The sequence below is a fragment of the Anser cygnoides genome, chromosome 1 (assembly GCF_040182565.1).
Source record: "Anser cygnoides isolate HZ-2024a breed goose chromosome 1, Taihu_goose_T2T_genome, whole genome shotgun sequence".
Taxonomy (NCBI): Eukaryota; Metazoa; Chordata; class Aves; order Anseriformes; family Anatidae; genus Anser; species Anser cygnoides.
In genome coordinates this window covers 11,778,723-11,850,811 of record NC_089873.1, presented here as the reverse complement: position 1 = coordinate 11,850,811, position 72,089 = coordinate 11,778,723, and the positions used below count along the sequence as shown (strand labels likewise).

At 38.0% G+C, this 72,089-nt stretch overlaps 1 protein-coding gene and 1 long non-coding RNA gene across 4 annotated transcripts; both read left to right on the top strand.

Annotated features, from left to right (window-relative positions):
- Positions 1 to 31,308: 31,308 nt before the first annotated feature.
- On the top strand, positions 31,309 to 68,853 carry GNAI1 (G protein subunit alpha i1). Of its 3 annotated transcripts, none has more exons than XM_048068551.2 (8): positions 31,309 to 31,896; positions 53,500 to 53,542; positions 53,622 to 53,763; positions 57,764 to 57,921; positions 58,897 to 59,025; positions 64,286 to 64,415; positions 65,693 to 65,846; positions 66,729 to 68,853. In XM_048068551.2, the coding sequence occupies exons 1-8, from the start codon at positions 31,779 to 31,781 to the stop codon at positions 66,917 to 66,919; spliced, it is 1,065 nt and encodes a 354-aa protein (XP_047924508.1). In that variant the 5' UTR covers positions 31,309 to 31,778; the 3' UTR covers positions 66,920 to 68,853. The 3 variants fall into 3 exon arrangements, with proteins under 3 accessions (XP_047924508.1, XP_013035893.1, XP_066840470.1); XM_013180439.3 differs by lacking the exon at positions 31,309 to 31,896 and adding an exon at positions 32,283 to 32,303; XM_066984369.1 differs by lacking the exon at positions 31,309 to 31,896 and adding an exon at positions 32,290 to 32,308.
- On the top strand, positions 32,315 to 50,040 carry LOC125183320 (uncharacterized). Its single transcript, XR_007165148.2, has 2 exons — positions 32,315 to 40,791; positions 40,829 to 50,040. It is a non-coding gene; the product is annotated as an uncharacterized lncRNA (long non-coding RNA).
- Positions 68,854 to 72,089: the final 3,236 nt, after the last annotated feature.

The window sequence follows — 72,089 nt, the reverse complement described above, 5'->3', positions numbered from 1 at the left end:
TTGTACACGTCTCATTTAATTTTACTTTAGTTGCTTCGCTTTCTCTTGAAACAATGAAAATACAAGATTGCCACACTGCATGTTATGCTAGCCCCATGTTGGTATATGTTATAAAATTTGTATAATAAGGGAACAGAGGTAATAACAGTACTGTAGCTAGCTTCTCCATGACAGTCTGTGGAGGAATGCCCTTTCTATCCTAAGCCATGGAGATATAATATTTAACTTTGTCACAGCTTAGAATTTTCATTGGCCAAATAAACCCTTGGTCCTCTGACTGCTTTTCATTATGTTGCATAATCCAGTCTTTCTTAATATTCTCTGCTGCTCAGCATTTTAAGTTGGCTTTTCATAAAGCTTGCATATTAAGAATTCATAGGCAATTCTACTCATGAAAAATTATTCTTTTTAAAGCACAGAGGGCAAAAGCAGCTTTTTCCAAGGTTGCTGGCTGTTAGAAAGATGACCATTAAAATAAAGCAATCCTGCTGTAAGACTATTTTTTGAATGAAAACTAATTCTTTAAAACTACTAGTTTTACCAGAATTGTGAGTTTGGTGACTGAGACCTTAGATAGGAAAAAAAAAAGGATAATGAGAGCTTAGGAAAAAAAAAAAGGGGGGGGGGGAGGATACTAAAATATATATATATAAAATATAAAAAGGAAGGGTAATCAGAGACTGCAGTCTATGCAGTGCAGAGTGATAAGAGACAGCAGAGACAGAGGGTGATTAATGGAAGAACCAATGAGCAGACCTAAACATCTTTTTCACCTTCATATTTTACTACAGTTGAAGACATTTACATTAGTTAGATCACCAGGCCATAAAGCTGAGTGAGCTGAGACAGATAATTTCATACATGGAAAGTCTAAGCCTGAGCTGTGCCTGAGTAAGCAGCCTAAAATTACCCAGGATTTGGAGGGTGCAGTCTCCAGGGTAGCTCCGGAGAGGCTGGTAATAGAGGGGTAGTGAGCTGTAGGTGACTGAACCCCAGGACTCGCTACCTGAGTAAATGGATATATGAGAGAAGCCTCAGTTTATTGCCAACAACCTTAGGAGTTCCTCACCTAAAAGAAGAGGACATTATTGTTTCTGAATTTTGGGCTGTAGTAGTTCTAGAACAAGTGTGGTCCTTTCTGCACTGGAGGGAAAGCAAATTTTTCCTGGTTGCTTGCAAAGGCTTCTCTAAGTCCTCTCACAATCATGCAGGTTGTTTCTTTCACTGATCCTTCCTCTCTTTAAACATGCACTTCTCATCTCCATTCAGACAGATTTGATAGGTTCAACTGGTTACTGCTCTTCTGAAGATCACGAAGCACAAAGTTTTTAGGAAAAATTTTAGGAAACAAAAAAATTGGGAGCTTTATCCACCTGTGATTGCTGGCTGGATCAAAATGTATTTTTGCATGCAGTGATGAGATTGTAGATGCAATATGTTCTTCCTTATTCCTCATGCCCTGTATCTCTTATACCCAACACATCCTGAAATAAAATGAGTATTTTACAGAAGAATGTGTATTTTGTTCTCTGCTAAGATACCCTTGCTGGTTTGCTAACTTTTTGCCATATGGTTTCTAAGCTTACAACCTACAAAGATAAATGTTCACTTTGTAACTCTGAATTTCTAAAAAATATTCTGTATAAATCCTGAAACACAAAAACATCTGCATATTTCAGAACATAATGCATAAGAAAATGATGGAAATAACACAAAATATGAAGTATAATGTTTCATTCAGGGCTGTCTAATCAAGTGGCATTTTATAGCTGAAATTACATTCTGTTTGTGCAAACAATGAATGTTTGTGAAATCTTTGCTAGGCTTGACAATGTGGCCATTCTAACAGTGGAGGTAATTAGAGAAAAGAATTAAAACACTGAGAACAAATACTGTTGTAAAAAAAAGCCCACTCACTACTGGAGTTAATAGGAAGCTAAGATACTACTAAATGGTACTGCAGAGGTGTTGTGAAATCATGGAATTAATTTGCAACAAATTATTCCCGCTGGAGACTGTATTTTAAGACAAAAAACACAAAGTGTTAAGTCAGGAGGAGTTCAGGATTCCTTTGAGAACTATTTTGCATTGCATGCTGAGGTTCAAGATCCAAGATCTGAAATGTAAGCTACAATGGAAACATTTAATTTCCCTTTTGAATGGCCTTCACCATGGCAGACAATTTTTCCTAGATTGTTGAATGAAAGGTATTTCAGCAACAGAGAAGTCATTTTTTATTAAAAGCACAATCAATTTTCTCTACTACATGACAACAAAATCAGGAGACAGCATGCTACAAACAAATACAGACTGTTCCAGTCTATAACCTACAAGGACAGCTGAAATATTATTCCTATTTATAAAATCCACAAGAAAATGGAGTTTATCAAGAATTACTAGTGACAAAACATGCACTTGGTGATCTAAGTCTAAAGGCTGTATATGATTTGACCTACTTAAAAGTAATTGATTTTCCAAGGTTCAGTATTTGATAAAATTTGGATAGAAAATATGGAAAATTATTTAAAGTCCTAAAATTCTAATAATCTCATATTTTGTAATTCTGAGAATGTCAGACTCGAGCTATATTTCAAAGATAAAGTTCTAATTTCAGCAATGGTCAGGTAATGACTACATGGCTTCAGGCATGGGTGTAAAAGGCATGGGGACCCAGATGATCTTTCCTTGGTCCTACTGGTGAAGAGAAAATGCTTGAGAAGGAGAAGGGATTCCTGCAAATCAACACCTGGCTGTGCAAGTAGTCTCTTCAATATGGAGTCAGCTTTAAAAATCACTGTATCCTTTCTGAGGATTGAGGAATGCTAGCGAGAGAATGGATCCACCTGAAGAAGTGGGTCAACAGGGGCTCGTCAACAAGCTGGATAACCTGGGGAGTTTTTAAACTAGAAATGACAAGGCAGGGAAATAATGTTGTGGTTAAGAGAGGTAGCAGTGGACAGGGTTGGAAAGCAAAGGGGGTAGGGTGACGAGGACAAGAGAGACCTCAGAATAAGTAAAACAGGGTAAAGAGGCATCCACATAAGAGTATACAAATCCTGCAGCCCAGCAAAGGAGAAGGAGGAACCAGAGCTCAGCATGTGGTCACAAAACCACAACATCGTTGGAATAACTGGGATGCTTTAGGACAGCTTCCACAACTGGAGTGAGCAACAGATGGATACAAGCTCTTCACGAACAACAGACAGGGAAGACAAGGAGAAGGGGTTGCCCTCTGTGGGTTAAATATATGGAGTTCTCCTACAGATGGATGGTGGAGAGCCTGTGGGTCAGGATCAAAGGAGAGACCAGTGGGGGAGGCTTGTGGTGGGTTGCTGTCACAGACTCTCCAGGCAGGGTGGCAGAAGATTCTTTAAAAAACTCTAATATCTTTCTGGTCACCGACTCTGGTTCTCATGGGGGACTTTAACCCTCTTGACATCTTCTGAAAGGGCAACACTTCAGAACACAGTGAATGAAATTTCTGATTTCTCTCAGGAATAAATTCTCAATCCAGGTACTGGATGGAAACACCAGGGATGAGGCACAGCTGGATCTGCTAGTCACAGGAAGAACTGCTTAGGGATTAACCGAACATCTCTAGATAACCTTTGGCAGCCTTGTTTGTAGCAAACATGAAATTAGGGAGCTCAAGGTCCTGTGGGAAGACAGGTAAGACAGTAGCAGCGGGCTACTGGAGGTGAAGAAACTTTGGCTTATCCAGGAAACTGGTGGGTGAGATCCCACGGCAAGCAGACCCAAGGTGTAGAGGAGCCCAGGAAACTGGCAGGTCTTTAAGGATCCTCCACCCCAATACTCAGGAAAACAAATATGCATATCATGAGGCTGGTTTGTCTGACCAGGGATACTTGTGGTGGTGCTTCAGTGAAAAAAGGCAGCCTATGGAGCTGCAAGAAACATAGTCCAGGCGGGTGTGTGTGGTGTTGGAAAAGCCAAAGCCAAGATGGAATTGAGATTTGCAAAGGACATCAAGAGCAACAAGGAAGGGTTTCTACCACTCCATGAATAATAAAATGCTGAGCAGGCCTCTACGCTCAGGCAAAAGATTCAAGGAGGACCATCAAGCAATAAAACATACTGAACAGAGAATGTGTTTCAATCTATAATCTGGGAGGCTTCTAAGACCCTAACTGGATAAAGCCCTGAGCAACCTGGTCTGAACCCAGAGCTGACTCTGTTTGGAGCCAGAGGTTAAATTACAGACTTCCCAAGGTCTCTACCGATTTGAATTATCATATGATCCTATAATTTGTTGCAAAACACTTGCACAGATTGATCGTTAAAGTCAGTTCAGAAATACACTGGTTCACTCAGCCAAACCAAATACCATCTGTTTCCCAAAGAGGTGAAACTGATTAAATAACAGCCATGGTTTTGGTTTTCTATGCCACCTGCCTCAAATCCACATTAAAACTCACTGATCGACTGCTATTTGACTTGCCATATGTACAAGAAAAAAATATATATATACTGTTTAACAGTTTACAGATGTCATAAAAGAATTCAGTTGAAAAACCAGAGAATAAACATCATTATTTGCAACTTTTACAAATCTTCATTACTCTTACCAAAGTTAAAACATTAATGAGCTAAAGGAGTGAGTTTTGAATGAGGTCTGCTTTTAATAAAGTCAGGCCTAAACTTTGGTTTTATTTATTTAGAAATCATAGAATCACAGAATCACAGAGTGGTTTGGGTTGGAAGGGACCTTAAAAATCACCCAGTTCCAACCCCCTGCCAAGGGCAGGGACACCTCCCATCAGCCCAGGTTGCCCAAAGCCCCATCCAGCCTGGCCTTGAACACCTCCAGGGATGGGGCAGCCACAGCTTCTCTGGGAAACCTGTGCCAGTGCCTCACCACCCTCAGAGTAAAGAATTTCTTAATAATAAATAATAAATTCTTTCTAATTGCATTTTTTTTTTAATTTTGGGGAGAGGAGAGAGATGACAAAAGTTGAAGAATAAACCCTCCTTATGATTCAAGCTTGTCAATGAGAGTTAGAATAGTTTTATGAGGATCTTTTTGATATCGTACTTTGAAATATGTTCAGAATATTGGTAAAATACACTGTGGCCTTTGTCAATTCTATCTCTTCTTGTCTTCTTAATTTTGAGAAAACTTTGTCACTTTAGATGGATTTTTATGGTAGCTGATGATCTTTCATTTCCAAATCGCAAACTCAGTTTGTCTTTAAAGCAATATGCACAACTGGGAATGAATAACCACAACAAAAATGATTGCTGAATACTTGTGTGTTATTTCTGTCACTGCTCACTAGATGGCCTCGACATCACTAAGTTCACCTTTGCTTAGGCTGCTATTAGCCTCTCCCTAAAGAACTTGCTGTGATAGTGCACAAAGGGTCCTTCACTAATACTGTCTTTGCATAATACTTGCTGACTTCTTGTCAGTTCACACACAGGGATGCCAGCGACTGGAAGAAAAAAAAAAAAAAAAAAGAAAGAAAAAAAAAGGAAAAAAAAAAAGCTTTTCTTGGGAAGAAGTGTACATAATTACTGTATACTCAGGTACAAACCAAATTAACGAAATTAAGTCTTGCATGTTTTTCCTTTCTGATTTTTTCTTTGTTTAGCTGGCAATATGATGTTCTTGGGAAAGAAAAGTTTCACTATCAATACTTAGCTAGCCCTCTACAGTAGGACAAGAGCCATTATAGTAAAGGAAAGGTCACTGGTGTTTTGGGTTGGAGGTCATCACCATTACAGATGTAATTCAGGGGTTTAAACAAAGTAGCATGTTTGGCAAAACACTTAGGAATAGTATTCATTCTAAGCTACTCCACAAGCAGAAAACATAAAAATAAAACTAGATAGACCAAAATAATACACTTTTTTTTTTTTTCCCCCTCTTAGTTTCATTCTCTGGCTTAAGGACAAAACACAGCTGTTTCTGAGATGCTAAACAAAAGACAGCTTTGTTATAACTAAATATATCCCAAATGCAAGTGTTTGCATGCTCAAAGTCGCACACTTGATGCATGGATTTTAAAGGCCAATATCTCCTTTAGAGAGAGCTATTTCAGCAGGGTTTATCACTGGGCTGTACAGCAGTTCCCTACGTGCCCCCAGGTCAGATGCAATGCAGCAGTGTAGCCACACACTTGCTCCTGCAGCCTGGTGAGTCTCAGCAAGCTGGGCATGACGGGGGGCTCTGCTGGGCTGTGTGGCAGCATCAAGCCCTCTACCTACTCTGAAAATCACAACTGACTAAAACTTTGGAATACACTTTGCATTTAAAATGGAGCTAAGAGAATATTTATTTTAATCTCAAAAAAAATTGTATAAATCCTGAATATTAAGAAACTTTCCAAATCAGACAATAGTTAAACTAGCTGGCTTGTTCATCACATGAAACCTTAGTTTCACAGTGAACACTTAGCTATTTTTCAAAAAAAAAAAAAATACTATATGCCTTCTAGGAAGAACTGTCTGCCTGAAAAACATACAGCTCACAGTGTTGTAGGAAGATGCAAATTTGAGAAGTAAAAACGCATAAAGACAGAATCCACCACGAGGGGGCAAAATGGTGTTTCCAATGTCCTAACATTGAAGGCGAGGTTCACTGACTCTGTCTTTAAAAATGTTGTTTGCTGGAACGGGGATGTTTAGAAGTAAATAACGCATTGTAACGTTGCAGTGTGTTTCCATTTACTGGAAAACCACCAGACCATGGGTCTGTTGCCTTATTTCACGCTGTAACTGAAAGGAGTTCTCATACCGTGTCCTGTGACGCTGGTCTTCGGCAGAAGTTAGTAGACAATATCTCTCATTTGCACAGCTTTCCAGCTTTATTTCCAGCTGACATAGGAAGCTCTGTGAGACAGCTGGTACTAATCACTTACAAACCAAGGCTTGCAGGCTACAAAGTTTCTTACATTTTGTAGCAGGTCACAGAGTATAAAATATGAACCAGTCTGAACTCAGCATGACTACACAAGTATGAAGCAGGTGAGATGTATGAGACAGATTACTTGCACAGGTAATATTTTGAAGATGCCATGAAACAAAATATAAAAAGTTTTGGTACTACCAGGTAGGTAACATAGATTTCCTCTATAAAATCGGGTGGGATCGAGTGTTTTGAGCTGCTGAGCAGCCTCACCTCCATGAGCTCTGAAGTATCGAGCACTGTGCAGAGACAGGCCTGCAAGGTGCAACCAGTGCAAACATCACGCTGCAGGAAAGTGGTAAAACAACTGTAGTTAATATCTGATCTGAATCTCAAACAAACGAAAAAAAGCATTGCGGGCATCCTTGATTACTTTTAAGGACACGGGACTTACTCTTTCCTCTCAGCTTTTAGCTGCTGTGACAAAGGAGTGACCTCTCTGCTGAATTTGTCCTGCCAACACCAGCATGTTCCCACCTTTCCAGCCTGCTCTGTCTTCTTCATGTTTCTATGTTCTCTTCTTCTCACTTTGTAGCAGTCTTGGATCTCTCTTTCGTCTGTTCCATGCTCTAAATTTGCCCTTATAAACTGGCCTTCAGCTACAGAACACCTGCATACTTGATCCTATGACTTTAGTCTTTGGGGCAAATTCACTTTCTATGTACAACACAAGATTATATCAGTTGTGGACTGGGGAGTGCCTGAGGCTGTATACTCTGTTACTGACCAGTAGGTATGAGTTGATATGTTGTCCCTATTTTAATTTGAGGTAAATCCTCATAACAGACCATTTTGAACAAAACATTAATGCCGAAGAGCATACTCAACATTTTTTTTTTCTTATATTTCTGGACTTAATTCCAAAGCTTAAATATACATTTATATAACAAAGAAGCAAGACACAGAAGAAAAATTCAAGTCAGAGGACATGACGTATATTAGTAACACTCAGTTTCTGTCTTGATAAATGCACATCATTTCTGCAGAAATAAATGCAATGTTATAGAGCTTGTGGTTCAAATTCAATGTACTTCTACAATTATTTCTGAGAAGACAAACAGTCTACACGATTGTGTCACGGTAGGCAAAATATTTTCAGCATATTTTCCACACTTGCCAGTATATTTCTGCCAGCATGTTTCTAAGAAACAAACGAGAAAACAACCAAAACACCGATAAAACTTAACTATCCCTGGGCAGGCTGCATCCCAGGAACAGAGGAATTGATGTTATTTGTGGAGTACTTACATTACAGAAAATCAAAGCAGCGAGGGCGCAGTAAAGACTGCACTGACAAATACAGAGTTAAATGGGTCAATATTATTGTACATAGTTGTGCAAAAAAGTCACATAATCTAGTAGAATCCTCCTAATTAGGACATGCTAATGCTCCATTGAGTCAGCATACTGAAAAAGCGATTACTCTTTAAAATGTCCGTAAGATGAAAATGTTAATGCAATAGAGTACTGACCTGCCTAAAAGTAATATTCACAGCATTATGACTTAGACTGATATTCTGCTGTTTCTTCAAATCCCAGTCAGGCAATATCATTATAAAGGCTGCAGAATGAAAATGCAGGTTCCATTCCTATTTGGCATCTAGCCTAACACCGTCTGACCTCTTGGCACCAGCGGAACACACGTGCATTAAACTGAAATTATGTTAACAATACAGAACAGTGCCTGTGATATACTTGGCAGTTCACTGCCTGATACAATGCATCATGGATATCATTAGGTGGTATGTGTAGAAGTTGACTGAGTTTTAGCCCTCTGACATAGCAGGTTTACAGAGCCCAGCCACAACTAAACTGCTGGTGCTTGTCTGAGCCTCGGAGGTGATGAGGTTCCAGCTCTTGCTGCCAAAACTGGAGCTGTCAGCCTGAAAGAAACTATAGATGGTTTTGAGCAGAATCAATTAGTACAGAAAGATTAAGAAAGACTCCTGAAGTCACAAATCCATTGAACAACAGAGCTGAGACCCAGCAGCCTAAAAGCTTCCCCTTTAGCTGCACTGCATTTTGCGTGTGCCATGATGCATCACCCTTTGGCACAGTAGTGCACAACTTGGTTGCTCCTCTAATAGCACAGCAGCTACTGCAGATGTCCCAGGCTGTCTGGAAATTACCCCTAATCTGAATTATCACCCTGAATCATTTCAATAGATACACTTGTCCTTATACCTATATGCATATAACTAATCTAACACCGCATGTGAAGACAAAATATTGCCCCTCAGTGTTTTCGGAAACAGTCGAATGCTTTCAAAAATTGAAATGACAGAATATATGATAGTGCGCCATTTCATAGCTATTTTGGAGTGAGCATTCCAGCAGGAGTTATTATTGATTCATTAAAATTAAGTCAAGTTGCTCAGACATATCATGGACACAGCATTTCTTACAAAACTGATAGAAATCAAGCAATGGCAGCTGGCAGTTTGTGCCAAACATCAAGGTCACATGCAGAACCTTTAGCTGATCACGTTAGTTTACTGTAAACCAAACACACCTTGCAGGCCACACCTTATGAAGGTGTTTGGGCTGCAAAGCTGTTGTAGCCTATCACAACAGGATCTCTGGATTCCTCATCCTTGTGACTGAAGAGGACCATTATCAAAAAAAAATAATGTTAACTCAGATACTTGGGATGAAAACTTTCAGAAGAATGTAATGTATTCACACATTTTTGTACTAATTAGAATTGCTTTGAGCAAATGAGTTTTTTTAATAGAGCTTGTCAAACATAGTTCATTTGACAAAACTATTTTACATTTATAGGGGAAGTCAATGACCTATAAATATAATGCACGAGAAAAAAAAGTCTAGCAGTCTTGAATTTTCCATTATACTGCTGGTAGCATTCCAGAGTACATGCATATCATGCTTTTGATACAAACATATAAATCTGATAAAAACTTTAAAACATTCCTAGCCTAAGAGATCAGGCTTCTTGAATTTACTTTATTTCCATAGTTTGCCTGCAGAGTTGATACTCCCTGAAATTACAGACACATGCACTCATACACATTCATACAAAGCACAGAAGCCTGATCCCTGGCCACCCTGCAGCTGAAGACTGTACGTTGCCATAATTCTGGTGCAGCCCTAGAGAGTTCCCTTGTCTGGGAAGTCTCAGCATTCAATCGTGCTTCTTGCTCTAAGCATGCCCAGCTAATTCTGTTCTTAGAGGATTCATGAAAATGTGGGATAGAGTCAGCTACTCCAGCTGTATTCATGGTTTTTATACTCTTTCAGAAGAGCAGTGAGGTGCAATCAGCATCTCATTTTCTGGATAACTCCTTTTTCTCCCTGTGGGGCCAGAAAGTGTAAAAGAATATCAGCTCGTTCTTACTCGGTACCCATAACAAAATAAAGACCGTTCTTTGTCCTCAGTTCTATTCTTCGTCTATACGTTTAGTTCACAGAAGAAACACAACATTTTCTAGGCTGTAAAGCTGCAACATTTCTTTGGGCATGCTGTCAAGATCATCTATTTGAACTACTGTCAGCCACTGTTAGAAGCTACACAGTACGCCAGTTGTTTCCACTCGATAGTTTGCAGTGTACGATAAATAAGAATGCACAAAGGAAGTAAAGATGCAATTGTGTCTCATCTTGCACAGTTAAATGGAATTCATTGTTTCTGGTTTTAGTTTTCTCCTTACCCTTCTTCTATCATGGAATTATTTATCTCAAAGCTTTCCATCAAAATACATAGGGCCAAAATCACAGTTGTCATAAATCAGAATTGCTGTACTTTGTGGAGTTCTGTTTATTTGTACAGCTGATAATTTACTCACACAGTTACTGTGTATACACATAAGCATCCATAGCTAGATGCTATTAAAATATTCTGTGGCCAGTGCATATAAGGAAGATTACAAAACACTGTGACATTTTGACTTGATATTTTTCCAGTGGCAATACAAGTGTTTCGACACAGAAGGTAATCTCTCTACTTCTGGGGTGTAAAACGACATTTTGTAAAAAAAAACTTCATTACACTACAAACTCATTTGCTTTATTATGGTGACGTGTAGATCTACCGTTTTACTATTTCTATTGTTTTACTTATTAGATTCTATGTAATCTTATATTTCAGCTTCCTTCACTGAGGTACTATTTCAACCAATTTCCCTGTCACATAGGTTAGGTAGGACTCATTTCTCCTAGCTCTTATCTGAAAAGTGGAATAATCTAGACTAGTCATGTAGGTTTCCTTTGTAATCAGTGTAAATGGAGTGATAAATCTAGAGGGTGACTCATCTAATCCTAAAATGGTTGAACACAACAGGAGACAAATTGCCTTTCAGAAGTGTCTATCTTTCCTATTTCTTATTAAGGAGGTAACACTGACCAGATAATTTACTTAGATTAGAAATCTAATTTCTAGATAGCAAAGATCAGAAGAAACAAGTTCTTCATTAGTGTTGGTTGGGTGCAGTTTGGAGATATCAGATCACTGTGGCAGAAGAGATATCAGCATGAACTGTAAACCTATTCTTGGCGAAGAGAAGGTTACCATGTGGCAAGCTCCATGGTGCTTTCTCTGGACGCCTATGATCCCAAGAACAGGTCACAGAACTAGCCGTGTGCTGCTGCAACTTCTAGTGGGTCACCAAGGAATAGAGGTCAGAGAGAATGAGCACCACTCATTACTGATCTCCACCTGGACATTGAGCCATTGATGACAACTCTTTGAGTGTGACCATCCAGTCAATTCCTTACCCACCGAGTGATCCATCCATCAAATCCCTGTATCTCCAATTTAGAGACAAGGATATCAGAGGGGACAGTACCAAATGCTTTGCACAAGGCCAGGCCGATGACATCAGTTGCTTTTCCCCTATCCACCAATGCTGTAATCCCTTCGTAGAAGGCCACCAGATTTGTCAGGCACGATCTGCCCTTAATGAAGCCATGTTGGCTGTTATCAGCCATTTCCTTATTTTCCATGTGCCTTAGGATAGTTTCTAGGAGGGTCTGCTCCATGATCTTGACAAGCAGAGGTAAGACTGACTGGCCTGTAGTTCCCTGGTCTTCCTTTTTCCCTTTTTAAAAATGTGGATTGTTTCTTCTCTTCTAGTCAGTGGGAATAAGCAAAATCTATTGTACATCAGGTTTAACTGAACTGTGTACATCTAGCTTTTATTGTTCTGGGGGAATTTGAGGATTCTTTTTATTTGTCTATATACAGGATTCTACAATGCATGTTCACATCAGCTACATGTCAATATGAGAAACTTTGAGTAATATTTCCTCTTGATACTTCCAGTACTGAAATGAAGACGTTAGCAGTTATAATCCTTCCAATTTCTTTCTTCGTAACCTATCACACCCACTTGCTTTCTTCCACCAAGAAACAAGTTGTTGGGTGAACACTATTTGTTGGATCTGGTCATGTCAGCATATTACTTCCCTCAACAGTATCTACGGTTTCTTTGCAAGAGGTTTATCCATCTGCAGTAGTAGGAATAAAAGGTAGTATATGTCAGCTTCTCAGCTGCCAGATAGCCACCTTTGATTAGACAGATACTAGGAGACAACAGGGAGAAAAATGGGCCAGAGGCAAATTTCTCGCCATAGCTCTGCCAGTTGTATTTGCAAATAATTAAACTATTTCTATTATTTTACAGAAGAGTAATGAGGAACCCAAATGAACTCAGAGAACCCGGGCTATGACCTAATGAGAAGGATAAACTCATTTCCTACAAATAACAGCAAAAGTTGACAAAGCCATCATGCTGATTAGCTACAGTTTGGATGAGCAACCAGGACCGAAGAGATGCGTGGAATCTGGGGCTCTGGGAAAAAATACTCAGAAACCCATCAACCTGTCTATCTTCCCCTCCTATCAAAAATAGCCTCCTGCTGTCCTGGGACATGAGATGTGGCCGGTGACAGTAAAAAACAGGTCATGAATCCTAAGGAAGTCGGCATAAAACTCCAAAAGTTCTCCACTACAAGCCATTTGATTAAAAAGGCAAAAGTCACTAAAGGATAATTGTTTATGATCCAGCTCTGCAATGAAAGATGTGAAGCCAGGTCAGGTACAAAGAAAGGTATCTGAGGTATTTTCCTTTCCCATCATCAAATTATTCCTGCTGTTCAGTAGTAAATAATATACTATGGTAAGGAGCTGTACACAGAATAGAGATACAGGAACAAAAAGCAGATTACACTTCTGTTATGTTCAAATCTAATTGACAGAAGAACAATGATAGCCATTTCTCCAGTATTTCATAACTTTTTGAGAAGCAGAACTAATGAGGTTTTCTGGAATCAATAGCGGCACTCAGCAGCACTGGTCCATTTGGGGCATGTTTTTCACACTAACCATGGTAACGGTGTCAAGTGTTTCTGTTAATATAACTCTATGTCACTTGCCATACCATGTAATATTTAATGACCTTTCTCAAACATACAATTGCTCTTTAAACTCAGCAGGTGATTTGTGGAATTGTTTGATTGTATCCCTTGGAGCTGGCCCGTCATACCAGCCTAGCTCTTTGCCATTTTCAATAGCACAGGAAGAAACAAACTGGATAAATAGATGGCAAGTGTTCACACAATGCCCAGGCAGTAAACCTAGTGGGATTTCACAGTAAACTGATGCTCAGAAAGTGCAATAATATAAATGACCAATTCATAGCCATAGAAACAGCTGTAAGTTAGCAAAAGGTCTTATGATTGTCAGTTAGTGTATCATTTTAAGCAGTAGATCATTTCCTGATGTTTTTTCCCTGATTGATTCAATGGCTTTATCAGTTTTTAGTGACAATATTTGATTTCTACATCCTTTTGGAAGTTTCAATACAAAATCAGAAGCTTTTTGTAAGACTTGGTTGTCATCCCTCATTCTTTCTTTTCATCTGTGACTGTTTATTTATTGAATTTATTCCACCTACCTTCCAGCTATTAGCTATGTATTGTCTCCATAGCAATCCCTCTCTTCTCCTCAGTACAGAAGCAAAAGGAGAGGCTTGGTAATTGTGATTTTAGATGCAAGGTGCCATTTGAATGTTTTCAGGAGTGCAAACAGCAGGGGATGTGGCATTTCTGACACTTTATGATAACATCACTGTGTGAATTCTTTTTTCCATATTCATGTTTCATCAACCATTTGGAAATTCTCATTTTACTTGACTTAGTTTAACAGTGGTTCTGCTCACACTTTATAAACATTAACAATATCAGCTTAATTATACAATGTTCCTCTCTTCAGGCTGCTTTCCTTGTGCAATTTTATATTTACACCACAAGTCTTAAGACTTTATGAATTATCTTTCCCATAATGTGAGGCAAAATCACTTGATTAAGCTCCCAGGATAACAGATGAATAGGAGTCTCCCTCCCCAAAACATGTGTCATGTCCTTGCTATAATTCTGGCTTTTTTACAACAAACATGGTATTGTCGATATGAAGGAGGTCCACTTAGAAATTTTCTCTCCAGAAATAACAACAGTTAGTACATGTCTTTTTTCCTTGGACAACTCACAGCTAACCCCATACTCATGAGAAAGAATACATTCTCTTTGTGCGTATGTGTTAAGAACCTTATCCCAGGGATTATAGATTCAGCTTCCATGTTCAAGCAGTCTTCGTATCATGACAAAAACGGCACACAACATTTATAGCTTATTATAACAGAGTAAGCTGAGTAACATACACATTTACTACTGACTTCAATGTTGCTAGATAGCAGCTGAAATACAGTACTGACATTATGTCACCATGAAGGTGGTTGTTATTATTATTATTTATTATTTGTAGAATTAATTAAGTGTGGATGGCTCTTTGAAACACAGAAAGCTTTAGGCTATACCTTGGATAGCTTTCAGTCTGGCATGAGCCTTAACTGTAGAAACTATGGCAGCAGGGGCAGACACGTTTATATATAACAGTGGTGAGAAGCATCTAAGCCAACAAGGATTGATAGAAATTTGATAGAAAAGGCAGTTACTTCTAATATGGAAAAAGCAAGCTATGCCCTATACCCCCCCAAAAATAAATAAATAAATAAATAAATAAATAAATAAATGAAATATAACATTTTCCAACTAGAAAGAACTGCAGGGGAAATTAATTAGAGACTATGAGCCAAACTGAAGTTCAGTCAGCATCATAAGACCTACTTTTAAAAAATACAGCAAAGGGTACTGTGTTATTAAACACTATAATTATTTCTCAAAGTCTATACAGTTTTGTACAGTCAAACTAAATGAAAAGGAATATTTACCAGTAAGCTTGTATTTTCTTTGCTTTGAGGTAAATAAAGTCCATTATCAGATACTCTGTAACTAAAGAGTTTGCTGAATTTCACTGAAATTCTTTAAATGCTCCTTATAAATTCAGTGAATTCAGTGGGATCAAGATAAGGGTCCAAATAAGATCTTTTTATCTTCTTTGTTGAAAAGTACTAAAGTGTGAGGGAAACCTTTTTCCCCCCCCCCCCCCCCCCCCGCTATCCCTCTATCTTTCAGTTTATTCTTCTGCAAGTTCCACCAATTTTTATGTGTTTTTGCTATATTGTGGTTGGAGAGGTCTCTATCAATCAATGAGTATATTAAAAAATAAAATAAAAAAAAAAAAGAAGGAATTATTAATCTGTCAGGTTCCTGTCTGATTATTTATTGTCAAAGAGTTGTTGATTGCTTTATGACTTCTTTGTCTGTTTTTGGCAATGAACTGATTCAACAGCACTTTCATAACAAACACACTTCCTACTATCAGGGACCCGTCACTCCACAACTCTGCACGTATATGAGGAGTTGATAAGCTTCTTCTGCTAAGGACCACATACCAGGGTTCTGCAAGAAGATGTAGCTCATTTATTTATGTTCTCGCCCTAGCAGTCTCTCCACACAAGAGCTCAAGAGGAGGGAATGCACCTGGAAGAGCAGAGCATTTGGAAGCAAGCCACTTTTAACAAGCAGATTTAACTATCATTTATCTTTGCTGTTATTTAACAGTAAGAAAGGCTCCATATAAAGCTTTAATCTCCTGTGTACTTACTGTGTTAAGAGATAGAAGTATTTTGGGATAAATCTCAGATTAGTTTTATTAGGCTTAGGAAAAAAAAAAAAAAAACCACGAACTGACAAATAGCAGCCTCAAGAGATCAACAAGTATCAAATTCAGGAAAACCATGCTGGTAACAGACATTGGTGGACAATTTAAGTTATAAAAAACATTTCGTATTAAGCAATACCTGTTCAATGTTCAGTATTGTTTTGAAACATATTTATTTTTTACTGTTCTCAGACTGTTTTTTGTATACTTGTTCCACAGATTGACAGCATAAATCTTGGTAAAAAGAAAGAGTAACCAAAACTAGCTATCCTCAAAGCAGAACAGACTGCATGACGGCCTTTTTCATGATTCAAGCATTAAAAAAAAAAAAAAAACAAAAAAACTTCATGATAAAATTAACGACTATAATTCAGTTTATACATATTAAATACAGGAACCTGAGGGCAGAAAAATCTTATTCTTAACACAATTTATAATTAATTTCTTAGTAACACTACCATTTGTGGATATAGAAATGTTTAAGGAAAAAAAACCAGCGTGAATAATAAAATATTGTCTTTAGTCACACAAAATCAAGAACCTAATATCTGCAACACTGATTTGTATAAATAAACCGTTTACTAGCCTCAGTTACTAAAAATAAGTTTCCTCTTTGATGTGTTTTAACATGACTGTCCACAACAATATTTGTTAATATTTATTGGGGAACATAAGGGGCCTATTATTCTCAAAGGAGGCATACCATAAAAGGATCATTCATCTGAAATGATGGTATGTCAGCAATTAACATTCTTGTTCTTATCTTGGAAGTGAAAGAGCAAATGTAAAGAAAGACAGTGAAAAATAATAGAAAAGTTAGCAAGCAGGCTTGTGACATAGCTCCTCTGTACCAGATTAAAAAATATGTATCTGTTTGTAAAGCCTTAGCCGCTTACAGTATAAATTCAGTTCAGTGAAATGCCACACATAGTTTAAGACCTTATTACCATTTGGAGTAGAGAAAATTCACACTGCTGCGATGAAGTGTTTACTGATGCAAGTGTATTTTTTCAGATAGATTGTTGATGTTTTTCAGTGAAATTACTGCTTTAGCTTAAAGAAGAACAAATAAGCATTAACTTAAAGTACTAAGCAACAATTTTGCAGTTGAAAAAGCAGAAAAAAACACAGAGGTGGCAGCACGCTAGCACAGAGCTAAATAATTGGGATTAGTGAATTCTGGAATTCAGTTCTGTACCTAAGTTATTCTATAGCTATTTTAGAGGCACAGTAAAATATTTCTCAATGAAAATATGCATATTCTATATAGATCAATAGCATATCTTATCACCAATCTGTTGATTCATTAAACATTTACAATGCATTGCAGGTTTTTTAAACAAACAGGTGTCAAAGTTTGAAGAAGTCCCAGATTCATACTTCAGCCTAATTCAGTCTTCTTATTAGTATTTAGCTTTCAGACTGAAATAAAGATTTCTAAATTTGAGTAATAGAAAAGTAGATGAATTAGAAAATTTATCAGCATACTGAAAATAAAAGTTTTTTTTGTCATTGTTTTTGTTTTTTTTGTTCCAACTCAGCTAAATATGATTCTCATTTTGCACAATGCCGAACGCTTCTGTGTTGGCTGATCGTGGCCCATCTGCATCATATAACTGTCAAAAGCCTGTCTTGGCCTTGGATCATGTTGAAAGCAACTATTGTACAATGGGTCAGTTGCCATTTTTATGTAATTTTCAGAAAATGTCCGAGTCCACATTTAAATGACTCTATGATACAAAATTTCTCCCAGCATTCAATCAGGCTTTTGTATTGCTTTGAATAGGCCCTATTAAAAAGCAAAAATATATGAATAGAGATACCCCACTGCCTGCTTCAACCCACTAGAAACTGTAACATTCTTGTGAATAAACATTACATATACACATATATAAAGAGGAAGTAAATATGAAAAAGTACAGTATGAAAAATAACATTCATATTCTAGTAGTCTAGGCTGGTTTGGCCATGGCAGTACTGCAATACCTATTCCTAAGAAAAGTGAAATCTTTGCATGATACCTTTATTGTTCCTCACCCCTGAAATCTAGGTTGTTTGGTCTCTTATTATGGCCTTAAATAGGGCATAGCAGACTATGAATGTTTATAAGTTTCTCAAAGTGTGGACACTATTAGAGGCAGATACTCAGACAGACCTTTCAAACTGTGCTGAGGAGCCAGTTAGCCAATTCTGCAATCTAAGCATGGCACTGCTCACAAGCCTTCCTTGAAGCATGGGAATGCAAAGGTTTTTTTCTATGGCTCTGTCAACCCAGAAATTGCCATGCTTTTGACCACTGCACACTGTGGGCATTCCCTGCATAAAACCAAAGCACTGGTAGTGCTGGTAATCGTGTCCTTTGTCTCTGAAATCTCCACAGATTTGCATCAGGTGTTCACCCGTGATGCCAAAACGGGAAAGTGCCCAGTTGTAGGCCCCATTATTGCCCAGTTATTGTCTCCACGGTTCTCACTGTCATATTTATCAGTTATGTGTACTAGCCTCTTTGGGCATCAGGTCACAGACTGAAGAGTTGGCCTACTCTGCACAACAATATAACTGCAATATTTGTTAATGCCAATGCCAGCCTCTGTTCTCTGTCAGTCACTGACATTTGAAACTTCAGTAAGAATCAAAATTCAGGCGCCAGATCCGGTTAAAGGCTTGGTAAACAACCCTGTATTGTGTGCTCGCACACTCATACTTCTCTTTTTCAGCTGCATTTAGGTGGCTTTTAACCAATAATGTAAATCAGGCTTTGAACTATAACTGTAAGACCCAGCAGCTGTTAAGCTAGTAACAAGCTTAGGAGGAGCTCAAAGGAAAGATGAAAGTTGCTGGGTACCTCCACCATGTTTCATAATGAATAAAAAAGTCCCTTCTATTGAAATCACAGATTTCTGTATCACAGCTATCTGTAGCAAGTCACACAGCTTCAGTTTAACTAAGGGACCACTGTGCTGTACCAGGAGTCAGCTTCCCTTATGGGATCTTTCACAAGATCACATTGAGGCGATTTGTAGTCTCTAATTAGAAAATTTGTTACAGCTCATTTCTAAACTATTTTATCACGGATATGCTTACATTAAGGGGTTATTAAAAAAAAAAAAACAAAAAAAAAAAAAAACAGAGTACCTAGTTTGATGTTCCATATATCACTTACCCTTAAATTGTACACTTGTCATTTGAGATAACTAAGTTTCAGTGGCCTCCTCAGTGCACCGCCTGGTATGAGAGGACTGCTCTGAATCCGTGGCGTCCCCTCTGTAAAATACAGCTGGGCGATGCCTTCTGAAGGGGCTGTCCAAGTCACAGCGAGGCACAGGGCAGCCAGCCTCTTCTGTTGCCTCTCAAATTCCTTACCCTTTTTATTAGAGAATTCTCCCCAGTCATTTTTATGACTATTTTTACATTTGACTATTTTTACACTGACTAGATTTTCAGTTTCCTTTTTTGGTAGGTCCACACTAGCTCTTTATTTGGTATTTCATTATCAGTCTAACCAAAACTTCAAGAAGAGGTAAAACACCTGTTCATAAACTTATTGTTTAGTTATGTAAATATCATATATATATATATATATTTTTCCCTCAGCTGCATACTTTTCATTAGTTTCTGATCTACTCTGAACCCAGTCTTTCCTGGAGTCATAACATACCACAACACAATGAATCCTACCTTATATTCTTAAACATGAAGTTTTGTGAATGGCTGGATTAAAGCCTATCTTCTCACAACTGGCCCAGCATTATGATTATCTAGGTAATTCTATACAGCTTCCCTAGACTCATTATTAGTTAATGTTTTGCCAGTCTGTGTGTCATGTGGCGAGCTTTATCAGATATGGTATGATACTGAATTCAAAGCTATCAAGCACACTGTTGAACAGAACCGAAATTAGTCCTGTTTTCTACAGAACGCTTCTACAAATCCTATACATCAGTGAGAATCTGGACGTAATATTTATACAAATGTCACGGATGACAAAAATACTTATCTATATAAAGATTATATATTATATATATATATACATTTTAAAAATCTGTCAGCTCACTTCTAAATATCTCTAAGGTCTGAATCATGGATAAGGCATATTGCTGCAATTTCAATTTGAATGTCATGGAATACTTCCTCAAAAACTTTACGGATTTTCGAAAAAAAAAAAAAAAAGATTTATTTTTGGAAATAAAATGCAGTAAAATGTTGATTGCAATTGGTTTTATTCCTAATTTTTTGTTCATAAGAAAGTGAATTACGTATGTCTTCTGTCATTTTGTCCAGGATGTTTTCAGGCTAACTAGCTTACAACACTGGGGCTATCCTGGCCCTGCTGAGCTGATAAGTCAGACATTCATGAGCTGCCACTGTTTCATAAATAGCTGATAGTGGGTCTGAGTATGTTGGAAAATGGTCAGAAAAGTGCAGCACATAGCCTCAGGTGTTGACATTGGTGTTTAAGGATCTCAAATTAGAAAATGGCAACATCTATTTAGGCCCTACTATTTTAGTGTTAATATCAGATTTATTTCTTATAATATTTCCTTATGTGTGAAATAATTGCTACTTTTTAGTATAACTAAAAAGGTACTACTAATAAGTACTTACTAGTACTGCATATTGTACTAACATATAGTACAATAGCATCAGATTCAGTTCTGTAGGAACTGAAATTTGTAGAGATGTACTATTTATACATTAATTCAACTTGGTTCAGAATCTCTCCTGAAGTACAGAAGCAAACTATAGCCCAAACACATGCCTATTTTTTCTATCAAATCAAGTGTTGTGATGGGACTTACTCTTAGTTTGCTCCAATATACAAAGGAAGCTTAGATAAGTGATAGAGAAGGCTTCCTTGTGCTGAAGGAAACCCACCAAATGGGTCAGTTTAGAACTTAAAATTATGAGAACAAGGCTTTGCTTGTTTGTTTTTGTTTTGGGGTGTGCACGTGTGTAAAAATACAGTTTGTGGATTCCAAACCGTTTTGCACACTGTGTATCTGGTTTCAGTCCTAGACAAAGTTCAGCGGAACGCTGCCCATTGCTGGCAAGCCTGCTCTGAAAGCAGAGCCCCAGGCTACAGCCTGGGAGACCAGGATGTGCTGAGAGGCTCCGGAGGTGGAAACTTGTGAATTGCCAAGCTGACATTTGCAGCTATTCACCGAGATAGCAATTCTTATCCATTAGCCAAGGAGCTGCTAAGAATTGTAATGGTTTCTTTCCTGAAACCCTTTGAGCTGTGAGCCCTGCAAGCCTGATAAGGAGCACTGCAAGCCCAAAGCCCTAGCAAGTGACTTTTTGCAGCCCTGCACTGCCCCCGGGAAGGGCAGCTGCTCGGTCACACCATAAAGAATAATATCACGGCGGCATTTAAACCTCAGATTGTCTTGTCGCATCTTCCTGTTTTTTTTCCAAGGCTTTCTGTTCTGCAGCTGATGACCCACTCTGCTGCTGGAACGTACTTGCTTGGGCCTCCCCTGGGGACCAGCTCCTGCCGCCTGCTCCAGCTGCAGCTCACTGCTCGCTCTGGCTTCACAGCTCGCCTCCGGCCTCTCAGACCCTTTGCCATCTTTACAGCGATCTAGATCTTCCGTCCCTAATTCCTGTTTGCAATGCGGTCCTCCTGATTTAGGGCGATAGTTTGTGTTCTGACTTTCTTGTTCGAGTTTCTGCTTTTTTAACTTGCTAAGTGCCTTGCGACCGCTTTGTGCTGCTGCTGGCCTGTCTGACCCCGGGCTGACTTTCGTTCCAGGGCTGATCAGTAGGGCAATGGTCATCCTGCACACAGCGCGAGCGTCCTGCAGTAACAAACAGTACTCAGTCCTTCCTGTTTAAATTCCTAATAGCTCTTTCTCATATAAAAATATTTCCTGTTTTTGTTCCCTTAGATACTTCTATCAATACGTAGTCTTCTTAATTTGGGTTCCTCAAATTCTTTCAGCAGAGGCTCACAACTCAGTTTCATAGTTCTGCTTCAATTAGGGAAGTATCTGGGTCTTCCAAATGCCTCTCATGAGGGAAGCCGAAAACAGCATCCATTTTCCTGCGAATAAAGCCTAGATACTGGCCCAAACTCAACATGACGGAATAAACTGCGTAGAATGGTTTGTCAGATTATTCCATCAAGTGATCTCATGTCACAAACGAGGAAAAATTATTTTTGCATGCGGGGGAAGGGAAGATATTATTTTGCTAAGCAAGGCTTTTATTTCTAGATTTTATTAGCACTTTCTTCAACACTGCGGAAATCACAGTTAGCAACCAAATTGTACCTGTATTGATGACAACATTCTTCTTTCACTAGAGTGGATCGAGGATTTGGAATTATGAATACTGTTGACAGTGTTTGGGTAATATATATTAATATATTATGTCCACTGCTAGCCATAGTGTTTTTAAAACAAAATATCACTAAAGTATTTTCTTATTTTGGAAATAGATTTTATTCCTCTTTCAACATTACATTTTTATGTTTGTGTTACTTGATTTTATTCTCTTAATGCACTTGATTCTGCAAATTTTATTCTTGAAAAAAAAAAAACTCTGCCAGAAACCTACTATATTTTGTTTTCCTTTTTTTTGTGTGTGTGAAATTTAAATGACGGAAAAGACAATGGATCAACAGAATGCTCCAACAGAAAACTTCTTAGCTTTCAAAAGGATGATTACATTCAAAATATAATTTATAATACCAGACACCATTAGATATAATGTATTATTCAGCTAAACACCATAATGGTATTCAGTTCATGATGAAAATTAAAAATTAATAACTTTGCAACCATTGATTTTCTGTATTCTGCACGTATTGAAAAAAAAAGTGAACCAGTTACTTGAAAAGAAGTAGCAGTTCATTATTGCTATCAGATTTAAGGACATTAAACATGTAAACAAACAAAATAATGAATAGCATAACCCTCGCAACTTGGACTAATACGATATTAACACAAAAGTGGAGCAACTGCCAAGGCAAACAAAGGAACACCAAAATGTAACCCACTAAGGGGTGAGTTTGCTTGTTACTGATCAGAAGGTGAAGGAAGAAGTATTAGAAACCTTTATTTCCTCTAATGAGGAAATGTGTTTTGCTCTAGGTAATAATTTCATATGAATAAACAAAATGCAACCTATCTTGCCACAGAATATCCTGCATACTTATTTGCATTTCTGTCATGACAGGAAGTATTCTGGTTTTGTTTTATTTATTTATTTATTTATTTTTATTATTGTTGTTGTTATTTATTATTTTTTTAGGTCATTCAAAGAGAAACTGAAGTGAGAAGATTACTCAGTCAACAGAAACACAAAATTTTAAATAAAGATGGCATTTACCTTAGGTGTTCTAATTTCAAGTCCTAAACTCAGAGAATCTCTCTTTCCTCTGAAGCTGTTTAGAAGCAGATTTTTAACAAAAAAGTTATAATGCCTTTCTGAATTTATATAGTAAAATCAATGTTTTTGCAGTAAAAACAATATAGTGAGCGTCAGCATAAACTATTTAGATATGCAAGATTCCATTTTCCAAGATGTCAAGCACCCTGGCTGTAGATCAGGAATGCACTTAGACACATGTATAACTTGAAGCATTTGAGAATGCAAAGTAGAAAGCCTGGCTGTAGTGATAGACAGTACTGATAAATTAATAGTACGTAAAGATAAAATTTCCAGTGACTTCAGTGTAACCATGATTTGAACCACATTTCTACTAATAAACTGCTTAAAACAAAAGTTTGTTGGTAGCAGTAATATCTTTATTTATATCAGCTGGCGTATCTGGGAAACAAAAATGACAAGCTCTAGGGCTCACAAGCCCTTCTTCCGAAGCAACAGATTTCAAAGTTAAGTACAGGAGTAAAAGTAAGCACAGATCAAAAGCAGCTCTGGATTGAATCTGGGACCTTTTATGAACACAAACAACATGAACATTTTGAAGATTCAGCATATATGTAAGCACAAAACCATGGCAAAGGCCTTCCTTCTGACTTGCTTGATATTACCGTTAAGTAATAGTTATCAAAAAGAGATGGGCAGTTTTATGACTTTGTTCCTTCTCCATCTTTTGTAATCAAGAGTTGTTGTAATCATAGTTATAAAATGCCAAGTTCTAGTACTGAGCTTTTTGTCATCATGCCTGGAGAACAGCAGTACAACCCCCCTTTTACATATATTCCAAAGTTATTTTACTTGGCATTTCCGTGGAAAGGCTACTGCCATAACCTGCACTTAAAGTGGCTGAAAAAAAAAGGAGGACCGTTTACTAAAAAAATGGAAATAAAAATCTTATTTACATGCAAATGTCATGTACCTTTCATGTGCAAGAAATGACAAACGGCCGAGGTCGGAAGGGACCTTTGAAGACCATCTAGTCCAGCCCCCCTGTCAAGCAGGATCACCTAGATCACATTGCTCAGGATGGCGTCCAGGCGGGTTTTCAAAATACACTCTGATCAATAAGCTTTACCAGCTATTTATTTTAAATTTGCAATTATTGAAAAAGTCACTTAAACTCCCTAGGTTATCATTCCTATTCTTTATTTTGTTGTTTACATGATTTGTCGCCAAAATGGCTGCTGCATTTATACTATATTTTTAACTAGGAACTAAAACCTTGTATTAATATTTTATAGAATCTATTTATCACAATAAGTGATGTTCATACGCAATTTTCAAATGCAGTAAAAGGAGACAGATTATTCAAGCTACCTACTCATAAGAGCAGTCTGCTATAGTACATGTGGAGACATTAGATACTTCAGCCCAAAAGCTGTTTTATTTTTGTGTAGTTACTCTGTGCTTGCATGAGAGAAAAATGAAACATTACTGCAGTAATCTTCCTGAATGTGTCATCTACTATAACATCTTACATAGTTGTTTCACTCACTGTACTCTCACAGATCTTGAACAAAGACATCTTAAATTCATTAAAAAACATGCCATTTTTTTATGAACTAGGATTATAAGAACAAACATTATACTAATATTTTTACATTAAGGCTGGTGTACTTCCTACAATTCAAAAATCAAAACAGTCACTCCAAAAAAGATTTACTATAGCTTTACACAAATAGGTTGTTATCTACTGTGTAATTTTTGCTGATGCAACAACTACACTTGGATATACACATTCATATATAAGGCATGCATCTAATTCTTGCTCACATGAAATAGCATTTATAAACACAACACTTAGTGGTTCAAAGTGCTGTTTCATACTTGCTGTTTCATACTTGCTGTAAACAAATTTAAAGTTATCCAGACCTATAAAGAAACAAAGAATAATATAACAACCCAGTCAACATCCCAGAGGCACATATTTCATAGCATTACACGTTTAGCTGATTTTTATTTTATTATTATTATTTTTTTACCGTATGGTTTGTTTCTCCTACAAGTATGCTAAAGACATAATGTTCTAAACTACTCCAGAATTTTTGTGCAGGCCTCAGTAGTACAGAATCAAATGTGTATCTGTATGTGCATCTCTCTCTCTCTCTTTTACATTTATTATTACTACAAACATTTATTATTAACATACTCAATTGTTCATTGGGTTCTTTTGTTTGTTTATACTATAAAGTCTATATCTTGATTACTTCATTTGCAGCTCAGAGTTTGGACAGTAGCTTATGTAGCTTCTTGAGCCAGAAATATTCAGACTTATATCTAACAAGATGATCTTTCAAAAGCATGCAGATGGCACAAAAAGAAATCCATCTTACTAAACGTCTTCTTCTGGCTCTCACTTACTCTTGTAAAGGACTTAATTATAGTATTTTGAATATTAAAATCATCAACTTACAGGTAACTCACACAACTAGTTAGAAACCTGATCTTGTGGAAAGGTTAACATAACATGAATTAAATGTCAAATGCCCCTCTGCCTCATTGCTGAGTCTTCTGGCAAAACACATGCAAGTCCACCTTCAAAGACCTCTGGATTACACTGTATGCATACACAAAGCTGATTCTCCTCGCACATTAGTATAATTAGCCTTGACTTCATTAAAATTAACAGAAGCCCTGTGTATTTCAGGGCAGCTGTGAGTACTAGGTCATGCATTGTATCTAATAGCCTACATGGCATATGTCTCTCTCCATTCCAGCAGCACCACCATAGCACAAAAAAAAAAAACGCCTTAGAATTTTCTTGCAGTATCCCAAGGAACTGGGAGTAATTACTTGCATCCATTGCCTCCATATTAATGAGCAGTATTGGTGTTAGCATACTAATGAGTTCTCGCTTAATCAATTCAGCATTGTTTAGCTATGGCATCCAAGATCATCTGGTCCAACCATCCCCCTACCACCAATGTCACCCAATAAACCATGTCCCTAAGCACCAAGCCCAGCCATTCCTCGAACACCCCCAGGGACGGTGACTCCACCACCTCCCTGGGCAACCCGTCCCAGTGCCTGACTGCTCTTTCTGAGAAGAAATGTCTCTTCATTTCCAAACTAAACCTCCCCTGGAGTAAGTTGAGGCCATTCCTTCTAGTCCTGTCACTAGTTATATTGTGAGAAGAGGCCGACCCCCAGCTTCCCACACCTTCCTTTCAGGTAGTTGTAAAGAGCAATAAGGTCTCCTCTGATTAGAATATGGTGCCATGTGGGATCACATCATTACATGGGATACCCCTAGTAACCTGGAAAAAAAAGGGGGTTAGTAGAACTGTAAATTTAAAGTCAAGAAATTGGCAAAAACCAAAACTGCAATATAAACATTTAAAGTGACACAGTAGTATGGAAGAGGATAGCTTGCACTTAATGTTGGTAATATTTTGTTTTCTTAGTACAAAAAGAAACTAAATAAATTAGATTTAAAAAATAGATTAGGCATTGAGCTTTAATTAAACATATAGTTACTTTTATTTTTTTTTATTTTTTTTTTCCAGAAACGATCTTACTTTGGTCTTTCCACTTTTCTAAAGATAGCAATTCAGACTCTTCCCCTTTTTCCTCTATTTCTTCTACAATAACTGTATTTAATTTCTCAGATGTGATTTTGCATATTCTGTCTGGGTAAAGACAAGAGAACTAAAAGGTGTAAGGTGGCTGAATCAGATGATTTAAATTAAAATCTGAAAAATAGCAAAATAGAAGTCTGGAGGCTTCTGAATCATTATCCCCATAACACAACATATACACTCTACCAAACACAAGAAATTCTATCTATTAAGCACATGCAGTAGCAGCTGAAGATAATCTTACAGAAAAAATGAGCCTAAGAGCAGGTGATGGGGACTCAAAAGGAGGTCATAACAAACCACAGCTATTTGCAAGCAAAACAACAAAATCTCTTGAAATAATCCTCTCTCAGGAATGAGGCTGCAAAACAAACGTGGCTTCTGAGTATTCTACCAACTTGCCAGATGAAGGGAAAAAAGCTGTATAATTCTAAATATAGGGATGACATATACTATTTCATGTAACTGTACTGCTGTGAAACAACTCTAATCAATGTGCTAGAGCAGTTTCCTGACATTTTGAAATAAAACTGATAGATGGTGTATTGCCCAAATACAGACTATATTTAACTACAGTTTCTTTTACTTATACAGCAGATTATTTTAGATTAAAGGAAGATACTTGAAAATCACCACAAGTGAGCCTCTGCCACTAAAGACCTATGCTAGCTCCAGATGTAGATTCAGGCCTGCACTGCCCTACAAGTTAACATTACGTAAGATGTTATTTGTGGAAAGTATTGCAGTAACAAACTTTATTCTGAATATTGGCCAAAACAGTACAATTACTGTTCAACTTTCTTGGGCTCTCCAAAAAGAGTACATATTATTCCATGATCCTGAGAGTTTCTACTGATGCAAAGCAGCTCTGGAATATAAACGGGTATCAGTTGAAGCATTACTTCATAACTAGAACTAAAAACTGAGATTGGTGAACATGGCTGAAAAGATCTATTTTTTTTTCTTTTATCTTTTTTTCTTTTATCTTCTATTAAGAAATAATATTTGTGAATCATACGTAGGCTGTAATGAGTACTACTTCTGTTCCTGTAAAATTAAAAATCAGTACAAATTGGCTGCAAATTTCAACACAAGTAACACACACGTCAGAGAGAACATATGCAAGCTTCAGCAGTAGTTCTAGTTTTGGGAATGTTAATAAACAAAAAGGTACATCCTATCCACAGGATTGTTATAGGAAAAGGTAGTAGAAAAGTCCCCAGTTATGAAATACAGTGTTTTTAAGATCAATAGGGCCAAAAAGAGAATTAAGTCTGTTTATACTTAAGACTAGTTAAGAGTGTAAAAAAAGTGGATACCATACAGTTCTGTTTTCTTGCTAATGGGTGATAAAAAAAGACGAACTTGGGCCTATTAAAGTGCTAAATGGGCAAGAAGGGTACAGAAAGATCTGTAACAGATACCCATAGTAAAAAAATATAAAAATATGTGCAGTAGGCGCGATTAAATGAAATAAAATCCGTGCAAAGTTGGGGTGTCCTACTTGTAGTATCTCCATCCTTATAACATCTTCTTCTCTCATTGTCACATATTTCTATTTACCAAAGTCTTTTCTCACTACTTTTTTTTTTTTATTGTTATCCCTTAATCTGCCTGCTTTCACTTGCCAGTATCCCAACCACGTGTTGTTTATTTCAGAAATAATTCTTTATCCTTTATTCCTAAATCAGGAAACTACCCCCGAGCTTATTAATTTTCCTTACTTAATTCTTTCCTGACCAGCAGTTTTCATCTGTCACTTTGCCACACAAGGAACCCTAAGCTAAGACTAGCTTATCATATATAACATATAAGAGCTGACCTGTTATATGAAAACCCTGTGGTACCATTGTGGAAACTTGCACAGGAGAACACAGAATGGGCTGTAGCAGGCAGCTTTTTGCTCTGCCCAGCAGCTACCACTGTCTCATGTGAGTCTGCCTGAGTCTGCCAACCGCTGATCTGTCTTCAGAAAGTACTTTGCTATGACCAAGGCTGTAGGCCCTGGTAAATGCAATTTTATGAACTCCTTTGGTACAGGCAGCCTTATACTTTTCTATATCCTTTTTCCCTTCTTCTTGGCATAAATATAATTTCATTACCTTACTATTTTTTTCCATTCTCATGTCACTCAGTGCCCTCCCCCCACACCCCTTTTACATCATATTTTGTCTCAGCAGACAGGCCACTAACCAGCATTACACTCTACCCATTAGTGCAGGAGGTGTTCCTACACACTGCTGTTGCCTTTTAGCTGTGCCTGACTGTTCTGTCGCATGCATGAACCATTCAGGAGGGCATTTGGTTGGTGGCAGAGAAAATACTTGAGAAAATGCAGAGAAAATCCACCTCTTGGCTGCCCAGACACTCTTCAGAGAAGTAGCACAACCAAGAACAACCAGATAAAATGTTTCAGAGGTCTTTCGAAGTCATAATAATTAATGTTGTTCAGGGTTTCTTTAAGAAAGGGTTGCATACATGCTTTTAACAAGAAAATGTTAAACATATTTAATTCACAGCTTAACTGATGAGCTTTATGTACTTCATTTTGTGTCACTACTTATGGTATAACCAGTGCCAACATTCAAAGATCTGTATAAAGAAAAAAATCCAACACACCCAGGAACAATTGTACACTTGATACACATTTTCATCAAGGCTAAGCATTATAAGGGAAAAAACTAGTTTAACTAGTGTAGTAAAAGCTGAGCCTAACTTAGTCTTTGCATTCTCCTGCTAAAACATAACCTGTGCTGACAAAATTATTTTCTTTTTGAGCCCATTCTGTGAGCAGAAAGCGTTGAGATCCTATATAAAGAAACAAACAAACCTAAACACTCACTGGAGAAGATGAACTTTAATTTATCATGCTTGTTTTATAGACTTGTACGTTATGAGTCTTGAGCACATTACTTGTACGTTATGAGGCTGCACCTCAAGTACTGTGCTCAGTTTTGGACCCCTCAGTACAAGAAAGACATTGAGGCCCTGGAACGTGCGCTGAGAAGGGCAATGAAGCTGGTGAAGGGCCTGGAGCACAAGTCCTGTGAGGAGCGGCTGAGGGAACTGGGGTTGTTTAATCTGGAGAAGAGGAGCCTCAGGGGAGGCCTTATTACTCTCTACAACTACCTGAAAGGAAGGTGTAGGGAGCTGGTTGTCGGCCTCTTCTCACAGATAACCAGTGACAGAACTACAAGGAATGGCCTCAAGTTGCTCCAGGGGAGGTTCAGGTTGGAAATGAGGAGACATTTCTTCTCAGATAGAGCAGTCAGGCACTGGGACGGGTTGCCCAGGGAGGTGGTGGAGTCACCGTCCCTGGGGGCGTTCAAGGAGAGGTTGGACGTGGTGCCTGGGGACATGGTTTATTGGGTGACACTGGTGGTAGGGGGATGGTTGGACCAGATGATCTTAAGGGCTTTTCCAACCTTAATGATTCTGTGATTCTAAGAGCCAGTTCCAGCCAGCTCCAAAAGGGACCTGCTGGTGGCCAAAGCTGAGCCATCAAAAAGACTGGTTGCCCAAGCACCAGCACACTGCTTCTCCCTCCCCCTCTTCAACAGAAGAGGGGGCAAAAATATGACGAAAAAAAAACTTATGTGCTAACATACAGACAGGGGGATCACTCACTGGTTACCATCATAGACAAAAAAAAAAAAAAAGACTCAGTTTAAGGAACATTAACGTAGTTTATTGCATGTTGCCAAGGTACGTAGAGCAGCCTCCGCAGACCACATCCCCCTACCCCACCGGGGGCTCCTCCACGGGCTGCAGCGTGGAGATCTGCTCCATGTGGGACCCATGGGCTGCAGGGGGACAGCCTGCTCCACCAGGGGCCTCTCCACAGGCTGCGGGTGAACGGCTTCGAGGCCGCCCCTGCGCGCAGAGGGGGGGGCTGGTCCGCCGGGACGGGCGGCGAAGCGCTGTGAGGCGACCTAACGCAGGGCGGGACATAGGCCACCGAGGCCGCGCCCGCTGACAGCGGGCTCCCCGCTACAAGGCGACCCTCAGCCTCCGGAGCCCCCGCGTCGGGCGGTGGCACGACCCAGTCCCCCCCCCCCTTTCAGCACAATGGAACCTCCCGCTCAGCACCACCACATCCCCACCCTCAACCGCTCCCCCCCGCCGCCGCGGGCAGGTGAGCGGGGCCGCGCGGTGACGCCACAGAGGCGCGGCACGACGCGGCCTCTCCTCCCCGCCCCGTCACTCATCCCTCTCTCCACCAATCAGCGCCGCGCCCCGCCGCGCTCGCCCCGCCCTCCTCCGCGTGCACGCGCGCGCTCCCCCCTCCCACCGCCTTGTGGGCGGCGCGCGCGCGGCCGGGCGCCTCCGGAGGGGCGGGGGCGGGGGCGCGGCAGCTCCGCGGCGGGAGGGATCCGGCGGTACCCGGTGCCCGGCCTCCAGCCTCCGGGAGCCCCGCTGCCTTCTCCGCGTTTCCCCGGGAAACGGCTTCGGGGAAGCCCACCCCAGCCCCTCGTTGTTTTTTTTTTTTTTGAAATTAGTTGATTTTTTATTTTGTTCCCTGTTTTTATATTTTTCTTTCTTTCTTTTTATTTTCTTCATTATTTTTTTCTCTTTTTTTCTTTATTTTTAATCCTTATTTATTTATTTTATATATATATATATTTTTCTCTTCCTACTCTTAAACGTGCCAGGTGAACGCTTCCGTGCGCTGTAGCGAGGGAGGGGGGGAAGGAGATCGACATCGCCCCCCTCCCCCCTTTTTCTTTTTTTCTTCTTTTTTTTTTTTTTTTCTTTAATTTCCCTTCCCCGTCGAAATCGAGCAGCAGCAGCAGCAGCCCCCCATCCCAAAATGGGCTGCACGCTGAGCGCCGAGGACAAGGCGGCGGTGGAGAGGAGCAAGATGATCGACAGGAACCTGCGGGAGGACGGCGAGAAGGCGGCCCGGGAGGTGAAGCTGCTCCTCCTGGGTAAGGGCAGGGCGGGGAGCAGCCCCCCCCTTTGTTGTAGGGTTTGGGGAAGGGGGAGCACCCCTTTGGGGACCCCCCCCCCCCCGTGGACCTGAGGTGGGCGAGGACCCCCCCCCCCCCCACGAGGGATGCCCCCGGGGGCGCTTTGGGGTGGGGGGAAAGGGTTCAGGGCTTGTTGTTTGCTGAGAGGAGGCCCTAAATCCGTCACAAAGGGGCTACCTGCTTAAATTCGGGCGGGGGGCTCCGTGTGCATCAGCTGGGAGGGGTTCAGAAGGCTGTGGGGTGGGGGGCGTTTGGTCTGGACGCTTCCTGAAGACCTTACCTAGTATCACGGGGGAGGAAGGCAAGGCGTCCTGCAGCTTCTTGCATCCTTTTGGGAGTTGTTTATGTTGCTGGAACCCGACAACGTAAAGTAAAACCGTGATGGGGATTATAAAACGTGTAAAGTAGCGAATCGCGTTATACACCATCATGTGTTTTGGGGTTTTGCTCATCTGTACTTGGAGCTACTTGTTTTGTGTGTTTTGACTGGTATGGTGATGTGGAGAGCTAGAAGTAAGATTGCTTCTTAAAATTGCTATAAAAGAAACAAGGAAGCAAGGTTTAATTAGAAATATCTTTGTGCAGGACCCAAACTGTTGTGCAGCTTGTGGATGTCTGAGTGCTGCAAGACTAGTATTGTACTGATGTTATAAGGAGATAAGGAGTCCTGTGTGATGTGCTTTATGGTTAAACCAGACTGGGTTGTAGCCTGGAGCTAAAAAGCTGTGGAGTTTTTTTGTTTTTTTTTTTTTTTTTAAGGTGCCCTTTTCCTCCTGAAGCTACAGTTTTCTTAAAGTACTACTCAATTTCTCACTGCTCTTGAAACTTATTTTCCTACAGTGTTCATCTACAGTGGTCTATTTACTACCAATGCCATGTACCACGTACAGTTTTTAAGTAACTTCGTTCTTCTGCAAACTTCTAAAATAGCCCCAGGCAGGTACAGGAAACTGAGGCACTTTCATGCGTACATGCAGAGGTGAGGCAAGCCTAGTCTGGGAAAAGCAAGCATCCTCAAACGTATGTATAGTTTTAAAATCTTGCTTTTGACGGAAACAAGGCTTTTCTCTCCAGTTTGCTTTCTAAGCTGTTGGTCGGTAGTGTGCCTCTTCCTGTGCAACTTTGGAAGCCTCAGACTGTTGCATGGAGAGGTTGTTGTCCTCTGTTTGATCAGTAGTAGTAGTGCAGAAAATGTCTTGAAGGTGCCAAAGTAATTATTTGTATGTGCTCTGGCGAGGCGTTTAAAATGTTTTTCAGATTTTCACTGTTCTGTTTTTAGAACTTTAAGTACATGTAGTTTGGTAGTCATTAAAATATTCTGTGGATATAGATAAAGTCTCTTTTTATAGGAAGATGCTTTAAATTCGAGAATTAATTTTGTAACGGGTTTTAGTAGTTTGATGCTCTCATGTATAAAGTTATGGTTTTGTTTTCTAAAATCTTTCTGATACAAAAAAGCTTTTGAGGAAGTTTTTTTTTCTTTTTTTTTTTTTTTCCGGAATCTCAGAAAATCATAGGATATGAGTCAAATGCATGTATTTCCCCACAGCTCAGTTGGTATAATGTTTCCCCCTCCCCTATTAAAATGAGGTGTGAAAACTAACAGGTTAACTTCTTCTAGGACCAGTGTTCAAATCATTCTTTAAACACAAAATTCCATAAATGTTTACTGAGAGTGAGGTTTTGTGTATACACCCATGGATACGTCTGTGTGTTTCAGTTTTCTTGGAATGAAAGTTTTCCTGTTAAATTTCCTTGCAACCGTGTCAGATGTCTTAAATGTTATGCAAATGCTTTATGTGATGGTAAAACTATTTTAAGTTACTTCCACTAGAGTCAGTCTCTTCTCACCACTCGCTTTCCGAATTGCTTGCTCTGCCCATATGTCATAGTTGATTATCAACTTGGTTGTATTCCTGCATCTATTTATGGGCTTGTTCTGCTAAAAAGATACCGGAATAAAAGGAAAAGTACAAGTTGTGGTCTGCTGGCAGGAAAATACGTGGTGTGAGAAGCATCTAAAATACCTTTCTTATGTAGAAAAAGAATGTGTAGCTATAAACGTATTGGCCCAAGGAGAAGTTTTACTCCAGCATCTGTAAAAGCTGTACTTTTGTATGGTCATTAGAGAATCCTACTGAGACTTGAATTAGTATGTTCAACTGGAAGATATGGTTATAATTATAATCAGTCTATTTCTGGCATATAATGGAGTAAAACTAAATTTAGAAGCTTTTCTAAAGGTTTCTCTGAAATTTCAATGATTTGAGAGAGGTATAACATTGCTGTGCATAAACCATGAGTTTATGAATAATATCACTGATCTATGTTAGATTTGTATTTTGTTGTCTTGTCTCTAGGAAGAAGCAGCCAGACTTACTCTGTTCAAAGTCCTATTGCTTTGGATTATCTAACTTCTTTTGTCCTGTCTATAAATTGGTACCTCATTTGGTACAAATTTGACTGTAGGTCATGCATCAGTTCTTGGAATAAAAATACTAATTTTGAAACACTATCCATGTAAAATAATATTGTAACCTCGTAATTCTGTGAGCTTTAATGTGATATGCTAACAGCAGGAGAACCTTTTCTGTAAAATTTGAGAGTCATCCTCGTTATTAGAAGCTGAACATGAGCACATAATTTGTAAGCCAGCTGGCAAATGTGTTTGTACATGGAGCTTGGTGATTTTATTTTACTTTTAAATCATTAAATACACAAGCTTGTTTCATTTAAATTCATCTTGGATCAATGTATCTCCTATTTGTGATGAAGAAACTTACATTTTTAGACTTCCCATGAAATTTAAGTGCAGTCTAATATGGTGTCCACTGCTAAAAATTTAATACACAAAGCACTTTTTCTTAAGCACTTAACATTTGTATCAAGTTGACCATTCATATACCTGTTTCCTGATTGAAGTAATATTACTTTTATTGTGTTTTTGTTGTTGTAGTTTCTTACAGATAAACATGTATATACTGCTTTTCAGAGAAGTAGTTCACACTAGGTATATCTTCTATCTTGGCTGGCTTCCAAGGGAGGGAGGCAATTGAACCATGTTCTTCCTGTCTTCTGATTCCCCATCTTTCTAACTCTTGGTGTTCAGAAGAAAAAAAAAAAAAAAGCCTACAATGATGCTTGCAGAACAAATGTAATTCTACTCATGTTAGGAGATGGTGGCTCTCTGTGACTGGTCTGTGTGCTGCATTAATATACATGTGATCCAGATCAGGTGTGGATTTGCAAGTGCATTTCTGTTGAATTAGCCAGAGCACATAAGACTGAATTTATGCCAACTGCAGGAGAACAGGCAGTACCTCATTTAGAAGAAAGCCTTCTGGTATGAGGTTAACTCATCAAGTTTTATGAATGCATTCAAACTGGCAGTATGAGTTTATAGGATTAGCACATCTGATTTGTGGATTATCACATTTCTCACCTAATACAGCAAATCAAGTGTTCAGGCTCATTGAAGAAGGCATTCAGGAAGGTATTTCTTGCACATTCTTTAGGAGTGGATCCTGGGAACCAGGAAGCAACGGATCACATTTGACAACTGCAGTTCTGTGTCCTCTTTCTAGATAATCATGCGTCCAGATTTTAGTTCACCAGATACTTCTGTACTGGTGACCAGCTCAGCTACTTCTCCATTCCTGAACAGATACTCGTGATTCATACTGGAACAATGTTGTCATGTTCTTAACCTATTTTTCAGTTTAAGGCAGAGTACTGCTCTTAATCTTTTTCACTGCAGTTCTCCCTGATGCTTAAGGCATTAACTAGAATTACATTCAGTTCTAAACCTTCACGTCTCAAGCATTTTTTCTAGCTGCTTTTCTATTGTTCCAGACCTGCATATCTCTTAGTCGATTGACTCCCACTGCATACTCATCTTTCCAGCAGCAGCATCCTCACAGTCTTTGCTTTCCTCCAGACCTGGCTGCACCATGGGGAAGAAAGAAGTGCTTTTTGTATCATTCCTTTTCTTCCCTTTCCTCCAGTGTATTCTTTCTCCACACTTGAAAACCTAAAAGAATTTAGAAGTCTCCATTTACAGAAGCTCTCAAGCCTTGTTTTCACAAACATATGTTGCACCTTTCAGAGGTGTTGACCGCATCTTTGTTAAATTATGCCAGCTTTGATTGTACTGGTCTAAAATATTCCTGACAATATCACCCATCTTATCTTCAAAGGCAGCTGTCTATCTATAGGATATTTACGAAGGATACCTTCGTAAGTGGTTAATGTTACTTTTTGTTTAAAATGGAATATTTCAATTGGAAGGGATCTACAAAGAACATCAAGTCCGACTGCCTGATCAAAAAAACCCAGAAGTTAAAGCATATTGTTACCCAAATACCTTTTGAATGCTGGCAGGCATGGAGCATCAGCCACCTCTCTAGGAAGCCTGTTCCAGTGTTTGACCACACTCACAGTAAATAAACTTTTCCTGGTGTCTAACCTGTAGCTCCCCTGGCCCAGCTTTGTGCCATTCCCATGTGTCTTATCATTGCTTATCGTGGAGGAGAGATTGGCTTCTCCTTTTTTTCTTCCTCAGGGCACTGCAGAAGTCAAAGAGGTTACCTCTCAGCCTCCTTTTCTGCAGGTGAGACAACCCAAGTGTCCTCAGGCTCTCTTCACAGGACATGCCTTCCTGCCCTTTTACCAGCTTTGGGAGAATATATAGTGGGAGAGTCACTTATTTTTGACTGGCTGGCTATGCTGTGTTTAATGAACCCCCCAAATGCCCTTTGTTCTCTTGGCTTCCAGGGCACACTGATGGGTCATGCTGACCCTGCTGTCACCAGCACCCCATGTCCCTTCCTGCAGGGCTGCTCCCCAGCCATTCGTCTCCCACTCTATGCCTGTGGCCAGTGTTACTCTGTCCCAGGTGCAGTACCCGGCATTTACCTTTGATGAATTTAATGCTGTTGCTGATTGCTCAGTGCTCCAATCTATCTAGAGCCCTTTGTAAGGCCTCTTGTAACTTCAGGGAGTCAACAGCAAGTCCCAGATTGGTATCATCATCAGCCTTGCAAAAAATGCACTCCACTCCCGCATCCAGATCATTGATAAAAATGTTCAACAGGACTGGCCCTAGAAATGAGCCCTGGGAAACATCTCTAGTGACTGCCCACCAGCCAGCTGTAGCCCCCATACAGCCCTTTGAGGTCTGCCATACAGCCAGTTCATCACCCAGCATGGCATCACCCTCTTTATCTCACAGATGGACAGTTTGTCCAGAAGGATACTGTGAGGGATGGTGTCAAAGGCCTTACTGAAATCCAAAAAGATTATATCCACTGCCTTCCCTTCAGCCACTAAGTGGGAGGCCTTGTCATAGAAGGAGACCAAATTACTAAGGCAGGACTTTCCCTTCATGACCTCATGTTGACTATGCCAGATAATAGCTTTGTTCTTTAAGTGCTTTTCAACATCCCCCAGGACAATCTTCTCCATAACTTTCCCAAGTACTGAAGTTAAACTAACAGTTAGTGCTTTCCTTTCCTTTTTGGTTTTGTTTTGCAGACTTTCTGCTATCTAATCTGCTTAGATTTAGGTGCTTTCTAGGAGGAGCTCTGAAACAGCAGCTCTCTTGAATTTTAATATGATATGGCTGGACTATGGTATCAGGATGTTATTTATGTGGACCTTTATATCTGACTTGTAATTAAATTGATGTAATCCTCAAGCCTTAGTACTGAGTATAACAATTTCAAAGGATAAAGTCAAAATTACTATATTTCTCATAGTGTAATAATTCCCCTTGTTTTTGTGTAAGGAGGCTCATGCATGTGCAGAAAACACAGCCATTCAGTCGTGTTTGTATAATTACAGTTTGGGTTTTTATACTCGTCTCTTTCTATTTTAATGCTGGTGTAATAATTTGCAACATCATAATATTGGTCTTTGATGTGCATATAGACTTCTTCACTACAATGCAAATTATTTTCACTGTGAAAGTTTCTTTATAAAATCACCATTTATGATTGCATTGTGATTTTAATTCTTTAACATCCTGATGAAAAATTCACTTCAGTACAGCATACGCTGAAAGAAATGGCTTGCACTGAAAGAAATGATTTTAGAAATGGCTAAAGAGAAACTGTGTATTTTGTACTGTGCCATGATACCAGCAGTGGTGACTGTCCTTTTTTCTCTCTTGATTAAAAGGTGTAGTTTATAGACTATATAAAAATTAATTTAACTTTTGTATCAACCATTAAATATTTCTTGAGGGGGGTTTTAAGAGTTACGCAACAATTATTTCCAGTGTTTATGCTTAAGATTATTTTCCCCTTAGTTGTCTTTTAAAAACAGCACAGTGTTTGTTTTTTTTTTTTCTTGATGTTTTTTCCCCCTCTTGAATCAGAAACCAAAAAAGCTCCAGTAAGGTATTTTTTAGTAAAGCAGTTCACTCCCTGCATGAACGCTGCCTCAAGACAACACAAATTCTGTATTGCACTACCTTAATTGGTTTCTTTTCACCTTTTCTGGCAGCACAGTTTATTGTACCATCATTGTGCTGATATGACAGCTTACTTCAGTCCTATAGATTCTCTTACTGAAATGATCTTGTATTGAAGCTCACCCCCTTTTGTGAAGAGCCATTTTTAACTAACTGCACGTTACAGTACAACTGCTTGCACAGTTGTGTTGGCACTTGAACTCAAGCTTTTCCTGTAGAGTTAGGCCATGCTGATTTATGTAATCGTATCCCTGAAGTACCTTGTTCTACTGCTGCTGTATTTTACCCTGTAGTTGTCTTCGTACTCTCAGAAGGAAGAAATGAGTAGCGGGCATATCCTAAAATCTGGCCAAATATATTGAAAGCAAGCCATCAGTCTGCTTCAGAGGGCATGAAATTCTGAAGTAAGTTTTGCTGCTGGGTTTGATGGATGTCTGCAGTGTTTCCTGTAATGTGCTTTCTGGCAAATGTCAAGGTAGAAAGCTGGAAGTAGAGAAGAGAGATTTAAGATGTTCTGTTAAGTGTGAAAATTTTTCTGCCATGGAAACACTGCCATAAAGATCTGAACTGACTTGATAATTAGCTATTACAAGGCTTTTTCCAAAATGTGTATAGGAGAGCCTGTATTGATGGAAAACTTGCTATTCTGAGGCTGACTCTTAGTCACTGACCAGCTTTACTGAGCTCAGCTGTTCTATTTATTGCTCTTGTTTGTTCAGTGTCCTACTGTTGTCTCAGGCTTTGTGTAAATTACTGTTTTGTTATTCTCTAAATGGAGTTCGGTTGGCTTCACCTGAGAGATTCTGTATGCAAAAAAAAAAAAAGAAATATTTAAGCTCATAGTGTGTATAAAGGGTAGTTTGAAAACTTGGGACTTTAAACTTGTGAGAGCAGGAACTACCATAGGAAAAAATGCAGTTTTTGAAGTGGCTCAACTTAGAGGCATTTCTGAGTTGAAGGATAGTTAAGATACTGCAATCTATAAGAAAACAGAGACAAAATAACTTTTTTTTTTTTCTGAGACAATTTTGCCTACTAGGAATGTGTGCTTGTGCAATAAATAGAAAGGCTGAGGCTGACAGGGCCCTCTGGGTCCATCTGGCCCAGGACCATGTCCAGGAGGCTTCTGAAGATCTCCAAGGAGGAGACCCCACAGCCTCTGGGCAACCTGTGCCAGTGCTCAGTCACCCACACAGCACAGAAATGCTTTCTGATGTTCAAATGGAACCTCCTGTGCTCCATTTTGTGTCCATTGCTTCTTGTCCTGTCAGTGGGCAACACCAAAAAGAGCCTGGCTCTGTCCTATTGAGGTGAGGCTGACTGGCCTGTAAAAAGACTTATATTAAACATGCTTTGTTTTCCTTGTCCATTGAGTTGGGTTGGTAGGAGCAGGCAGGACAAAGTAAATGAGAATCAGAATGGGAAATGGAGGAATGATATAATGTCATGCTCTGTCTTCATGTTTGTACCTGTCTGCTCATAACCCTTTCACAGTGTAGTTGTAAGCAGTATTAGAGTCGGGAATTTGAAAGATGTTTCACAGTATCATGACTTTGCCATTGGAATTTGCAAAGCTGCAGAGCCAGCTTGAAGATCTCTGGAACTGTCTATAGCTTGAATATGTTACAAGAGGTAAAGTATTATGTATCTGTGTATGCTGTCCCAGCAAAATGTCCTAAAAATCATCTAGTGTCACAGATACCCTCATGGATTATTCCTAGCAGGCCAAGAGAGGTGATCCTTCCCATCTACTCAGCATTGGTGAGGCTGCACCTGGAGTGCTGCATCCAGTTCTGGACCCCTCAGTACAAGAGAGACATGGGCATACTGGAAAAGGCCCAGTGAAGGGCTGCAAAGATAACCAAGGGACACGAGCACCTCTCCTGTGAGGAGAGGCTGAGAGAGCTGGGACTGTTCAGCCTCAGAAGAGGAGGCTCAGGGGGATCTCATCAGTGTGGATAAATGCCTGAAGGGAGGAGGCAAAGAAAATGGAGCTGGGTTCTTTTCAGTGGTGCCCACTGACAGGACAAGAAGCAATGGACACAAAATGGAGCACAGGAGGTTCCATTTGAATGTCAGGAAGCACTTCTGTGCTGTGTGGGTGACTGAGCACTGGCACAGGCTGCCCAGAGAGGCTGATTGTTTTTAAAAAATTTTCTCATAATATCATTCTTTCAATATCTGAACCATGGGGGTACTTCACTTATAGCATATAAAAAACAGTTCTTTAAAAAGACTTGTTAACAAATGTTTACATTAAACATAACTTAAAGCACATGAATTGCCTTCCTTCCCTGGCTTTAGTAATTGAAGGACCATTGAACGTCTGAGTAACCCCATTTCTTCTCTATTTAGGTATTAACTTGATAAATCAAGTAGAGGTGTTGATGTACTATTAACTTGATAAATCAAGTAGAGGTGTTGATGTACATCTGTATGTTTATATGAGAGCTATGCATTTGTATTAAGAGGTGCACGTAAACTGCAGTATTTGATACACCTACATAAATTGATACTGAAATTAGAAAATCCATTTTATATAACTACTCATTTAAAGGAATCAACGTTTGAATATATAGTGCTTCAATTTATGAAATAAACTGTACATTGTTACTTTTCCATACATGCTTTTTAGAAATGTGTTATTGCGTTTGAAATGTATAATATGCTTAGCAAAGGTACCTGATTGCATTTTTTGGTGAAATGTAACTGTATCTAGGCAACCAAAGTGGACAGGAAGTCCCTACAATCATTGCTCTAAACTGATTGCTTTTAAAGAAGAAATCAATGTACTGTAATGAAAATTCCTGTTGAAACTGTGCAGCAGGTTTATAATTCTCAGTATCTTTTAGAACTTAATATGGTCTGGGATTTGACATGAAAACACTGATTAGAGGCACAGCTGTTGGAGTTAAATGACAACCTGTACCCCATCATTCTTTTGCAAGGTTTTAAAAATAATTTATCTCATACATCTATCTATCTATCTAATTTTCTTATGTAGATGGAGCTGATGAAATTTGTTTTGCTCATAATATGAATTGTTGTGCATCTTGATGGAGAGGAAATTCTGAATCTCTGTGTTTTTAATAGGTTCCAGGAAAACTAATGATGTTCTTGCCTAGTTTCTAAATCCATATTGGAATGCTGCAAATAAGCAGGGTATGTTGTATAATAATGTAGTGACACAAGCAATTGTGCCAGTCTAAAAACTCAGTGTTGCTGACAGGAGAGAGCTCTTGCAGCATCTGGCTGAATGGTTTTACCCTCTCCCTGGCACTTTTGAATGTTTAATTCAGTTTTATGCTGGTTTAATAGTCAAATTGGCTATCCTGTTTTGACTTAGTTTGCTGCTGGAGTGGTCAATTTAACTGATAATAATAACATAATGGTCTGCCGAGCACCTGGATAAGTAACTGCAGAGTGAGCAGCAGAGGTACGTGCCTGATGCAAATGGAGCACTGGAAATGAGCAGCAGTGGTTGTAGGGGCAAATGGGTACTGAAGGAGATTCTTTCAGTTTCTGCATTTCTCTGTCACAGTTTACTGTACAATTCAATTAACAATCATGTGAAATTGTGTTCACCTGCCAGGTCCAGTTGATGGACATGTTGAGCTCATTCAAAACCCACTTTTATTTTAGAACATTGCTGGAGTAGAAGATAGTGCCAGTCTTTTTCAAGAAGTGTGTTGATAAGAGCACTTGATTGGAAAACGGAGGTGTGAGTTTTGGTTTCCTTCCAAGTCTAAGGAGAGTCAAACCTATGTTTCCTTATTCTTCTGAATGCTGTTTTAACTTAGAGGTTGTAGTCTTGATTAGGAAGAGTCCTTTTCTGCCCAGTGCTTCCTGCAGAAGCCAGATGGTAGTGGGTAAGAACCATAATTACCAGCTCTGTGTCCAAACAGTGGAGTACACAGAAGAATGGAGATAGTAGTCTCCAGTTAAAACAGTAAAGTCGTACCAACATTATAAACTGGATACAATGTGATTGGAGTATTGAAATGTAATTTTAAAATTGGCTGTGATTGGAGGTAAAATGGCTTGCAATAACAGAACTGGGAGTAAAAGAGACAACTGTCTGGATTACTTACAGATTCTGGTCAATTAAATGTAATTTTGAATTCCCATTCATTTCAGAATCTATCAGTGATGTACAGTACGAGAGTGACTGCAAGTAGGCTGCTAAAGCTCGTTTAAGTATTGTCTGCATTTTTGATGCATTAAATATTTCTTTAAGCATTTCAAAAGTGGATTTCTCATCTGTATGCTGATTCAGTTACTGATCCTTATTAAATCCGGTAGACTCTTAGCAAAACCATTAAATGCCTTCTAAAGCTCTTAAAGACATTAACAAGGATTCCTTCTAATATGTTTTAGTGCCTCAGTGTTTGCTAGCAAATGCTGTCATTTTATTTCCTAGATGAGAAGCTACTTAGATTATTTTCTGTCTGCTGTTCTGAAACATAGGGCCTTTTGGTGTTAGAATAGATCTAACCTTGACAAAATACTTGTTTGAGGCTAACAAACTGTTATTTATGTAGGTATCTTATTTCTCACTTCTGGTCTTGTTGGGCGTGACTGCCTGTTCAAATGGGTTGAAATTTGATAAACTGCAAAGCTTTCTCAGCTTTATTTGAGACCAGTTGTTTAATTCAAAGTCCATTTAAAAAATAGATTTTTCTTTCAGTAGTGTTAACCAAAAATAATATTCTGCTTGTAGGGAGCTTTGTGTGAAAAATACATGTGTATGCAATCTTTATTTCTTCTGGTTCAAATACAAATAGGAGTTCTGAACGTGTTTTTTGAAAAATATCTGTCTGGATAGCTAGACCTTTTCATTTAGTATTTCATTCTGTGTTGCTTGTAAGTCCCTACAACTTTTTGGTAGAGACCTTTCGGTCATGAATTTAGATTGATGGTCCATGTGTTTATTCTCCTCATTTTTATGGATCTCATAGTCCTCAAGCTATACAAGATGAAAACCTCTGTAGACATGGGTGAAGACTAAGAATTTGTGTGAACTAAGATTTATTACGCTACTTTTAAAATAATGGGGTGACCTTTAGTATAACTGCATTTGCCCTGGTATAAACTTTGGCAATACCCATTTATCTCATTTGCAAATGATGCCTTGGTGTCGCATGACAAATAGAGCTTTAAAAAAACAACAAAGAAAAACAGTTCATAGTTACATGAGAGATCTCTTTCTGTTTTGTTATGAATGTAACCACCTTGCTTTCTGATTTTCCCCAACTGTTTGTATCATTACACGGTAATCTGAGGTAGCAGGGACAATTGGAACTGTCACAACTGTAGGTATTACAATAGTGTTGTTCTGAATCGCAAGTGGAGCATGAGATGTGACTTCCAGGTTCTTTTGTTATATGTCTCCACCAGAGTAACTGGCATAATGTATACCTCTGTAGCAGTTGTGATTTTTTTGTAAAGTTTCTTTGGTTGTGATTAATGATTGTCTTCTTAATAACAGGCATTCTCTCTGGTATCTCAGTCACTGAACTTCCCATCTTTGCACATGTTTATAGCTCAGTGAACTGTAAAAGACCATGAAGGCCAACCACACTGTCAAGAAAAAAGGTCAGCGTGGACTTCAATATGTTTAATGATATGTATTAGGCATGCTGTACTCTGCTGGCTGAATTTGACAGTAGCCGTCTTGATAAACGTAAGACCAAAAGGGGTGTTTTTTTCTGTTGGAGCACTTGGCATGTAGTGGGGTCATACAACACCCACTCAAACTCACACTCTAGAATATCTTTAATCATATCCTTTCATAACATGACTTCAAACTATATAGTGATTATTGTTTCTGAGCATACCAATATGTACACTCAGAAGATAACCACTTTTAGTTATGCTTTTTAACTAACGAACAAATTAAAGTCTTTAATTTTGAAGAGTAGATCAGTTATTTGCTATTCCATTGAAAACACCAAATGTCTGGGCTTTGAATTTTTAGGAGATTGCCAATTCTTTCAGAAGATAGTAGTATGGAGGCTGGCCTTTGATGCATTTAAGTAGTCAACTAATAGTCTTATCGAGCTGCTCTTGGCATTGCCATGTTAGATAAACTTGGAGCTACGAGTCTTTCACCTGTTGGTGGTGTGGCATTTAGCGATCGTGTGCTGTTTGATAACTGTTTTAATTTCAATTATTTTGGTACTAAACTAATGAATATGGTCTTTATAACTCATATTTTTAAGGTAGTAGTAGCCTACGTATCTAAGGAAGTTAAGGAAGTTTTAGATTATTGGAGGTATTTAGATTATTGGAGGTTTGGATAAACATACAGGATGGTGACATGAGTTACTATGCAATTGCTTCTTGACATAACATTTCATAATATCAATTTTCTTAAGTATACATATATACATATTATAGTGACTGTTTTGCTTTGTATCATTGATTTCAAAGATCCTATTAAGCGTGGTACTGAAGGTCTAGGGAAGAAATAACCAGTTCTGTAAAGGCACTTTTTAGAAAAGAGATAGTGGATTGTAGGTTTAAATAGTTATTCTGCTCTAGAAATAAACCAGCATGTGGCTACTGAAACTTTGAGAATTTTGTCAGTTCTTTCATCTGAGTCAGTGTCACAATTTTAGAATCTGTCACTCTTACGGCTTCAACCAGTGATGTAATCTGGGATTCACACTCCATTACTGCATTGTTAAGTTACTGAAATATTTTCTTCCAGATAACACTCACACAGCTTCATTCTTAATTCATTCAAAATCTGCTGACATATTCAAATTCCAGTAGCTGCAGAAATTTCCAGACTAATGCCACTTCATAAGTAATGAGTACCCTTTAAGAGAAGACCTTTGGTTGACTCCATTGAGATAGTTAGGAAGGGGGAAAAGGAGCACAAATTGTCAGCAGTAGTAGCTGCCGCAGAATTAGAAGAAAGCAAGATGGTAGTGGATAAGAAGCTGGCAAAAACAAGGACCAGCAGGAGGGAGAGACTTTCTCCAAAGCCTGAGATGCCCTTACAGAACTGTTTCAACACTCAGATGTCTCTATGCTAACACGCATAGCATGGGGAATAAACAAGGAGAGTTAGAGATACATGTATACCTACAGCGCTATGACCCCATTGGCATTACGGAGACATGGTGGGATGGCTTCCATGACTGGAGCATTGGAATGGAAGGATACAGGCTCTAGGAAGGACAGGCAGGGGAGACAAGGAGGGGGCATTGCCCTCTGTGTCAGTGAGCAGCTGGAGGGCATGGAGCTCTGCCTGGGGATGGATGAGGAGCTGGCAGAGAGCTGATGGGTCAGAATTAGAGGTAGGGCAGGGACAGGTGACATTATAGTGGTGATCTGCTACAGGCCACCTGATCAGGAAGACCAAGCAGATGAGGCTTTCAATAGACAGACAGAAGCAGCCTAACATCCACAAGCCCTGGTCCTCATGTGGGACTTCAGCCACTCCATCTGTTGGAAGGACCTCACAGCAGGGCTGGAATGCGTTAATGATAACTTCCTTTTCCAAGCGATAGAAGAGCCAGCAAGGAGACGTGCTGTGCGAGAGCTCATTCTTACCAACAAAGAGGGGCCGGTGGGGAATGTGAAGCTCAAGGGCAGCCTTGGCTGCAGTGACCATGAAATGGTGCAGTTTAGGATCCTGAGGGCAGGAAGGAGGCGGCACAGCAAGCTCACTAGCCTGGACTTTGTGAGAGCTGACTTTGTCCTCTTCAGGGATCTGCTTGGTAGAGTACCATGGTACAAAGCCCTGGAGGGAAGAGGTGCCCAAGAAAGCTGGTTAGTGTTCAACGATGCATCCCAACAAAGAAGTCAGGCAAAAATGCCAGGAGTCCTGCATGGATGAACAAGGAGCTTCTGGACAAATTCAAAACAGAAAAAGGAGGCCTACAGAGAGTGTAAGCAAGAACAGGTAGCCTGGGAAAGATACAGAGACATTGTCTGGGCAGCCAGGGATCAGGGTAGGAAAGCCTGTTAGAATTAAAATTGGCCAGGGATGTCAAGGACAAGAAAGGCCTCTATAGTTACCTCAGTGATAAAAGGAAGGCTAAGAAAATTGTGGGCCCTTTCCAAAAGGAAATAGGAGACCTGGTCACCGGGAGTATGGAGAAGGCTGAGGTAGTAAATGACTTTTTTGTCTCAGTCTACCGGCAAGAGCTCCAGCCACATAGCCAAGGCCCCAGAAGGCAAAGGCAGGGACTGGGAGAATGGTGAACTGCCCACTGTAGGAGAAGATAAGTTTGAGACCAGCTAAGGAACCTGAAGGTGCACAAGTCCATGGGACCTGATGAGATACATCCACAGTCCTAAGGGAACTGGTGGATGTAGTTGCTAAGCCACTATCCATCATATTTGGGAAGTCATGGCAGTCCAGTGAAGTTCCTGCTGACTGGAAGAGGAGAAACAACCCTGTTTTTAAAAAAGGAAAAAAAAAAAAGACCTGGGGACCAACAGCCCAGTCAGTCTCACCTCTGTGCCCTGCAAGATCATGGAGCAGATCCTCCTGGAAACTATGCTAAGGCACATGGACCTAGAGGTGTTGGTTGATGAGAAGCTCAGCATGAGCCAGCAATGTGTGCTTGCAGCCCAGAAAGCCAACCACATCCTGAGCTGCATCAACAGAAGTGTGGCCAGCAGGGTGAGGGAGGTGATTGTTCCCCTCTGCTCTGCTCTCGTGAGACTCCTCCTGTGGCCTTGCATTCAGCTCTGGGGCCCCCAGCACAAGAAGGACATGGATGTATTAGAATGAGTCCAGAGGAGGGACACGAGGATGATCAGAGGGCTGGAGCACCTCTCCTATGGAGACAGGCTGAGGGAGTTGGGGTTGTTCAGCCTGGAGAAGAGAAGGCTCCGGGGAGACCTTACAGCGGCCTTGCAGTACCTAAAGGGGGCCTACAGGAAATCTGGGGAGGGACTCTTTGTCAGGGGTGCAGCGATAGGACAAGGGGGAATGGCTTTAAACTAAAAGAGGGTACATTTAGATTAGGAGGAAATTAATGGCGGGGGGTTGGAACTGGGTGATCTTTAGGGTCCCTTCTAACCCAAACCATTCTATGATTAAGAAGCATAACTGTCAATGTGGTTTCAGAAAGGGTGAAGGGGGAGCACAAGACAAAAATAAACTCTGTGGGGAGTATAGAGAGACCAGAGACCAGTATATTTGTGTAGACGCTGGTGTGGGAGAATGTTTCAGTTAGTGGTCAGCTTGTCTAGTGGATACGTAGAAACAAGTTTTCACAGTGTTTTTCTTGTACTAGCTGGCACGTAGGTGTTTTTGAATATAGTAACAATGATTAACAGCTTGAGTTCTAATAGAAGTCTCATTTCTGGTAATGTTTCATGAAGTGATAAATTCAAGAGGTGATATTTGCAAGCTGTCTGGCAACTCTGTGATGTTGTAAGAGGTTACTGTCCCCATAGCAGAAGCAGCAGAAATCACTGGGCATTCTGCTTGTGCTGTCCTCAGGGACAGCTGAGGAGCAGGCACCATTCACCTTGTATATGCTGCTGTAAAGTGGTAATATCTGGTGGAAGACTGGGTAGGAGAGTTGTGGGGAAAAGGCTTTACAGTGGATTAATCCAACAATTTATTTATTTAATATAAACTTTGCCTGTCTATTTAAGTTGGTCTGGTGCAAGTCTTTTGCTTTACACTCTGAAGAGCTGACAAGCACGCGTTGAAAGTTTTATATTAATTACTCTTGTCCATACTTGAACTCTTCTCTGGAAACATACAAGACTATTCTACTTGTTTGTAGGTTCTGTTCCTTTTCAGACTGATTTGGTAGTTCAAAGCCAGCCTTGTTCTACTCTTCAGTTTTTATCTAACTCTACCAAGTATTTCTTTCACTCAAATTTAATCCACATTTATTTTTGTGTTACGTTGCCAGGAATATCTTTATATGATTAGAAATGGTTGCACTTAACAGTTGGTTTCTTCCAAAGAGGGATACTATGTACTTGAAATAGTTTGGACTGCTATTTATTTTGGTATACGAGTAGCTTCTTCAGTAAGCAATTATCAAGTCCTTCACAAGTTAGAAATGTTACTGTCAAGATCTTAGAGCTTAAAGCCATCAGTTTGTATGCTTGAGTTCATAAAACATTTGTTTGTGAAATCTGCAGTTCTGGAATACTTATTATGTGGGCAGTGTGGGGGATAATAAATCATGAGATACTGAGAGTAGTTTAAAGTAACATTTTTGCTGACCTGTTATTTATAGTCAAATTACAAAAATACTTTTTAAAATTATTTTTGAATACAGACATGCTCCATTTAGAAAGCAAATGAGTATTAAACCTGCTTATAGTGATGTTTGCTAAAATTTCACATAGTTGTCTTAATATTTTAAGTTATTGTGTAATTGGCCCGATAGCAGCTTGGAGAGTCAAACACTGCTTTAGCTGTTTCTTAGATTTGAGTGTTGGTAGCCCTACTCAGTTCATTCAGAATGCTATACGTGCAATTGGTCTGTTAAATACTTTTTTTTAAAAGATATTTCCACACAAAGAAACCTCATTTTTTTTTCTCTCCCCTCTGTTTCCAAAGCTGAAAGTTGGCTTCAAAAGAAAAATGACAATTTAGTGTCTATATAGTAGGGTTTATGCAGGAAACGTGGTTCCGTTTCCTATGTTCAGTTGTTCTGATGGAGGTGGACATACTTTGTTTCCACACTGTCAGTTTGCATAATGAAGCATAAGGATCTATCTGCCTTCTGGCAAACAGGTATAATAAGAGTACTAGACATAGGTGATGTACTGGATTATGTCAATAAAAGCTCTGAAGACAACTCTGTGCTTTAAATGGGATTTTCATAGGATATGTGTTGCCCTCTGACTTGTCTTACTGAGGAGCTCCTATGATGTATTACAAAGGACACCAAGTGCGCAAGAGGGATGAAAATACTCATCAGTTCCTAAAGCCTTCTTTTGTCAAAGTGGAGATGACCTGACAGTTAACATACTTTCATTCAAAACCAAGCAAACAAAAAATCCCCACCATTCTTTCAAGTTTGGAACTGATAGACTGCTGCTTTTCTAGTCAGAGCAGCACTGCCATCTCCTTTTATCAATCATTTTCTCTTATATTATTACTATTCTAATAATATTTTTATATTACTGTCTGAACCAATAAGGCTCTCAGTGTTAAATTTATTGGCAATAGTGAAGCTGAAATCAAATATGCCAGTACCAGAAGTGATAAATAGTATCCTTTACTAGATGATTGAGGAATATACATTCAAGTCTGTCTAAATTTGGATAGGGTTTCATTGTGACAGTATGGCCATCTCTGATATTTTATGTGCAGCTGTCACATGAAATATTTAATTCTTCTTGCTCCTGTGTAATACTTCCCACAACAGTTCTCATTTTGCTGTACAGAACACACTGAGATAAAGGAAAGGATATTTTATATCAGTGCAGCTCTGCATCTATCTGAAAGCCTGGCTGAGCTCTGCTTTCTGGAATGCAAAAATAGCGAATCTCCTTTCAGTATGGGACAGTGAGTAAGGTGTCATTTTCTGACATATTTTAGAAAGGTTATTAGTAAAACTGCAGGCAATTTAGCATGAAGCTTTAAAAAAAAAAAAAAAAACAAACCTCCACACCCAAGATAAAAACAAGAACAGCAGGAAAACAAACAAACAAACAAAAAACACTATTTCTATTTTACGGTAAAGTAGGAGAGTGCATTTTCCAAGAGCTCATTATTAATGTTAGGTGCTTTGTAGTAAGTTGCTTAATTTTTTTTCATATGTATTATGGGTGTTTGTGGTTATGTCTTGTGGTTACAGTCTGTCTTGGGACCAGTACTGTTTAATGTCTTTATTAGCAACTTAGACCATGGGTTTGAGTGCACCCTCAGCAGTTTTCAGATGACACCAAGCTGAGAGGGGCAGTTGATACACCAGAAGGAAGGGATGCCATACAAAGGGACCTGGGTAAGCTCGAAAAGTGGGCCCACGTGAACTGCGTGAGGTTCAACAAGGCAAAGTGCAAGGTGCTGCACCTGGGTCGGGGCAATCCCAGACATGAGGACAGACTGGGAGAAGACCTCATTGAGATGAGGATTTGGCGGTTCTGGTTGGCAAAAAGCTCAACATAAGCCAGCAGTGTGCGCTTGCAGCCCAGAAGGCCAACTGCATCTTGGGCTGCATCAACGGAGGCGTGGCCACTAGGTCGAGGGAGATGATTGTTCCCCTCTGCTCTGCCCTTGTGAGGCCCCATCTGGAGCCATGCGTCCAGGTCTGGGGCCCCCAGTACAAGGAAGGATGTGGACCTGTTAGAGCAAGTCCAGAGGAGGGCTACAAAGATGCTCAAAGGCCTGGAGCACCTCTCCTGTGAAGAAAGGCTGAGAGAGCTGGGGCTGTTCAGCCTGGAGAGGAGAAGGCTCTGGGGAGACCTCACTGTGGCCTTTCACTACTTAAAGTGGGCGTATAAAAAGGGTGGAGAGGAACTCTATGCTTGGGTAGATAATGACAGAACAAGGGGAATGTTTTTAAACTTAGAAGGAAGATTTAGGTTAGATGTTAGAAGGGAATTCTTCACTCGCTGGGAGGTGAGGCACTGGCACAGGCTGCCCAGAGAAGCTGTGGATGCCCCATCCCTGGAGGTGTTCAAGGCCAGGTTTGATGCAGCCCTGGGCAACCTGGTCTAGTGGGGGTTATTCCTGCTCATGGCAGGGGGTTGGAACTAGGTGGTCTTTAGGGTCCCTTCTAATCCAAGCCATTCTATGATTCTATGTTATTTAATGGGCTTTTACAAGAATTCTAGGTATTTGGTACAATTTGATGCTGACACTGTAGAGAAAGAAGGGTAATCAACTTGAGAAAAACTGAGTAGAAGGCATTATAAAATAACTTATGATTTTATGACCGGTCCTGACAGTGAGCTGCTCAGTTAATCAAATATGATAAATTTTTAACAGAAAGCATTTCACAAGGTAATGTAATTTAAATGCTGTAGTAACATTTATCTCTAAAATTTTTCTCGAATACAGAGATATAAATGGGAGATTTGCTTTTTTCACATGATCTGAATAAAGATATTAAACCAAAGCAAAACAAAAATCAGTTTTATTCATGAAATTAAATCATTAACACCTATTTGTGCTGAAGTGCACAATTAATTATTTATAGATTAAGTATTAATTTAGTTTATAAATGCTTCCCGTGTCACAGTAACGAATAACTTTCATAATTGTATCTTTGCAAGTGTAACGTTGGTTAAGAGGCCTTATATTCTAGTTGGTAGCTGTTACAAGTGTTGATGTTGTCATGATGCCCCCTGGTTCTTGGAAGGTATGCATCGATTTTTGCCTACTCCAATAAAACTACTGTTCCTGAATCTGTCTTGTTGTCAAAATGTGTGGTATTTATCAGTAACTTGTGGAGGTTAGTGTTTGTTGTTCTTGCCTACATTTCTGTGAAGTGCTGTTTTCTGTTTACATGAATATCCTGATACTGAACTTCTGTGGCAGTTCAGAATCTGAGAACTGTTGCTACTCTTTATAGAGTAGTATGTATGTCAAAACCAAGCCTTTTACATGGACATTAGAAGTTTGTGTAGTGATAGGGCAAGGGGGAATGGTTTTAAACTAAAAGAGGGAATATTTGGATTAGACATAAGGAAGAAATTCTTTACTATGAGGGTGGTGAGTCATTGGACCAGGTTGCACAGAGAAGCTGTGGATGCCCCATCCCTGGAAATGTTCAGTGTCGGGTTGGATGGGGCTTTGGGCAACCTGGTCTGGTGGGAGGTGTCCCTGCCTGTGGCAGAAGGGTTGGACTGGATGATTTTTAAAGTTCCTTTCCAACCCAAACCATTCTATGATTCTGTAACCTCAGCCTAGTGGCAGGGGCAGAGTGAGGAAACCTTGGTGCTGTGCATGCACTTTTCAGCAATAGTTAAAATGTTGGTGTGCTAGCAACACTGTTTTAACCGCAAATCTGAAGTACAGCACTATCTGGGCTGTTATGTCTCTATCCCAGACAGACCCAGTAGCTCAGTACAGCAGCTCAGAATGTGGCTTACTTTCATTTCATCAAGAGCTCACTGCTGACTGTTCAGGTCATTGATTCGGCAGTCATTTTGTGTAAGCCAGTTCCCTAACCCATTAATCTCATGCCTGTATTGTTGCATGGGTTATTCTGTGCCATGTGCAGGAATTTGCATTTTAGTGTCTCGAGGTTCCTGTCAGCTCTAGTTTGTTGAGGACCCTCTGAGTAACACCTTTGTTCTCCCAACACTTTGACTACTTCCTGACCTCCAAGCCTGATGTTGCTTGCAGACATGTTGCAGGAGCATTCCATCCTGGTTTTAAGGTCATTGATGAACATGTTAAACAGTGTTAACCCAGTGTCAGCTTCTGAAGATTCTCTTCTGTAACTGACTTCCAGTTAGATTTTAAATGATTGATCACTAGCCTTTAGGTTTGGCTGTCTATACAGGTTTTCAGACACCTCAACATCAATATTTATCCAATTTGGTATAAGGATACTATGGTAGATGGCATTGGAATCCCTACTGGAGACAGAGTAAATAAGATCCTTTGGTGTTCTACTTCCACAGAACCAGTTGTTTCCCTATAAAAAAGTTATCAAGTTAGTTGCACGCAGTTTGCCCTTGATAAATCCTTCCTAGTGTTTCCTAGGTAGCTTATTGTCCTCTTTGGACCTGGAAGTGACTTTCAGGAATATTTGCTGTATCATTTGTCTGAGGAACGAGGTGAGGCTGATTGGCTTTATAGTTTCTCAGAGTTCCTTTTAGCCTTTTTTTTTTTTTTTTTGAACATGAATACAGCCTTTACTAGTGATTCCCTTTGGTCACAGTGACCTTTAAAGATGTTAGAAATTCCTTTGGTCATATTGGAATTGGACAACTGGTGATCTGTTTGCATTACAAAAACTTTTCAGAGTTGAGTGATTTCTTGTTAAAATGTCTTGATTTTGAAAACTTCCAGCTGGAAGCACATTTTGAACTACTGAAGTTCTTTACATTGGTTAGGTACGTGAAATGTAGAAACTTTCTTTAAATGCCTTGTCAAAGATGAGTAGAAGTCTAATGAATTTTCTCACATTTTTCAGGAGCTGGTGAGTCAGGGAAAAGCACAATCGTCAAACAAATGAAGTAAGTATGGTAAAATATATTTATAGAGAATTTTTTTTTTCTTACTTGAATAGAGAATTTATTTATTTTCCTTCCATAGGATTATCCATGAAGCTGGTTATTCAGAAGAAGAATGTAAACAGTACAAAGCTGTTGTCTACAGTAACACCATTCAGTCCATTATTGCTATCATTAGAGCAATGGGGAGGTTGAAGATAGACTTTGGTGATCCAACCAGGGCCGTGAGTATTGAAGTACACATGCACATATAAAGCGGAAATATGCATTCATTTTCAGTTTTTGTCCATTGTTATTTCCTGGAAAAAATCTCTTCCTATCTAAAAATCTTTGTAGGTTAGAAGGTTTGATAAAGATGAATGTCATTTAGTTTTCTATCACGGCACAGTGCTCTACAGAGCAATCAGCTCTTCATTGATTCAGAACAACTATTTGGTTTAGATACAGTTCTCCAAATTGTATCTAAATTGGGAGAACTAAACACCTGAGTCTTAGGGCTCTTTTGAAAAAAAACAAGCTGTGTAGTCATACTTCTTAGTAGGCAGGTAGGCATCTAGCTGTTCTCTGCACTTCTCTATTGACTCGTAGGCACAGTAGTGCCTAAAACATTCCCACCTCTGGACTGAATCCCGTTTCATACTGATTTCCAATGTGGATAACTTTATTGTACTCTAAGTCACAGGCATAGCCCTGCTGCTGGTATCCATTCTTTTCATCATACCGCATGGATTAGGAATTTTTCCCAAGAAATCAGAGATCTTTTTCTAGGCTTTCCTGTGCATTTTGAATCCAATTTGATCCACTTACTGGAGATAGTCTTCAGAACTGATCCTTTTTGCTTATCATCTTCTCAAATCCTAACCCTGTACTCTTACCTGTGGTGAATCTGTTTGTGTCCCTGTCTGGCCAGGGGTATAGATGCTCTAAATCTCTCTATAAAATGCTTCCTTAATTGTTTTTGCTTGTGCACTGTTTGCAGGAGTCCATTCTGTGCTGCAGTGCTGAAATATATCACCAAAGTTCCTAATCTGAACAGCACTGTAATTTAATTCAGGATTTGTGGCTTTATTTTCTTTGCATAGACGTTAATGAGAGAATAGGGAGTGCCAACCAGTGCAGGTTTTGAAGCACAAACTAGCCAGATAGCAGCTATCTTGCAGGAGGGTTGGAGGAAGAAATTTTGCTCTTAATGCATTGAAATAAATATGTAAGGTAGTTGGAGGGATATCTTGTCATAATTTAGTTCTTTTCATTGTGTTAATATTGAATTACAGTTGGGGGGGGGAGTCTTGAAAAATAAGAAATAGTATGCAGATGCTTCATTCTTGATAAAGTCTTGTGTTCAAAATCTTACTGATGGCTTAAAAAAGAGCGTGACCTCAATAACCGTGCTTGATGCATTGGGTATGCTTGTCATAAAGACAAACATTACGTTAAGTGGGTATTGAAGTTGTAAATGAAATCTTAAGTCTGTTTGGTAGTCATATGTAAATTATTAGACAATTTTCCTTTATGTAAATTATTAGACAATTTTAAGTCTTTCGTCATTTTTAGTTTATGTACATATGTTAATTCCACCTGAAAGCTGCTTAACTGTAAATGTAACTAGTAAAAGCTTTGTGTTGTTTTGTTATTCCTCTCTAGCATTGTTCTCATGTTTTCTGTCGTGTCTTGAGACCAAAGTTTGCCAGGGCAGGAGTGGTATCTTAGTGCATGTTAGTTCAGTATTTGTTTGATGAAGTCCTATCTGGAGTCTGGCAGCTAACGTTTGGAAAACGCAGATGGTAGATTCCTGTTACTAAATACGTGTTAAAAGAAAACAGAGTGAAGAGTGAGTTTAGGTGTGATCAGCTAAAGTAACTAGCAAGATTTTGAAAGCTGTGTATGGTATCAACTTGAAATAATCTGTTTGTCAACTTCAGAAAACGACATAAGTGATAATGCAAACTTTTGTCAGGGATGGTTGTGAAATAACTGTCTATCCCCTAGCACCTAGGCAGGTCTAGGTGATCTGCGTTCTTTTTACAGAGCAACACTGCTGTTGAAAGTCAGTATTAGACTTGAATGGAAGCAGCCTTGTTGCAGTATGATTAAAGGAAATTTTCTGTCATTGGTTAATAATGAAAATAGGACTCAGCTGTTACATCCTACATCATTTATGGTATCTAGTACTTGCCATGATTAGAAAAGGGATATGAGGGTAACAAATAACACTTCTTATTTTAATGGTTGGGCTTTTGGAAATAGAAACTAATTCTCTTCCTGCTCCCTCTTCAACCCTCGCAATAAAAAAAAAAAAAAAATGCCACAATATTAGAGAATGTAGAGACAGAACTTACAGAGCTATTTGAAACAGAGTAAGTTTTGCATGTAAAGTCAGACCATGGCAGGTGTGAAATGACATTTTAATAGTTCATGACAAGACTGGCTGACGGTTTCCAGTTTCTATCATGTATTGTAATATATTGGCTTTTCCTTCAAGATCTGTGGTTTCTATCAGTTGTAGATCCTTGACATTTTCATCCACAAACAATATTCAAAACCAGAATTGTCATTGAAGTTTCTTTTATGCGGGCATATTGTTGAAGCTACAGTCAGTGAGATCTGATTATCCTACTCTTTGATCTTTAATACTCTTTCGTTTTATGCAATTATTATTGCAATCCACTGAACTCTTATTAGCAATTTTTCTTGTGGATGTACAAGTAATCAGTATTCTGTTCATTTTTTGACAAATGTCCATTTTTAGAATTGTAGCTTTCACAAGACTTATGTCTTAGTTACTTGTTGTTTATATGTATAACTACTTGTTTATACACACAGATAGGTATAAATGTCTTCAAGTCTACCTTGAGTTGACTGAACAGCAAGCTTTTTGTTTCCAGGCTGTGAATATCAGTGTTACTCAATCTATCTGCAAACAATTTCCCTGTTAGCTGTCATAAAATCGTTGACTATTTAAGCCTACAGCAGGCAATCTCTTTAGAATAACCATTAGTTTCTATGTTTATCCTGAAAATGTTATTCCTCACAGCTTATTGTTTGAACAGCAAAGGTGATAGAAACTTTTTTTTCTACAGATTTGCATCAGTATCTATACTTGCTATTCTGTGAGAATAACTTTACATGTTGCATTTTTAATTCTCTTCTTTCTTGAAATTCTTTAAGTTCCCAGCTGCTTTACCTAAACCCCTCTCTTTTCACCTTTCTCCTTTTTCGTCTGTTCTTTCTTTTATTTATTAGACAAACAGTACATGCTGTGGGTAGTAGTTACAGGCCACAAGTATGCTGATTTTGCTGGCCGGCACACCTTGGCAATAGATCACATACAAACTGTAACTACAGTCAAGAAGCTACTCCTATGAAAATATTAATGTGGATATGTTTTTCCTCTACCCAGCTGCTGTCTTCTTTTTCCAGTATCTTACAGATCTAACAGTTTTAGTCTCTTTCCTCAGTCAGAATTGGATAAATTAGACAACTATTCAAATTCTGTTAAAGGAGACTGCTGGATTGATATCCTGTACTCCAGTAGCCTCATTTTCAGAGGCAGTCATTATATGAATGCACAAATTGCTGTTTTTCTTAAAAACAAACCAAAATATGTGACCAAACAAACAAAAAACCCACTTGATTTCTTGACATGGAGTTACCAAGAAAACTTGGTGTATGTAGAATAGTTAAGTTGATGGATATGTGTAACTGATTTATCTGGAAAAGTTTTAAGTATATTTCTCTTTACTAATGAATATTTGTCAATTCCAAACAAATCTTTTGAAGTTTACACGATTAATGTGTATTCTGCAGTCAATATACATCTGCATATCCAAAGGTTCTAATATGTATTGTAACTGTTCTATTCAGTTTGTGGCATATGCTAAGCAAATAAGGTCAACGTTAGACTTCAGCACAACATATGTTACTACTTCCATTTATAGAAGTTCATTTCAAGTGACAAACTGGTCAGAAGTTTTGTCAGCTTATGTGAAATTGAGTGGCCTTGTCTTTTTATGTTGTTGAAAAAAGGTGGGAAGTCATATTCTATGTAGAAAACTAATTGTTTTCTTTCACATTTTTTGTTTGGTTACATTAATGTATAGTGGGTTAAGTAACCTACTCCTTTGCTGAATGTGTAATCCTTAATCCTGAGTGAGAGGAGAAAGTAGTATACCTTTGTTATATTTCTTAATGTTTGTCTCTCCATTTTCTGTTTACACATTAAAGGATGATGCTCGTCAACTCTTTGTGTTAGCTGGAGCAGCAGAAGAAGGATTTATGACTGCAGAGCTTGCTGGCGTTATCAAAAGACTGTGGAAAGACAGTGGAGTACAAGCTTGTTTCAACAGATCTAGAGAATACCAGCTTAATGACTCTGCTGCCTAGTAAGTACTTTGTGACAGACAATACTTCTGTTTTCAAGTAGTAGTTAAAGGAATAAAAAAGAAGTCTAACCTTTGAGTAATTCTGTTCCCATACAAACAGAAATTTAGAAGTACCTAGACAAAGATTTTGTCTGCTTGTGTCAGAATGGTGCACGTAACTTTTGCAAATGGAGAGGAAGAGGTGTGGTATAACTGAATTTAAATCATTTGGAGGATGACTTACCTCCGCTGTTCAGTTTTTTTTTTAATAAATTCTTCTCAAATTTCATAAGAAAGCTGGTCTTTTAATCATATTATTTTGTCCTGAAAATTGCTAACTTCTGGTTACAGTAAAGGGAGAACTTAATATCTTTTCTATCGCTATGCAAAAAGCACTAGTAAGATTTGTATTGTTATGAGAAACTTCACACTTCTTGGTGTGCATCACAATATTAATATTAATTATTAGTGACTGGAGTTTAATATTGTAAAAAATGTGTAATTAGAAATTCCCAATATAAAGTTATATTGGTCATATATTTAGCATTGTTTAAAAATATTTATTAATTCTGGCCAACATACTGGGTTGTCCTTTTCACACCTGTTATCAGTTCTAGAGTAATTAGTTTTTGCTTTATAGTTCAAAGAAAATTGTAGTTCACTAAGAGGTTACAAAAATGAAAGTCTTCTTCTAGTTAATACAAATAAAATTGGTAAATGTGCAACCATGTTTACATCCTGGGATTTCATAATAATTCTTTTTATTGGGGTCAATTGTATATGTTTTCTTCTAGGATGAAAGTGTATCTAAAACTTCAAAAGAAATTAGCAGGAAAATAATCTGTCTCTTGTCTTTTCTGTCTTACCTCAGAGACAGCTGTTCATATAAAAGTCAGGTACAATGTAATGAATAGACCTAGGACTTCTGTGACTCTTTGCAATTATCTGATTACTATTTTAGGAATAACTGAAAACAGTGTTTATTTTTACCTTCAGTTACTTGAATGACTTGGACAGGATAGCACAAACCAGCTACATTCCAACCCAGCAGGATGTTCTCAGGACTAGAGTGAAAACTACAGGAATAGTGGAAACTCACTTTACTTTCAAAGATCTTCACTTTAAGTATGTAAATTTATTATATTGCATGTCTATCTGTCTGTTACGGCTTCTGTAAAGTTCTTGTGGATACACTTTCAGTAATGCAATTTAGCAAATTTTGCATAGCCACAATTTTGATTATTTTTCTTTTAGTTGAAAAACTTCTTCATGCTTGGCTCAATTTTCTGAAGGCAAATGGGAGTCATCTGAAATCCTATCATAACTCATAATAAATATGGAGATATTAAGTAATAAATGCTTTGTTTATATTGGGAGCTTTTTGTAAAGATACTTTCTATGTAAATCAAATCTCATAGTACTCAATATTGTATTGCATTAATATGTAGCTGTTCTATCAGATTTTTCCATTTAAATTCCGTTGTAGAACTGGAGGCTTGTAAACATTTGTTGCTCTTGTTAAAAAAAAAAAAAAAAAAAAAAACAAAAAACTCCATTTTCATGGAGAACTGAATTCAAAACTGAATGGTAGTTTTTTAAGGTAGTACTTTATTTAGTGATGAAAGACCGTGATTTATGTTCCCTGTGATGTGAGGTTTACAAAATAACGTTAATATTCTGAACATTTTATGTCCTGAGACATCCATGATGAAAGCAAAGGATAATATAAATGTAATACTATTGTAACTACTCCTGATTAGCAAGAATGAAGAGAAATCTCAGTAAAAATTGCATTGTATGTACATTTTAGATTGTGTAGGCATAGTTGTCAGAACATCTATACAGTAAATTTGTTCAGCATTGTCATGGAAAATGCTGTTTTTCATGTAATTGCTTAGTAAGTGTTGTAATATTGATGCTTCAGGATCACCAGTACTGTGGAAAATATATTTTGTTTCTTAATTTTAAGTGTTTAAGTGTACACATTTTTTTTTTCCTCCATAAAATAATAGCTCTTAAAGTGTTCTGAGGAATCCTTTTTTTCTTATTTTTAAGTTCTTAAGGAGTAATCTTGGAAATGTTTTTGACAATGCATTATTTTTGGAACATTTTAAATGGGCAATAAGAATGAGGATTATCACCTGCATAATAGTATACCTAAGCAGAAGAGCTTGTTAGAGGTTATAATATTTCCAACAGATTTTGATAAGAAAGACAAGCCTTTTTTTCTTTTAATGTTTTCTTCTCTACTTTATATACTTTTTAATAGAAATCTAGTGACTCAGAACAATTTAAGATTTCTAAAAATGACAAGTTGCACCTGAAGGGGTTCAATTAATCTTATGTAGTACACTAAATCAGTTGGTTTTCTATGTTTGTACCCCATACCTCCTCTTACAACCTGGGGAAAATAGGAAAGTGAGATGATCAAAGATGCATTCAGTTTTAATAAAAGTGAGACTTTCCAGGTATATATCTTATCTTTTTTTGGTAACCACTCACCCTACCTTAAAGTATTAGTAAATAAGAAGTCTTCTGCAAGGTTGGGGCTTGGAGGGAGAAAACAAACAACTTGTATAACCTTAACAAACTCAAAAATCACAATAAATAACTGGTATCCTTTTGATCTATGTCACATTTTTCACGTTTTGTATGGGTACTGGAATCATATTCTCAGATTAAATAACCTGAAAGAAGCAGAACATGTCAAATTTGGCAACACTAGTTACAAAAAAACAATGTACTAATGAAATACCTTGCACAAGCCCTTAAATTTGCACAGTTGCTGATAAACCCTTTAGAAAGCTACCTATATAGCTAAATAACATAGATTAGTAGGGTGATGACTGGAGAAGCATCTTTAGTGCTTTACATTTAGTTCAGTGAATTAATTTGTTTTAATATGGCATAGCCACTTTGCAATCTCACTGGAAATGTTTACTTTCTTTAAGTAAATGAAATGGAAAGTCAATAAAGCATTTCTTTAATGTCGACATTCTTTAGATAAGGGAGGTAGATTTAGCTGTTACAAACTTTCTTTCAGCACTGCCTTGTGTTTCTTGTAGTTCATTGCAGACAAATTTATCTTGAATAAACAATACATGATTCTTTTGAGTAGCTGAACCATTGACTGCAGTATGAGTTCCTAGTACCTGAGGCAAAGAATGGGCTTGCACACAACACTCACATTAGGAGGAGAAATCTGTAAAGCATTTGAGCTTCTCATTCTTTAAAACTTTTAAATTTGTCTGCAGATTAGGCAGATGCTGTCAGTGTTTGTGTGCTGGGACTGTGACCTAACAATCTGTATATACAGACTTCTAATGGAGTAGATGCACGGCTTAGGAGCTTTGAGACCACTCTGTTTGGAATGGCTAATTATTTGGAAAGATACTGCAACCTTATCTTTTTTTGAAGAATTTTGTGTGCCAAATAATTCTTCTGTGCCTGTCTTTCTCTGTACTGACATAATATGTAGAAGAACCCTCACGACAAAAGCCGAACCATCAGGCTCTTACTGCTTTCTGTTGAGATGTTCACTGTCAAACTGGTGCCAAAACTTCACCTAGCACTAAGTTTTAGCATATAAAAAAATCAAAGATGAGTGCAAAAAGGTGTTTTGTGTAAAGAACTGGACATTTCAGTGCGCTGTTAGAAAGACAACCCCAAAAACAGACATCATTGGTAAAATAATGCCACTGGTGAAGAGTCTATTCTGAACTGAAACAAAGATTTCTGGCTAAAATCAGCATCTTACGCTGATTTTGCCCATATATTATATGGGCATATAATATATTATGCCCATATAAACTGAAAATTACACTTCTTTTATCTTCTGGAAGTCTTCAGTCTTATGCATTTTCCCTCACTTCCCAGAATCCATGCTGGCAGTGTAGTCTGCACGAGTCAAAATGATGGTTGGCATAAGGACCATGAAATACCATAAGAGCACCAAACACTCATATCACAGATGTGATGCTTCTTGTGCAGATCTATTCCTTTTTACATATTTTTGCAGTACTTTGAAAGAGTTTTTGTTAATATGGTTCTTTATTCATGTGCAATTTTGTGCAATGTTTCCTTACACATCTCAGTTACCATCTTAGTAATAATGTTTTTACATTGAGTGGTGCCTTAAGATATGCTTAATCCAGTTGAGATACATGCAGTTTGATATTACAGTACTGCCATTGGTATAAAGCTTTTATTTTATCATGTTCCTTAAAAGCTAGTATCCACAGAAAAGATACGAGGAACCATTTTCTTAATTTCTTAGTTACTTTCTTACTCATATTCTGTTATGTTCTGTGAACAATGAGATATGTTGTTGTTCAAGCCTACATGCCATGCTGTCTACCAAAAGACCTCAGTGTGGTAGCCTTATTACTGATAATCCGGAATGATTCAGGCCATGCTGGAATATCTTTACAAGAATTATAATTATGCATCTTAACAGTTGTTACTTTGGATTTCTTTCCCTGATCATGTGGCATTCTATAACCAAATAAGGCTTTCATAGACTCATTAAGGTTGGAAAAGCCCTCCGAGATCATCTGGTCCAACTGTCCCCCCTACCACCACTGTCACCCACTAAGCCATGTCCCTAGACGCCACATCCAACTTTTCCTTGAACACCCCCAGGGACGGTGACTCCACCACCTCCCTGGGTAACCCGTCCCAGTGCCTGACTGCTCTTTCTGAGCAGAAATGTCTCCTCATTTCCAACCTGAACCTCCCTTGGAGTAACTTGAGGCCATTGCCTCTCATCCTATCGCTAGTTACTTGTGAGAAGAGGTCCCCACACCTTTCTTTCAGATGCTAGCCATTTTACTACTTAGAGAAAACTGGATGGAGTTGTAGGAAACAGTCTGTCCCGTTCTTCCCCTTCTGTCTTTCCCCTCCCACATGAACATTTTTATACCTACTGAATTCTCTGCTTCTTCATGATAACTTAGACGGAAGTTAAAATTACTTGAAAAAAATCAACTGAAGACATTAAAATTCAGGCCTCTCGTAAAAGTAATAATTGCATTTCCTTGTAACTAGGAGGAAAAATTCAATTTTTGCATAATAGAGTATTTGCTAAGCAAGCTAGAGAAGTCACACGGTGACCTTTTCACATTGTTTTGAAGCTGGAAGTAATCGCAAGAATTTGAAACAAGACTTCTCATTCTGTGACAGGAAAGAGACAGGTGATAAAGTCTGTATTCTGTCTTACCTGAGAAGATTCAGCTATATACATTTGTTTCAGGACAGCACTGTTATCCTCTTTTTGATGAAGTTATTTATTTATTTATTGGTTTAGTTCGTTATGTCTGGCTTGAAAAATACTTGAAGTACATAATGATATGAAAAGTTCAGTGTAGCTCAGAACAGTTAGGAAATGGCCATTAAAGTATGTAGATAGCAGAGAAAAGCAAATTGTTTTATACAGTGGTAATTTGTTGATCATCTGCTGCTAACTTCTGGAGTATATGGTCTTTTTCTTTTACTCTATTTCAGTAAAGCTGAGAATTCAAAAAAAAAAAAAAACCACCTTTATAGCTCAGTTTTTCCACCTAACTGCATTTCCAAAAAGTGTCTTTATTAGAGGGAAAATTATCATTATTCCTTATTATTTGATGCCTATTTTGTCTTTTAAGAAGAGCATTTTAAAAACTGTTGTCTCTCTTAAAAAAATTTAAAAAAATTAAAATTCTCTTTAAATCAGAGAGGTCTTTAAATCAGAGGTCAGCTGAAAAAATCAAGTTGAAATTTATTTTATTAGAGATGAGTTGAAAATCATCAATTTTTAGAGTTTCTAGGTTAAATCTGAAAAAATGAGAAATATATTTTATATTTAGATTTGGATTCAGAATACTGAGATAACAAAAATAAAGTGTTATTTGTGTCTAACTTTCTTAGTGTAGCATTTTTCTCCTGATCACTGAAACAGACAGCTCTGCTCTTGGATGTAAAGAATTTTATATTCTTGACCTTTTATTACTTAAGACTTTTCATTCATTTGGGAGAAAGTTTGAAAAACTTTCATATAGTTTGCACTTAGTTAAGTTAACATTGTGTATTTTTATTTTATAGATTACAATTAACTTCATTAATAAAATTATTTGTAATTGTACAAATTATTTATAAATAAGCAGTTTTATATACCTTTCAAGTCACTTTCTCATGTCTTGTGAAATGTATAGTAAAACTTTTTAAGTTTTTTTTTTAAGGTTGTTTTATGCTGACATGTTAAATTGAAATAAATGTTGCAGATTTTATGCAGTTTTTCAAAATTCTTTGATCAAGCTTGCACAGCTGATGATTTCAGAGGTTATCACTTAACATTCAGAAAGCTGGAAATTCCAAAGTTCATTTCCTGCTTTGTACTTCTGTTTTACAGAATGTTTGATGTTGGAGGCCAAAGATCAGAGCGGAAGAAGTGGATTCATTGTTTTGAGGGTGTTACGGCAATTATTTTTTGTGTGGCATTAAGTGATTATGACTTGGTTTTGGCTGAAGATGAGGAAATGGCAAGTACCTTGGTGTTGAAGAAAAGAATAGTTGTTACATAGAAACTGGATAAGTTTGAAAGGAAAGATCAATATCTCTTACAGTAGTACTCCTTTATAATATATAGACTTTGTGTGAAAGGTTTCAGAGAAATGGTGATAGAGTGTGTGCTTTCAAGTTTCAAAAATACTTCCTCATATTCTCAGGCGTACTTTGAGACAAGTGTTCTTTTCAGTTGCATTTTTTCGTATTCCAAAGGATGCAGAAATTAATGAGGATGTCAATAATACATATCCTAGTCTTTTTAAAGATGCTAGCAATATATTATAAGAAGTGGCTTTATCTGTTTCTTCTTTACTACGTTTTATTTCACTTCCTCAGCCTTCATGTTTTTCTTCTTCCTAAATGTTTTACTGAATTCTCTTTCCTTAGTTATAGAAATCTTTCTTTTTCCTTTTCCTATGCTTTCTCTTCTTTCAAGATGTGACTCCTCCCACATCAATATGCACAGAGTGTATGCTTTTTATTATCTGGGTAGTTGAAAGTGATGCTAGTCTGTTGTGTGTAAATCATTAACAGACTCCTCGTGTTCTGTAGCTTCTTGCAAAACACTGTTGGGGGAAGAAAGAAAAGGGAAAAAAAAAAGGAAAAAAAAAACCACCTTCAAGTCAAATGTTGTCAAAATAGGTCATATCTGCTATTCTGCAACTTAAATGGCTGGAAGCATTGCCAAATTAGTTAGGTGTTGGATAATTTTTCTACAGAGTTATTTTATTTATTTTTTTAAACCCACCAACCTGCTCTTTTAATTCTCTGCTTCTTTGGAACTACTCCTTTCCTTATGCTGGAATCTTGACTACATGCAGAATTTAATTTTCAATTTTCAAAAGATCTAATAAGTGTAAGGCAAATTCAGGTTACTTGGAAACCTTTCTATAATATCCTTACTGCAAAATGTCAAAACACGCTAAAAATTCCTATCATATTAGAAAAAACTTAAGCCTGGAAATGAGAAAAGAAAAATCAAAAAGTAGTTGCTTAAACCCTACTACAGAATCACAGAATCATTTATGTTGGAAAAAACCTTCAAAATCGTTAGGTACATGAAAGTGTTCTGTGGCCTTTCTGTGTTTCTCTTGGTAAAATATCGTTCTGCATGCTGGAAATTTAGTTTTACAACTTACCTAGTTAATCTGTGGCTAACAAAAGATACGTATCCTGATTTTACTACTGAAGTCTGATAAAATACAGTAAGATTTTTTTTTTGTTTGTTTGTGTTTTGTTTTCCAAATTACAGAATCGGATGCATGAAAGCATGAAGTTGTTTGACAGTATCTGCAACAATAAATGGTTCACAGACACTTCTATTATTCTCTTCCTGAACAAGAAAGATCTTTTTGAAGAAAAAATCAAGAGGAGTCCTCTCACTATTTGCTACCCTGAATATGCAGGTATTGGGAATGGGCAGATGTCAAGTAATTTCCTTATTTTTGATGCACAAATTAGGAGGAATTTAATAACTCTAGGTGTCCAAATTATTTCAGTAAAATACAGTTTAGGTTGTTATAATGTTTTTTATGAATCACAAATAAAATAGTGTTGAAGTCAGATTAATCTTTTCAACCAGATGAAATAATGCTGGTCCACTGATAGCATTTACGTTACTGCTGCAGTGCTTGTCAACCTAATCTGTTTAGCCCATTCTTTATTCTGTTGTCCTCCTATCTTTTGTACTTTTTTTTCACCGAGCAGAAATCCCTGAGCATACATGAGAGTTTATTTGAAGGGAGAGTATGTGTACATATTAGAAGTAGTTGGCTTATTCAGGAAATACATAGCAAAAGATTATTTAATGAGTCTTAGACTATTTATGTATCATTTTCATTGTAACTTTAGACTGATTGTACTGAAAATATTAAATTAGAGTCAAAAAAAAAAAAGGCTTAGGAGAAATATATATACTATTTGTTTGTAACTTAATGGACCTTGGGTAGAAATAAACAAACCTGTTAAAAACATAAAAAGTGAAAGTGAAGGAAGCAAAATATCCTAGTCTAGGGAACAGTGTTAATTCAGTAATGATTTGTTCCATCTACCACTGCAGTAAATGCTCTTCCTGCAGTCCCTAGCCTATAATTGTTAAAAATGTATCCAAAGGGTTTCCTACACATTTTGTTGTAAAGCAGGGACTGTGAAATTACTTAAATCAGCATACTCCTTTTTAGGTTTAAGTAGCTGTTTATTTAAGTTACTATTTGGAAATAACTTCCATCAAAGATATAATATACATCTTGTTCTTCCTGTTTGAAACCTGAGTAATTTTTTCCTTCTAGGATCAAACACTTACGAAGAAGCAGCTGCTTACATTCAATGTCAGTTTGAAGATCTTAACAAGAGAAAAGACACGAAGGAAATCTACACTCACTTCACATGTGCCACAGATACAAAAAATGTGCAGTTTGTTTTCGATGCTGTAACTGATGTCATTATTAAAAATAACCTTAAAGACTGTGGCCTATTCTAGGAACAGAGAAGAGATTGTTAATTGGTAAATTATATGCCTGAAAAAAGGACTTAGGCATTTGGAACATGCCCATGTTGTGTGAAACTTGCATAGATATACTTAATTCTCTATTTTATTTTAGGTTTGAAGAACGACTTCGCACAATTCTAATCTGATTGGTTTCAAGTTGAAAGAAATACAAAATATGTTGTGCTGAATGATAGATCAGTACTGTACTTGCCTGTTTTAACAGCTTTATTTATGTTTGTCTTGTAAATTTAAGTAATTAGGTAACACTGAGATGTCTTTTGACTGTATGTAAACTTGTAGTAATGTATTTGTATAAACGTTGAACGGAATATTTTAGTAACTTGGTGTCCTCTAAAATTTCCATGGTTTATGAAGATACTGTTAGAGGAGACAGACACTTTTTGCCTTTGGATTATTTAAACATCTTGTAAAATTAAATTTTCTTTTCATCTTGAGGGTGCATGCTGCCTTATTACTTTTGTTGGTAATACTGTATATGGCGTTAGCTTTTTTGATATTTAAACAGCCTCATACACCTGCTCACATTTAAAGAAACGTAACCAATAAAACTTGTTTTTTTTGCCTTAAGTTTTGAAAAAATGTTTTTATAAATTTAGGGTAAATAAAAAAAATATTTTTAAAACTTAAATCCACAGCTTATGAAATCTGGGTTTGCAGTCTTTGCAGCACAAATGTGGCAACACTGAGAAATTGAATTTAAGGTTCAGCTATTATTGAAGCTCATGGAAATGCAAAAAGGAAGTTGTTAATAATACACTTGTAGAAATAAAAAAAAAAAAGAAACTGTGGTTTTTACTCACTGGAGTGAATGGTCTATAAATAATGCCATTAACAAAGGCAGGACTTCAGAGTAATATGATTTTTTTTTTATTATTCTTAAGAATTAAAATTGTGTTCTCCTTTAACTCTTTGCTATCTTCTGGTAATAAAACTAAAACTATTTTGATAATTTAATAACCACAGAAATAGTAAGTTCTCCAACTAGACATGGCACAATGTTTTCATGAATTAAAGCAATTTCCTGTTGCATATAAAAAAGAATCTTCATCATGTTGAGTAAGGTGATTCAGTTACTTTGCAGATACTGATTTTTTTTAAATTTAGTGATATTTAAAGTCTCATATTCTCTTTAAATAATAAGTTAAAGATTATGATTTTCTTCTGGTTGGGCTTTCATTATGTGACTTGCAATCTTAGGTATTTGTCATTCATTGCCTTATGGTTAGTGCCAAAATTGATTTTTATTACCTATTTTAAAAGGAATAAGCTTCTATTTGTAAATAAGTTCATGGATGGTTGTCTCAAATGTATGTCATCTAGGAAATACAAACATACCAAACTTGGAAGTATGATTTTCTATACTTGTTTAGAATATTCCAGGCAGCTACAGTACACTGTAAGTTCTTTTAGGATAAGTCTTTGAATCTGTTGCTATTTTTCTATATTATCTTAGCTTATATGTTCTTAGAAATGTTCAACCAAAATATTCTACTCATTGTTCTGTTATTTAATTTTTAATTGTGCATATGTTTCATTTAGGCCTCAGCTTAAGTAAAACTGCACTTCTTATTCTTTGATGTTTCCTTTCTTAGGTACAGAATTATTACGTGTGTTTCAAATGAAAGGTTAGAAAGGAATTTCTAATTTATTACTGGAGGTTGTTAAATATATTCATACACTGAGATCTTTTACCAGTTATGGTAAACAGTCTGTATATCCTGGGCTGCTTTTAATTGTGCTTTACAGTTCTGGATATGTAACTGATTTTAAATCTCATTGAACTACTTTGTGGAAATTGTATTTACACCTACGTTCAAGTTGGTTTTTGTACTTGATGTAAACAAAAATTGGGATTAATCAAATTGCATAAATAAATCTAAATTTTGTGCCTTGCTTGAAAGAAATGTTCTTCCTTAAAGATGCTGATAGAAATATTTCTGCATCCATCCTATAGAGATAACTAGGTAGTAAAAATTCGAAGATACAAAGTCAAAGGTTTTTGCAAGAAACAGAAAAACAATAATGAGCATAAAATTGTCATTTCAGATTAGTTCCTAAATATTTTTCCACTACTACTGTTCCTAACAGCTTCAATTTGAGAATTTTGGGAATTTCATAATTGGTATTTTCTGCAATATTTATGTCTTAACACAGAACAAAATTCTGAAATACTTTTGTTTTTGAGTCCAGGAGGATGAGCTTGTCTTTTCTGACTTGCTGAGTTGACAGCTGGTATGTTTCCTTATGGATGCTCTCTCTGTAGTGGTTCTTTGTCTAGGTTTATAAAATGCCTATACAAAAATTGTTCATATTCAAATATTAAAGGCCAAGTATATAATTGATCACATCCATTAAGAACTTTCCAAAATTAGGTTGTTGATAGAAACTAATTTGTTAAATTTAATTTGAGAACTCCTGTATGTTAATAGTGATATGATAAAAAGTATATATATATATATATTTTGCTGACATATTCTAATAATTATGTGTACTGAAAACAAATACTTTCTGTTCTGAATTTGTCTAGCTTCGTCTTTCAGCCCAACGGATCTTAATAATAACTAAGCAGACTGTTGATAGAAATCCTTTCTCCTTTTTAGGTTGTAATTAGATGATAATGAAATAATGCCAACACGAATATTTCTTACTTTTGACTGATCGTATGAACTTGCCTGAGCTTCATAGATTTTAACTATATACTTTTTTTTTTTTGATGTTGGTACATGCTGCAGTGGACTTGTCTTAACTACCTTGGGCAAAACTGTTTGAGGATCGTGGATAACAGAGTTGATCATTCTTTGTCCTAAGATGAAAGCTGTTTATCATCTTAACCTGCCACTCCAGGAAGAGCTATAAGAGGACTTACACGCAATGGTGGGAGCTACATGCTTAGTTTTCACTGCAGTTATAATGGGGCTTCACTCTATCTCTGTTCTGTCAGCGAGCTCCTTCTCAGTCTGAGAGTCCGAAAGAAAGAAAGAAAGGAGTAAATCTTGCTGGTCTGAGGACAGTCTTGAGCCTCACCAGTCTGAGCCTCTGTTCTCTTCCAGTTCTTCACTGCTTGCATTTTTTCTACAAAAAAAGTATCCAGGCAAACTGCTTTTTTCTAGCATTAAACAAGGAAGCTCCTTCTACTATCAGGGTATTCCTTCAGACTATTTTAAGTTATTCACAATTTAGTATGTATAGGGAATTATAGCCTGATGGAGGCTTCTCCAACCACCAGGGTCTTGTGAACTTATTGTCCATGGTTGAAATCTCTAACTAAAACACAGCCATCATTAAACATTGTTATTTTTAAGAAGGTCAGTTTTGAGGAAATGGGGTTTGGAACATTTGGTATGTGACTTTACGATGCTACCTATTGAATTTGATAGAAGATTGTTTTGTCTATGAAGTAGTTACTACATTCAATGACAGAGTCCAGGATCATAGTGTGGGAACAGAGTAGTGTTTGCTGGATTTCAGCTCCTGTTTTGATGTACGCAATTAGCAGCTTCATTACTTAAATTCTACGTGAAACCTTAGAGGGGAGGAAAGAAATCAATCTGTAGCATGCTGAGCAGCATGATAGCAAGTATGCATTTAGAATTGGGAAGAATGAAAATAAGTTTCTGTTTCAAATCAAGCAAAAAGGAAACCCTACCAAGACACTAGGTATCCTACGGCGTGGATGTCTCTTGAAGTTGTTATACCTCGTATTAATAACTATTAGCCTGTGGGTCAAAGAGTAATGCCAGGATTGCAAACTTCAGTTCTTTGACTATTTCACTTTGAAAAAAGTAGCAGGTGCAACAAAAGGCTGTAAGGAGCTTGTGCTTGAATAGTTCATAGCTTGTGAGAGATTGCACTCACGAGGAAGATGAGACTGGCAAAACAGGAACTGGAAATTTGAGGGGAACACATCATGTACATGTGAGTATCTTAATTACCAGTCATTATCTATACCAGAGGGTACCTGTAGTTTTTGAAAAAAAAAAAAAAATAAAAATGCTGGTATTGTGGGCTCTGAAAAACAGGAATCTTAAAATTCAAGTTGCATAAGTGCAAGAAAACCATTTCCAGCTCTGATTCTAGAGTTCTTGCAAAGAAGCTGCTTTGACAGTAGTTTTTGTTGTTTTGACAGAACAAAAAATAGGTGGAACAAAAGATGGTTAAGACCAAATATGCTGTCAGCGGAAGTCATCGCAGCCCCACAGAACTTCCTGTTCCCAGCTCTCTTCTTTATCCTCCCACCTCCTCTGTCTCTCTCTCCATAGATAGAGAATTTTGGGAAGAGGTGTTGCCAGTGTGCTTTCCTGCTCATGGTTGGGCTGTCCTGCATGTGGACGTCTTACAAATGGCTCGTTTGAGTCCTGTGGAATGTGCTGATATTTAATTCTGCTTACAGACATCATGCAAATGTCTGCATTGGTAATGTAGGAATATGCGGGCTGATTTAGTAAGTGTACTTAAAACTGCACGTGTGTATTTTGGAAAGGATGAAGAAAAGTAGCAAATCAGGAACCCGAGCAGGTGTAGTTTAGTTTCGAGTCTGATCGGAATGACACAGGGCACATCTTAAACACCTTTTACAGATAAGTGTCCTCATTTCTGCAAGAATCAGAAGGCACTGTGAGACTCTAATGTACAAATAGCTGAGTGGGGTAGACATTTCAAATCATACCAAGTTATGTTCAGAAGGGCTAGGCCATGTGTTAGAGTATAGTAGCAGTTGCCTAAACTGAAACAAATAATCCATTAGCTTTGCACATACACTTAAAGGTGTAATTATTTAACTCGAACGGTAATGTCTTATTATGAAAAAATATTTTGAAGTGTAGTTACAAGTTTAGACTACTCCTGTTTCAACATACTGGTTCTTTTGAAATGGGATGAAGAAAACAAAAGCCAAAGCTATTCTAAAATCACTATGAAACTAAGTTATACTTGTTTTGCATGCCGGATTTGTGGGGGGGGGGGGGGGGGCGGGGGGTTAAAACAAAGGTGCAATTATTCCCATTTTGATTACATAGATCACGAACTTGAAATTATTTACCTTTGGTCAAAAGCATTATTAATAAAACCAAGATAATTTTCCATGAAGAATAGTATTAAATTTTACTTGATGTAAATTGGCAAAGGTTAAATTTCTATGTAT

Coding starts and splice junctions, on each gene's coding strand:
- GNAI1 (XM_048068551.2), top strand. CDS start 31,779: ATGGGCTGCACGCTGAGCGCCGAGGACAAGGCGGCGGTGGAGAGGAGC. Junction 31,897..53,499: donor GGTGAAGCTGCTCCTCCTGG/GTAAGGGCAGGG, acceptor CACATTTTTCAG/GAGCTGGTGAGTCAGGGAAA. Junction 53,764..57,763: donor TTGGTGATCCAACCAGGGCC/GTGAGTATTGAA, acceptor TACACATTAAAG/GATGATGCTCGTCAACTCTT.